The following is a 60,027-nucleotide window of genomic DNA, read 5'->3' as shown; positions in this document are numbered from 1 at the left end:
GGGGGTCCAGGATTTGGGTGGGTTGCTTAAAATGCCCCTTCCTCTATTTTACTTCCCAAATGAGGTAATGTAAAACATCCCGGTGACAGTTATACGGCCACTTCTGAAAGCCCCGAGAAAGGGAGATGTCCCTGGCCCAGGGGGGCTGAGACGGACTCCCAGAGAAAGGCATACCTCATGAGCACCCAGGCCTCCAGCCCAGGGCCCACGAGGGACAAACAAGACCCAGGAATGGGCTCAGAGGTTCAGAACTTCAATTCCCTGCCACCCTAGGGGTAAACGGCCAGGGAGAAGTAACAGAGAGCTTCTTCCCGACCAACCCCCTGATGGAGAGCTACTCGTTCTCTCCAGGACCCCAGGACAGGAGTCTCAAGGTGGCCGAGACACCTGGCCCTCAGAGGGAAGGAGAAACCAAACATAAGACAGAAAGCTGGGAGCCTCTGGGAGACTTCCAAGTAAGACAGAGGGCCAGCTGTTCCCAACAGGTCACCTTTATTGAGCTCATCGTGTGTGCGTGCGCACACGGGTGTGTGTGCGCCTGAGTACACGCGTGCACGCACACGCGGCTCACACTTCAGGCCTGGGGCACCACCCCGTACAGCTGGTGGGGAAGCAACTTCCGCTTCTCGTTGCAACTGTAGATCCATCGGGGGCGGACGAACACCAAGGAGGGGTTGTCCATCAGGGCCTGCGGGGTGGAGTGGGGCGCACACGGGAACGTGTGAGTGAGGAGGGGACGGAGGGGACGCAAGGGCGGTTGGGTGGCCCTTTCCCTGCCCTGCCGGAACTCACCTCCTCAAAACTGGGGTCCCACTCCTGTGCCGTGATCACAAACTGGACCCGGTCGCTCATATAGTCCTCAAGTTCCCTGGCGGGAGAAGGAGGGAAGCAGAGGACTGGTGTCCCCTCTCTGGACATCTTAGCCCCCAACTGTTCTCCAAGGCCGTCCTCCCTCCCTCCTCACCTACATCTCCCAAGGGCTACCTGGGCACCCCCTTCCGTTCTCCCACGTGCCAACCTTGCCACAGCCCTAAAACCGAGGCCTCCCACTGTTGCTAATCCTTTCAGAAGGCAGGTCGGGGGAGCCTCATTTTAGAGAAGGGGATGGGAGGGGAAGCTATCTATCCAGGGATGCCCAGCAGAGCGAGCAGGGCCTGTGCCCACCCTGCAGCCCTTCACCTCCTCCACGGGCCCGATCGCTTTCCTTCCCACAACCCCTCCTCCCTACCCTTGCCCCCACCCCCTGGAGACTGACCCATTGAAGGCTGTGACATATCGGCTGAGCTTCCGCCGCTCGTCCCCAGGGAACTCCCCGTACAGGAAGAAGTGTTTGCCCTGGAAGAAGTCTGCAGGGGAGATGGTGGGAGAGCCAAGTGTGAGGCCACTGGAGTTTCAAAGCACCAGCCAGGAGCCGCAGAACACTTGGAGGCAAGACTGGAAGGCCAGTGGAGTGGACGGAGAGGGGTGTTTGTGAACACCCTGGCAGAGATGTCGCTCACAGACGGTTCCCAGTTGGGCAGGCCCATCAGAACCTTTCTGGAGCTTTTTTTTTTTTTTCCTTTAATGGTGAAAGACGAATTACTATTACTGCAATGTGTTTCTTACATGAGGTAAATCCCAGATGGGCAGGTGGCACTTAGCTAGCTCCGTGCGGTTAAAAGCTTTGTAGCCTGTCACTTCTTCACCTTGGCTGCCTCGCCCCTTTTCAGCCAGTGCCTTCTCTGGCTCTGACCTTCTGGATGCCTCTTTCCTTTGTTCCATTTTAGCAGGACTTTACAGACCATCAATTTGCTGATGCCACTTCTGGGGCCATGGAGGATCAAAGCGCTTACGTGCCCGTCACCCACAAGGAACCGGGTGGAAACGGCCTCTTCCAGTGGCCACCGACCCTCACCTCTGTTCAGGCGCTGGCTGCCCATCTTCTCCCTCCATTCTCCACTGGCCGAGGCTCTGACCCTTGCCCCCCAGCCTGCGCCCCCTGCATTCATGTTGGGGTGACAAACAGCAATGCCAACAGCACCCGGGTCCCAACAGAGATCGGTGCCCACATCGTCTGTGTGCCTGGGTGACATCCCACACCAACAGAACCGAACCCGGCGGGGGGGGCAGATGAGGGAAGTGCCGTTCGCACTTGGGTGGAAAGCCCTGGGCTATGATGGAGGTGGTCACAGCAGGAAGTCAGGAGGGGGAACCGAGAGAGAAGTCGCGGGAGGATGCCAAGCAGAAGGGAACAGGCCTAAGGCAACAAGAAGGTAGCAGAGGCAGGGACTGCGGGGGAAGGAGGTGGGGGGGCAAGTCACAAGTCTCGAGGAGCAGGGGGAGCAGCAGCAATCCCAGGGCTGGCGGAGAAGTGAGAAAGACCAATCCCACTTCGGGAGGCAGGGAGGGATTTCCTACCTGGGAGCTCCGGAACTGGCAGGTCAGGAGACTCTGGGGGACCCTCATTGTCTGTGTTCTCATCTGTGGATCCTGCATACGGGTCCTCGCCATTCTCCCCCTGGTCAGGGGGCTGCTTTTGCTCCCTCTGCTCGGCCACCCTGAGAGGGCCAACAGGGGTGGGGGAAGAGCGTGCAGCTCAGATCCCCTCCACCCGAGCCTGGGGCCACCCTGACCCCCAGCCCTGCTTTACCTTCTCAGCTCATCCTCAGTATCCCCAGAATCTTCTGCCCCATTGCCCAGTTCTTCTGCAGGTGGAAGCTTAGTCAATGCAAGGCACGTGCTTGGTAATCCTCCCTTCCAGTCTTTTGCCCAAACACAGATGCAGGCATGCCAACCCCCAAGCTCAAGGGCCCTCCAGATCCAGTTACCTGGGACCCTCAGCCTCCTCTCCCCCAGATCCACTGTCTGGGATCCAGCCCCACCTTCCTTAGATATAGGAACCTGGGTTTCCAGCTTTATTCTCCTTCAGACCCAGGAGTCCAGGCCCCCAGCCCCTTCTCCTCCCTAGACCCAGGAGTCCAGGGCCCTCCCCTCTCAGGCTCTGACCTGACTGTTCCCCCTCAGTGTCAGTATCTTCCCGAGGCCCTGGTGAGGCTGGTTTGGTCTCTTCTGGGGTTGTGGGTCTCTGGGGTGAGCTGGGTCCTGCTGCCTGAGGGGGCTTGGTTTTGGTCTGAGGGCGCTGAGGAGGGAGGGGACAGCACGGGCGTGAGCGTGTGTTCTCACAGAAGGCAGGAGTGGAGAGTCTGGGGTACCACCACAGACCCACGTCCTCCTCCCACCGCACCTCCCCCACCGCGACAGGGGGCATAGGACCTTTTGGGGGAGCTTGGGGGCTTCATCCCCGCTGCTGCCGCTGTGAGAGCCCCCTTCATCCTCACTGCTGGAGCTTGGCCCTGCCATGAGGTACCTAGGGGAGGAATCAGGCCTCAGATAAACAGCACATCCTGTCTTGCGGAGGGGTGCTCAGGAAGCCACGGGGACTGGCATTTGTGAAGCACTCAGGATGCCTCACCTTCCACCTTTGGAAGGGCCCCGCTGAACCTGTTTCAAAGACCTTGAGGCCACATTCACGGTTCCTTACGTGGCTGACACTCCAGGAAAGGGGCTCCCCTAGCTGCACCCTAACAGCTCCTGCTCACGCGGCATTTCCTACGTGCCAGGCACAAGAGCCTTTCGAATGCTGTTTCTCCAGGCTGCCATGCTTCTCACGCTCCCGAAGCAGACTTCACGGAGCCCTCGGGGACGCCAGGCGAGTCCTCTCTCCTCCGCAGTCTCGCAGCCCCCGCCCCTCCTCTCAGAAGCCTGCTGACGCTGGGCGAGCCCGCCCTGTGTTCTCCACGTACGGAGGCCCCAGTCTGATTTCCTTCCAGATCCCCAGCTCTGCCCGGCACGGGCCACGGGATGCGGGGCAGGAATGGCGTGTGCGCGCGCACGCGTGTATGTAGCCATGAATCCAGCGAGGCCTCACCTCCGGGAGGGCAGCCGCCGCCGCATTCGGTGACAGTCCAGCACCCACTCTTTCCGCACGATGCGGCCTCCAAGGCCTAGGACCTGGCTGTACTTGGGGGTGTTGGCAAAGGCACAGCTGGTGGGGGAAGAAGGAAGGTGTGGTCAGCCAGGTGTGGTCTGAGGGGCAAACGGGAAAGAGGGTCGAGGACAGAGGGGAAGAAAGACCTGAATAAAAGAGAAAGAGAAGGCCATGAGAGAAACAGAAAACGACATTAGGAGACCAAGGGACAGATGTAGGAATCAGAAAAGAGGCAGAAGATACAGAGAACGGAAGAGACACAGGCAGAGACGGGCAGACAGGAAGAAACAGAAAGTAAGATGGAGGAGACAGAGGGGTGGCGGGGAGCACGGCGGGGAGGAGGGCGCCGGCCTACATGAGGTGGGTGCTGTCTGGAGTCCAGTCTGGCCGATACTTGGCCCCCAGCTCCAGGGCCTTGTCCCGGAGCTCTGAGCGGAAGGGGTTCTGGAAGCCACTCAGCACCACCACCACACCTTGAAGGATCTTCCCCAGCTCCTGCGGGCCAGCTCGGGGCCCCCTGGGCTCCGTGGCTTCTCGGGTCTTCCCTGGCACTGTGCCTCGTGCTGAAGCGGGGACTGGGGTGCTGCTGGCTGGGGTACGGGTGGGAGCTGGCACTGGGGAAGCCAAAGAGTAGATTCACTTAGTACTGCTGGGACTAAACCCCAGCCCCTCCTCCCTCAGACCCAGGGCCAGGGGCCCCGGCCCCTCCTCCCGCAGACCCAGGAGTCTAGGGCCCCCAGCCCCTCCTCCCACAGACCCCAGGATTCCAGGCCCCCAGCCCTCCTCTCCCAGGAGGCAGGAACACAGGCCCCTGTGACAACAAGGAATCCAGGGCTCACATTTGGGTCTCTTGAGGGCAGGTGGTGAGGGCTGGGCTGATGCTTTGCCGGGCATCTTCCTTTCTTCTTGGTTCAAATCCAATTTTCTCTTCCCTTTGGGGGACTCCTGAGGCTGAGGGGTTGGGATGAGTCGAGGCCTGTGGCTTCTCCCCTCCTTCTCCATCCCACCAGGGTCTGATAATCTCACCTTGGAGGCGCCGCCCACTGCCCTGGAGACTGGAGAGGCCGAAGAGGCGGCACTAGAGGCCTGCAGTGTAGCAGCTGCGTAGCTGGGTCCTGCTGGGTCGGTGGCTGTGGCTACAGAGGGAGAAAGTGGATCCAGGGTGAGGGGGCTGGGCCCTAAGACCCTTCACCTCCTACCCATGGGGCAGAGCGTTGTTCTCGTAACGCGGTAGTGATCCAGGCCCCCAGCCCCCTCCTCCCTCAGACCTGGGAGCCTCTAGCCTCCTCCTCCCTCAGACCCAAGTCCAGGTTCCAACCCTGGACTCAATGGGGACTCATGTTTCCGCACTCACCGGGGGATGTCTTATTGATCCGGCTGAAGAAGAGGGCCCCGGGTCTCAGGGAGTTAGCACCCTCATCCTCCTCCTTCACGCGGAACTGGCCAAGCTTGGTCACCTTCTAAGGTCTCACAAGGTCAGTACGGTGAGTGGCTGTTGGCAGGTGGGGGTGAAGAGGTAGGGAGAGGGCTCCGGGAGGTGGTGGGCAGAGCTTACCTGGGGTGAGGCCTCCACCTCCTCTTTGTCTGGGGGGCTGTGAAACCGTATAAAACTCAGGCCATAGGGGGAGTCCTGGGAAAGGAGGGTGGGAGTCACGAAGTGCGGCCAAGGCAGAGCCCCTTGGGGAAACCCCCTTCTGGCTCTTTCCCTCCTATGGACACACATGTCTAGGGAGGTGCCCAGAGGACAATGGCGACAATACAGCATCAAGCTGGCAGTGAGCCCTAACTCTGGGCCAGGTGCGGCGACAAGCCCTTTACGTGCATCAGCTCCGTCAGCCTCAAAGCGAGTGACAAAGGCTGCCGGTGTCCAAGCGAATCCTCTCCCACATGCTCAAATTCCTGACTACAGAATGGGAGGGAGCACTGTGCACCGCTTCGGGAGCACAGAACTGCTCCAGGCTCTTTCCCGCTCTACCGGCTAGGGGAGCCTGGATGACCGGCCAGACACTCCCAAAGACAGGTCCATGGGTAAGAAGTCTACCTCTACTGTGTGGTGTCATGATATACTTGAGTCTCTTTGGTAGCACAGCTTAGCATCCCTAACCCACAGCAACCCTATTAGGATCAGGAAACTGAGGCCAGAAGGTTAAGTCACTTGCCTAAGGTCACACAGCTAAGAAGTGGTGGGCCCAGCGTCAGACCCCGGATCCCATGATGGTAACTATTAGACTACTCCTCTAACAAGTCAGCAGCCCCCCTTCTCCTCCCCTGAGGTCCTGCAGTCTGCCTTTCTCAGACATCCTCTAGGAAATGAAGCCTCACCTGGGAGAAGGATCGCAAACCCACTTCAGAAACCTCCGGGACCCAGCCGCCTCATAATCCCCCAGGGAGACCAGATGCCCCGTCCTCCCAGCTCAGTCCTCTGGGATTCAGTGTTGGCCCCTCGCCCCTCTCCTTGCCCAGGACCGAGGACCCTGCACCCTCAGCTCCCACCCCAGGTACCTTGCTGTAGGGCTGGCTGCAAACGATTTTGACGCGGTCCCAGCGCTTCTCAGCTGCTGCCCGGACCAACTTGTCGGGCCCGAAAATGCGAACGCGGTTGGGGTTTGAGCCACTGCGGCTCTCAGAAGGGGACATGAAAGACGAAGTGACCAGCAGGACCTGGAAGAAGGAACATCGAAGGAGAACTAGGGCTGACTGATTTCAATGACACCTCCTAGTGGCTGGAAAAAGAACAGGGGCCCAAGTAGGGGCTAGGGAGGCCAGATCCAGCCTGCACCTCAACGTCTGTCCCTTCCCTTGCTTCTGGGCCTCCAGTCACTTCCTCCTGACACAGGCTCCAGTGAGAGCCCTCCACTGCCAAGTCTGAATGAACCTCCTCTAAATTCTTTCATAGAGTCTTCTATATCCGGCCATAGAGCCAGCTACACCACCTAAGGAACCTCCAGCACAGAATAATCCTAACGACTGGCCTAATTTTCTTTTTTTTTTAATTTTTTTTTCAATGTTTATTTTTTTGGGGGACAGAGAGAGACAGAGCATGAACGGGGGAGGGGCAGAGAGAGAGGGAGACACAGAATCAGAAACAGGCTCCAGGCTCTGAGCCATCAGCCCAGAGCCCGACGCAGGGCTCGAACTCACGGACCGCAAGATCGTGACCTGGCTGAAGTCGGACGCTTAACCGACTGCGCCACCCAGGCGCCCCTAAGTTTATTTATTTTGAGAGAGACAGAGACAAGTGCAAGTTGGGGAGGGGCAGAGAGGGAGAGAGAGAATCCCAAGCAGGCTCCGTGCTGCCAGCACAGAGCCGGACATGGGGTTTGAACTCATGAGATTGTGAGATCATGACCTGAGCCGAAACCAAGAGTCAGACGCTTAACCAACTGAGCCACGCAGGCGCCACAAAGAAAATATATTTAATAGTTTAAAGAAATAAAGGGAGCTCCATCATGACAGCGTGATGAAGGGACAAAAGAGAATCAAACGGTCCAGGCAGTTTTGAAAAAGAGTGGGAGAGCTGTGTGCCCAACACTAAGGGGTGAACCAGGATTGGTCCAAGCAATCCAATTCCCTCTGCCAACGGCTGCTTGGGGACGGGCACATGACCCAATCGGCCAATGGGATGGTAAGAGGAAGGGTGCTGGGGGCTGCTAGGAGAGATCTTCTTTCCTCAACACGGAGAAACAGGACGGAAGAGAGCCACTGAATTTCTGCCATTCTACTTCCTCCACTTCCTGCTTTGGGTGCTACTACATGATGGATGGAGCAGCAGCAATCATTTTGTAATCCCGCAGGCAAGTCCAAAAGAAACAACAGGTGCCAACCGAGCCCCCTCCACCTCCGACTGCCAGATCAACTGTGGGTCTGCCTAATGCCGTACTCCCCTCCTCAGGAAACGATAAATTTTCTTACACAGTGATCCAATTTGAGGTGGGTATATTCTGTTTTACTTAGTGTCTTCTCACGGACATGCCGTGAGATTTGTGAAATCAGAAAACAAAGCCTTTCGCTCAGGAAAGCATGGAATCTATCGGTCTCTTTGTGCTCAGCTCTGATTATGAAAAGGAAACAACAAAGACAAGGCCGGTTATACAGAAGGAAAGCCATCTCCCTGGCCTTGAGTTGTTTAGCAAAGGGCCCGATTTTGAGCTGACAGGGGAGCTGAATTTACCATTGAGTAACTACGGTGAAGGGGCAAGGTAAGACTGTGGTGGGCAGCTGTGGTCCGCACTCGGAGGTTCATTTCCTCAATACAGGCTCCTCCCATTCACTGTAAGGCAAAAACAACTCTAGCTGTCCAGACTGTTTTATTATCCAACACTGTGTTTGAGGCTCTGGGGTTAAACCTTTATTCTCTAGACTGTTTTAACCTCGAAAGCTTATGTATCTCCCTTGTAGAATTTGGAGAGGGAAGAAAAGAACACATTGATTTTGTAGAAAGTGGTATCGGTTATGACAGTCGGGGCCTTACGCCTGATTTGGACAGGCGACACCAAAGTGGACCAGCCCTGCTCTGCCCTTGAATTTCCTTTTCTTCCTTGACTCTTCCAGCCCTACTTGGTCTCTGGGTGGAAGCCAAACATCACAAGTCCTGGAGTCTTTAATTCAGTCCTGGTTAGGAGTTACTCTTGGGCATAGGCATTTTCAGACTTTGAAAAGATAAAGCCCTGAGTAGCCATTTCATCTTGCTAGATAGAGGGCGAATAATAGACATTCACCTACACAGATACGATAGAATTTTAGCTAAAAACACACTTCCTCAGTTGTCATCGTTATAAATAGAATGTTGATCCAAATCTCTATGCCAAGAAGAACAGAGAACTTTTCTTAGTAGTTCCAAGGACCGCTGACTTTGTTAAAACAGTTACTGGGTGGCAGTAACCCAAGTGGGGGTTTTAGACTGGGTGACTCTAGTGATGAGGGAGCCTCTGTGAATAAACCCAAACCTAAGCCAGAATCAGAAAATTAAATGCATACACAACGAATCATAAACAGCGGACTAAATTTCTCAAGTCTGAGAGAATGAAACTCAAGAACAACTATTCTAACAGCTACCAAGTAACTAGATTTTTCCAAACGAGGCAATCGTTTAAAGCTACAGCCAGTTAAGTCATTTCTTCGGTTTGCTTTGGCATCTTCTCTACAAAAACCTCTGCTTGGGGCGCCCGGGTGGCTCAGTCGGTAAAGCGTCCGACTTGGGCTCAGGTCATGATCTCGTGGTCTGTGAGTTCGAGCCCTGTGTCAGGCTCTGTGCTGACAGCTCAGAGCCCGGAGCCTGCTTCGGATTCTGTGTCTCCCTCTCGCTCTGCCCGTCCCCTGCTTGCTCTCTGTCTCTCAAAAATAAATAAACATTTAAAAACAAAGTTGTGGCAGCAGGAGCTAGCTTAATTATAAACAACAACAACAACAAAAAACTGCCCTAGCCTGCCCACACAGCACTCCTAATCATTTTCAGTTTGGGCCCCCGATTTGCATGGTTTGCTCAAATAAACTGGCCAAAATTCAACGTGCTTCAGTTTACCTTTTTACAACTGAATATAACCTTGAGAATGAGAATGTTTGCTAAAGGACACCCTCGCGTTTGTGAAAATGTACCTCACAGATCAGAAAAAGCGCTTGATTAAAGTCCACACATGTTCACGAAAAAGCTCTCATGAAAGCAGGTCTGGAAAAGAACATCCTCAACTTGACAATGGACATGGGTAAGCCAGATCTCCAGCGGACATCGTATTTCGTGGTAAAGACTCAACACTTTCCCCGTACGATCAGGGGCAACACAAGGATGTGTGCCCTCACCAGCTCTATTTGACATTGTACTCGAGATACTAGCCAGGGTGAGAAAATGAGAAAAAGGAAAAACAAAAGCATAAATGTTAGAAAGAAAGCTATCTTTATTCACATACAGTGTCACTATCTTTGTTAAAAAAAAAAAAAAATCCCCAGGGATCTACACAAATTCCATAGGATTCTCCTACAAGAATTAGTAACTCAATTTAGCAAGGTCACAAGACACAAGGTCGATACACAAATATCAACTGTGTTGTTATTATACTATCAACAACTGGGAAATGACATTTTTTTAAAAAATATAATTCAGGGGCGCCTGGGTGGCCCAGTCGGTTGAGCAGCCGACTTCGGCTCAGGTCATGACCTCGCGGCCCGTGAGTTCGAGCCCCGCGTCGGGCTCTGTGCTGACAGCTCGGAGCCTGGAGCCTGTTTCAGATTCTGTGTCTCCCTCTCTCTGACCCTCCCCCGTTCATGCTCTCTCTCTGTCTCAAAATTAAATAAACGTTAAAAAAAAATTTTTTTTAGAGTATAATTCATTTTTTTTTTTAATTTTTTTTTTCAACGTTTATTTATTTTTGGGACAGAGAGAGACAGAGCATGAACGGGGGAGGGGCAGAGAGAGAGGGAGACACGGATTTGGAAACAGGCTCCAGGCTCCGAGCCATCAGCCCAGAGCCTGACGCGGGGCTCGAACTCCCGGACCGCGAGATCGTGACCTGGCTGAAGTCGGACGCTTAACCGACTGCGCCACCCAGGCGCCCCTAGAGTATAATTCAAACAGCAGCAATAATTAGGCAAGAACCAGTAACAGATGAGAAAACTCGTGACTACACGTTTGTGCAGAAACAAGGTATTTATATAGCCTCAAAGTATTTCCCTAAACGATACTTATTCATTTCCAAAGGGCAAGACAATAATTTCACAGTGGCCAAACCTGGTCCTTAATAAAATGACCCAAGTTAACACCATCAGTGTTAGAGCAGCTCAACAGCGTGTGCTCTGTGATCCGACGCGCTGAGAGCGCAACATCCCCTCTGTGGTGTTCGGGCCAAAGCTGTATGACCTAAATTTCGTCATGAGGAAACGTCACACAGTCTGTACAATGAGTGATATTTTACAAAGTCACTGACCTCTACTCTTCCAAAACGTCAACGGCATAAAATACCAAGAAAGTCACAAGAACCGCTCCCAGGGAAACGAAACCAAGCAGACATGACAAATCAATGCAATGCATGATCCTGAATTTTCTTCTGCTATTAAGAATGTTACTGGGATAATGAAGAAAATCGGAAAAAGGTCTGAGATCAGATGGCAGAGGACTAGATCAACATTAATTTCCTACCGTTAATAAATGTACTGAGGTTAAGAGAATATCTCTCTTTTTAGGAAACATCCGCTGTTGTTAACAGGAATAACATGGGCAAATGACTTTCAGTTCAGTAAAAAATACGTACATATGTGTTAACATTTGAGAAATCGGAGTGAAGATTATAGGGGAATCCTTTGTACTACTTTTGTAAGTTTTCTATAAGTCAGAAATAAACTTACTGACAAGCTGGTTTAATAATGGACATGGAAATAAATGTTAAAGATCTAGAATAATCAAGGGACTCTTGAAAACCAAAGTTGGAAGTCCAACACAATCTGATTTCAATATTTATCATGAAGACAGTGGGGTACTGGCCTAAAGATAAACATACATATCAATGAAACAGAATAGAGAGTACAGAAATAAACCTACATATCTATGATCAATTAATTTTCAATAAAAGAGCCAAAACAATTCGGTAGGAAAAGAAAAATCCTTTTTTTTTTAAAGATTTTACTTTATTTATTTATTGGAGTTCATTTATTTTGAGAGAGCCAGAGGGTGAAAGAGGGAGGGAGAAGCAGAGAGAGAGAGAGAGAGACAGAATCCCAAGCAGGTTCCATGCTGTCAGTGCAGAGCCCGACGTGGGGCTCAGACTCCAAATGGTGAGATCGTGACCTGAGCCGAGATCAAAAGTCCGAGGCTTAACTGACTAAACCACCCAGATGCCCCTAAAGATTTTATTTCTAAGTAATCTCTACACCCAACGTGGGGCTCAAACTCACAACTGAGATCAAGAGTCACATGCTCCACTGACAGAGTCAGCCAGGTGCCCCAGGAAAATCTTTTTTTTTTTTTTCTCCTTTCTTTAGAGTTAAAGTAGCAAAGTTTTTTGTTTTTGTTTTTGTTTTTTTTAGCAAAAAGTGACAGTACACTCCAGAGACAGAGGAATGGGCTGACCCAAGGATGGGTGCCTGGAAAATCTTTTCTTTTTTAGTATTTTCAACAAACATAAAAAAAAAAAAAAAAAAGGAAAAAAGGACCTTGTCCTCTACTTCATACAATATAAAAAAAATTCATTTGAGATGGATCAGAGATCTAAATGTAAAATCCCTGGCTGGCTTAATCGGTTAAGCATCCAACTCTTGACTTCGGCTCACGGTTCATGAGTTCGAGCCCTGCATCAGGCTCTGCACTCATAGTGCAGAGCCTGCTTGAGATTCTGTCTCTCCCTTTCTCTCTGCCCCTTCCCCTCTAGCTCTTTATCTCTCTCTCAAAATAAAACAAACAAATAAATAAACGTAAAATCTAAAATTATAAAGCTTCTAGAAAAAAAACACGGAAGATGACAGTAGGCAGAATAACAGCACCCCAAAGAGGGCCATGTGCTAATCTCTGGCACCTGTGAATATGGCAAAAGGGACTCTGCAGATGTGATTAAGTACCTTGAGATGGTGAGATAAGCCTGGGTTATCCAGGTGGGCCCAGTGTCTTCACAAGGGTCTTTATATGAAAGGGTGAGGGGCACCTGGGTGGCTCAGTGGGTTAAGCACCCAACGTCAGTTCGTGGGTTTGAGCCCCACGTCAGGCTCTATGTTAACAGCTCAGAGCCTGGAGCCTGCTTCAGATTCTGGGTCTCCCTCTCTCTGCCCCTCCCTGCTTGTGTTCTCTCTCCCTTTCTCAAAAACAAATAAATAAACATTAAAAAAAAAAATTAAAAAAAATAAATAAAGGGCAAGGCCGGAGAGTCAGAGTCAAAGTGAGGATGGAAACATATTACAGTATTGTGGTTGCTACCTTTGAAGATGGAAGGGGCCACAGGCCAAGAAATAGATATGCATGTGGCTTCTAGAAGCTGTAGTAGGTAAGGAAATGGATTCTCCCCTAGAGCCTTCAGAAGGAACTGTCCTGCTAACACCAAGAGTTCAGCCCCCTGAACCTGATTTTGGACTTCTGACTTAGAACTGTGAGATAGTAAGTCTGTGTTACAGTTTTAAGCCACCGAGTTTGTGGTCATTTGTTGTAGCAGCAATGAGAAATTAATACAGGGACTATCATCATTACTTTGGGACAGGTGAATGTTTTTTATAGGACACAAAAGGCACTATGCAGTAAGAAAAAAAAAAAGAAAAAAGAACAAAAAACCTTGATCGACTGGACTTCATCAGCTTCTGCTCATCAAAAGGCACTGTTAGATAATGATCATGATGAGCACTGAGTGATGTATAGAATTGCTGAATCATTACACTGCACACCTGAAACCAATATTAAACTGTATGTTAATTATACTTTAATACAAGAAATTTAAAGATAATGAGAAGGGGGGAGTCTGCAACATAAGTATCTGAAAAAAAAAAAAGATGGAAAAAAATAAACAAACCCATCATTAACATCCATGACAGAAAGACAGCCCAATAAAAAACAAGAAAAAGACTTGAATGGACACTAAACAGAATAAGATAAATGAAGGGCTAAAAAGTACACGAAGGGTTATACGATGTCATTACTTGCCAGGAAAATACAAATTAAATCCATATTAAAGTACCACCACCTGCCATATGAATGGCTGAAATTTAACAAATTAAAAACTCTGGCAACATCAATATAGGTAAGGATGTGGAGGAACTAGAACTCTCTCATCTACTGCTGAAGGGAATATAAAATGGTACAACCACTTTGGAAAACTGTCGATATCTAAGAAGGTTAAAACCTACATCTACCCTAAGACCATGCAATCCCACTCTTGGGTATTTACCCTAAAGAGATCACCATGCAGAGGCTTGTACGAAAACGTTCACGGCAGCTTTATTCATAATAATCAAAAAGTGGCCACAGCCCAGATGCCCATCAACAAGAGAATGGAGGAAGAAATCATGGTCTCTGCCTACGGTGAACACTACTTAGCTGACATGCCATAGGGAAGAATCTCAAAAAACGGGACGATGAGTGAAAAAGGGCAGCCACAAGAAAAGAGTATAAACTGTGAAATTCCATTTGTAGGAAATTTAGGACAGGCAAAGCTAGCCCGTCGTGACAGAGAAGAGACCAGAGGCTGCCTGAGCTGGTGAGGGAGTGGGTTTGGGGAGTGAATGCAAAGGGGTGTGAGGGACCTTCCAGGGCTGTTGCCCTGTGTCCTCATTTGGGGCCAGTTACACAGATGTACACAGCTGTCAAAACACATTGACCTGTACATTAAGATCTGTGCATTTTAGGGGCATCTGGGTGGCTCAGTCGGTTAAGCATCCAACTTCAGCTCAGGTTGTGAACTCACGGTTTGTGAGTTCAAGCCCCGCGTCGGACTCTGTGTGGACAACTCAGAGCCTGGAGTCCGCTTCTGATTCTGTGTCTCCCTCTCCCTCTGCTCCTCCCTCGCTCATGTGTGCTCTCCTTCTCTCTCTCTCTCTCAAAAATAAACATTAAAAAAAAAGATCTGTTCATTTTATCGGATGCAAAATATACTTCCATTAAAAACCATTAGTCACTGTAAGAAAAATCCTCACCTTGTAGAAAACTGGTTTGTTTACTTACAATTATAAACTTGCTTTTTCAAGTAGGTTTATTTCTACCCCAAGACATTCTGTGAATTAGCCAGCTGGCTAACTATGATCTCCCCAGCCCAGCGCTAATGAATTTAACCAGTAACAAAAGATCGTGCCAACTCTTAAAATACTTGTAATAGAGCAAAAGGCATTCCTCCTTGTAAACATTTGCGCGTATAAAGTGACTAACAGAGGCATCCCAAACAGCACGGAATCTCAATTTGCCAGGACATCTGTGAGAACCTCTGGGACCAGAGAAAAGCAGTTCTGCTCTCAAGCAGCGACGGCCTCTTAGAACAGACCAGCGCCTCTGGCTGTTCACACCACCCCGATGCGCACTTGGGTGTCTGTGCTGGTGCGCAGTGGATCACCTGGGTCTGCTCCTCCAGAGGCGGAGGGCAGTGTGACTCATCTCCACCTGGGCGGGGGGGGCGGGGAGCAGTGACGGGGGTGCTTGGGGCAGGGAACAGCGTGGGGCCCATCTCAAGGCCCTGCTTACCTCGTAGTCTTGCTCCCCAGCCCCTCCGGCCGAGCTGCCCACCAGCACCTCCACAAAGGCCGAGCCGTCATTGCCGATGTCCACGCTGTGTATCTGTTCCTCCTTCTCCAGCTGTGGGAGGGGGAGAGCCCGCCGTCAGTGCCTGCTCTGCCTCTGGGCTCACTGTGGCACTTCGGGAGAGGGACGACCCCCTTCTGGGCTCCTTGCAATGTCGACTCTGTGACACCGTGGAGGCCAGGGTGAGTGGGGCCACCGTGTCCCCCGCACGCGGCACAGGGCATGGCCCAGGGTCGGAGTTCAGAAAATATTCACTGGGGGCGCCTGGGTGGCGCAGTCGGTTAAGCGTCCGACTTCAGCCAGGTCACGATCTCGCGGTCCGGGAGTTCGAGCCCCGCGTCGGGCTCTGGGCTGATGGCTTGGAGCCTGGAGCCTGTTTCCAATTCTGTGTCTCCCTCTCTCTCTGCCCCTCCCCCGTTCATGCTCTGTCTCTCTCTGTCCCAAAAATAAATAAAAAAAAATAAAAAAAAAAGAAAATATTCACTGAATGAAGGCGTAAGCCCCTATACTTGTTCTCCCAACTCCTCCAGACTCTGCCAGATAGGTGTATAACGTGCCACCACGGAGCCCTCCTTGGTAGCACCTGCCAGAGTTACAACGTCATTCGAATAGTCACACACACTGGGCGCCTGGGTGGTTCAGTGGATTAAACACCCGACTCTTGGCTTCGGCTCAGGTCGTGATGTCATGGTTTTGTGAGTTCGAGCCCCACATCGGGCCCTGCGCTGGCAGCGTGGAGCCTGCTTGGGATTCTCTCTCTCCCATTCTCTCTCTGCCCCTCCCCCACTCATGCTCCCTCTCTCTCTCAGACTAAACAATTTCTATTTTATTTTTAAAATATTTTTTAATGTTTATCTTTGAGAGAGAGAGAGCACGTGTGTGTGTGTGTGTGTGTGTGTGTGTGTGTGTGTGTGTGTGTTCAAGTGGGGGAGGGGCAGAGAGAGGGAGACACAGAATCCGAAGCAGGCTCCAGGCTCCGAGCTGTCAGCACAGAGCCCAACGCGGGGCTCGAACTCACGAACTGCGAGACCATGACCTGGGCCGAAGCCGGACGCTTCGCTTAACCGACCAAGCCACCCAGGCACCCCTAAAATTTTTTTCTTTTTAATCATGCACACAAATGGCACGTGTGTCACTCTTACCCCCAGTCACACAGGACTCCATGGATGCTCCCTCAGGGTAGGAGCCCAGTGTGGTTTTGCTCACCACTGACTCCTGGGTTTGCATCCCAGCTCTGTCACACACTAGCTATACGACCTCGTCATGTAACCAACCTCTTGGAGCCTCGGTTTGCTCATCTGTAAAATGGGGATAATCACCAGACCCAAGGTTATACACATGAAGACTAAGGCCACACTGCACAGCAGGTAGTAGGCGCTCTACCCCTGTCAATCAGGAGGCATTATTAGTCAACGCTGGACAATTTAATTATGTGCTGAAAGAAGAAAAGAGCTACCCGTAGGAGGGCTTCCTGCAAACGTTCCGCTATTCCCCGCTGACAGGTAAAGCACACAAAGCCATGTGGGGGTGGAAGGCAGTTAGGAACGGCTGAGGCAAGTCTTCTTTCCAGTTTGGGGCTCTTTTATTTGGCTCCTAGAGTGACAAGTTATTAACAACACTCAAAGGTACCTAGGCCACCACCCCCAGGATCGTCTGACGCTCTAGTCGGCTCTATCACCCCCAGTCAGGAGGTCGCCCAGACTTCACCTACACACTGCTAGAAATAGGGACATCACTACATGGGAGGAAGGAGCCTGGCCTTGGGGGAGGCAAGCCTGGGTGCAAATCCAGCCCTGCCGTTTCTAAGCTGTGCAACCCTGGGTGACGCGCAACCTCTCTGAGCGGCAGTTTCCTTCTGTGGGGGATGGGCGGGCCGTCATAATAACCCTCCTCCTGAACGGGGCTCAGATGACTCAGAATAACAACCACAGTAACACTGGCAGCAAACATCTAAGTGCTCACGTTGCACCAGACACGTCACGCATGTGTCTGTCTTCTCTCCTCACAACGGCTCTGCCAGGCAGGGGCTATTATTATCTCCATTTAACACGTGAGCAAACGGAGGCAGGAAGCGGTTACGTAACGCCCCCCAGGTCACACAGCTGGCGAGTGGCAGAGCGGGGCCTGGAGCCCAGGCAGGCTGGCTGGCGTCCCACACGTGCGCCTCCACCACATCACAGGCGTGTCGGAGAAAGAGGCGGTGCTGCGGGAAGGGGCTTCCCAAGGCTGAGCCAAGCTGGCCTCTTGCCTTTCCAGCTCTGAGTCCTGGGACAGTGTGTGGCGCTGCCCAGGAAGTCCCAGTCTGACTTCTCAGCCTCCTGACACACCGGGTGGCTCTCCTCTGGCCACGCGGGCCTTCCTTCTGTGCCAAGAAGAGGCCAGCTCCTTCCCACCGCGGGGCCTTTGCACCTGCCATGCCCCCTGCCCAGACCACTCTCCCCTCAAACCTTCCCACGGCCGGCTCTTTCCATCATTCAGGTCTCTGCTTAGATGTCACCTCTTCAGGCCAACCTAAGTAGGCTGGCCCCTCACCTCCTAACCAGGTGCTATGCTCTACCCCCAACCCTGCTTTATTTTTCTTCAGTATCCCCACTCAATATTATGTACGTAACTACACTTTTTAGTCCCATTTGTCGCCCATCTGTTTCCCCCCACAGACTTTTAAGTTCCACGAGGGCAGACACGAGATCTAAGCCACCCCCCACTGTGTCCTGAACACCAAGGACAGGGTCTGGCCCTTCCCAGCTCTACTTACTTAGTGCTGTGTGAGCCCGGAGCAAATAGTTTCATTTCACCCCTTGTGCCTCAGTTTCCTAACCCGTGAAATGGGGACGGTAGCAACTTCTAACTCAGAGTCGTGTGAAGGTTCCAGTGAGGAACACACACAAAGCCCCTTGAACGGTGCCTGCCACAGAGCAAGTGCTCCATAAATATCAGCTGCTACTGCTACCTCGATACGCGCCTGGTGGACAGATGGACAGATGGACGGGAAGCCCCTACTAACCACCTGCTGAAGGAACAGATGCCCCCTGAATCGTAACTCGGGCTCTGCCCTTCCTGACCAGGTGGCTTTGGTGAGGCATTTGCCTCAGTGTCCCCATCTGCCACAAAGGGGTCATCACGGCCAACACTTTCAGATTCTCACTGCGTGCCAGGGGCTCGGTGTATTAGTCTCCTGCTGCTGCTGTAACAAATTACCACAAACTTACTGGCAGAAAGCAATACCTCTTACAGATCTGGAAGTCAGAAGTCTGAAATTTGGTCTTACGTGGGCTGAAATCCAGGTGTCAGCGGGGCTGGGTTCCTTCCGAAGTTTCTATGGGAGAATCTGTTTCCTTGCCTTATTTCCAGCTTCTAGAAGCCACATGCATCCCTCAGCTTGTGGCCCCTCCTCCACCCTCGAAGCCAGCAACAGCATCATGCTGACCTCTGTTTCTATGTCTACATCTCGTTCTCTGGCTCTCCTGCCCCCCTCTTGCCCTTATAAGGACCCTTGTGATGATATTGGGTCTCCTTGCCCCTCAAATAATCCAAGCCAATCTCACCGTCTCAAGATCCCTAACTTGATCAGATCTATAAAGTCCCCTTTGCCGTGTTCAGTGACATATTCACGGGTCCCAGGGATCAGGATGGGAAATCTTTCTGGGGCCATTATTCTGTCTATCACGGCTAGCTAAGCTCTCCCTGGGCCAGCCATCACTCCTCACAGCCACCTTAGAAGGAAGGGTCTGTTACTATCCCAGTCTTACAGATGGGGGAACTAAAGGTCAGAGGTCAAATAAATAGCTCACGTCACATGCAGCTAATGACTAGGAGAGAAATTTGGAACCCACCTGCCTGACTGTAAACCAACACTCCTTCTCAACTCCCCTATTTTAACCCTTGAGGTAAAAACTCAACATCTTTACCTCTCCCACACGACAAAGCACAAGCCCCTATCTATATCCTGAATGAATGATGTTAGTTGCATACATCAACTACCTCTACTTTAAACATGCACACATACTCCCCCGTATGTCTTCTTCTTTTTCTAAAAATATTTATTTTTGAGAGAGACAGAGCACAAGGGGAAGGGCAGAGACACACACACACACACACACAAACCAAAGCAGGCTCCAGGCCCCGAGCTGTCAGTACGGAGCCCCAGATGGGGCTCAAACTCATGAACCGTGAGATCATGACCTGAGCTGAAGTCGGATGCTTAACCGACTGAGCCACCCAGGCGCCCAGTATTTCTTTTTGATAAAGAATTCCAGACCCTAGTGTTTACACGTGGAGACAACCCAAATGTCCATCAATTTCTGAATGGATGTACATTGTAGGGTATGTCCACGTAATGGAACAGTGTTCTTGTAGAAAGACATGGGAGTAATGATGCACGCGACACGGAGGAACCTCAAAAACGTGGTTCAGTGAAAGAAACCGGACACAAAGGCCATAGCGTGTGATCCTATTTATGTGAAACGTCCGGAAATCTACGGAGACAAAACGTAGACCAGCGGCTGCTGGGGGCAGCTTGGGGAGAGGGGAACTGGGAGTAAATATGGAACGGTTATGGGGTTTCTTGTGGGCACTGAAAATGTCCTCAATTAATGGCAGTGATGGCAGGACGCTGTCAAAATGCCAAAACCACTGAACTGTATACTGGAAATGATTAAATGGTGAATTTCATGTTACGTGGATTTTATCTCAAAAAAAAAAAAAATGACTGTTCAGGGTCAGTGGTTAGGAGAAGGGCTTAAGCATTAACTGTCTGTCCTCTGAGGCCAGGTTCATGTTCACCTCTCTCAGGAAGAAGACCTAACTCATGACAGTAAAACAAATGCAGCTGGGAAGGTTCACAGAGTTCCTGAGAGACACTGTGTTAAAAAAAAAAAAAAAAAAAGAAAGAAAGAAAAATGTTCCAGGGCGCCTGGGTGGCTCAGCGGGTTGAGCATCTGACTCTTGATTTCAGCTCAGGTCATGATCGCAGGTCATGGGATCAAGCCCCGCGTCAGCCTCTGTGTTGAGCACGAAGCCTGCTTAAGATTCTCTCTCTCTCCCTCTGCCCCTCCCTGTTCCCTCGCAAAACAAAACAAAACAAAACAAAACAAAACAAAACAAAACAAAACAAAACATCAAACAAACAGGTTCCATGTCCAAGAAAGGTAGTGTTATGCACCATTTAAAGGAATAAGGTAGAGGCACCTGGTGGCTCCGTGGGTTAAGCATCCGACTTTGGCTCAGGTCATGATCCCTAGGTTCCTGGGTTCTAGCCCCGAGTCGGGCTCTGGGCTGACAGCTCAGAGCCTGGAGCCTGCTTCAGATTCTGTGTCTCCCTCTTTCTCTGCCCCTTCCCTGCTCACGCTCTGTCTCTCTCTCTCTCAAAAATAAACATTAAAAAAAAAAAATTAAAGGAATAAGGTAGAACTTTGCCCAGTGCCAGCAGGTCTCCAAAATACATTGTCATTTGAAAGAAAGCATGGGGGATAATAGTGTCCATACTAGGCACTTGGTGGAAGAGGTGGATATTAACGTGCTTGTATGTACACAGTGACCCAGGAGGGCCATGTGAGAAACTCCTAACAGTGGTTGCCGGCGGACAGAGCGGGAGGGGGTGGAAGCAAGCAAGGAGAGGGAGGTGTAAACCCTTTTGTGCCCTTTAAATTTCGCACTGTATACACATGATACTCATTCAAAAAGTTCAGCTAATAAAAGGGCAATGGATGGGGCCTCCTGGGTGGCTCAGTGGTTAAGCGTCCGACTTCGCCTCAGGTCATGATCTCACGGTTTGTGAGTTCGAGCCCCGGGTCGGGCTCTGTGCTGACAGCTCAGAGCTTGGAGCCTGCTTCGGCTTCTGTGTGTGTCTCTCTCTCTGCCCCTTCCCCACTCACACTTGGGCTGTGTCTCTCAAAAATAAATAAACAAAAAAAATTTTTAAAAGAAATAAAGTCCAAGGGTTATCACCAACCATGGAGCACCATACAGAAATGAGGACGAACCATCCACGGCTACACCCACCCACAGGGATCAAAGTAACAAACAGGATGCTGAGTGACAGCAGCCAGACACAGACGTCTATACTGCGTGCTTCCATCTATGTACAATCCCAAACCAGGCCACATGAATCTGTGCGGTTCAAAGTCAGGGATGGTGGTTACCCTGTGGGGGGCGGTGACAGGAAGGAGTGCAGGGGGCGATGGGGGGCTGGGCACGTTCTGTTACCCATGTGGGGGGGGAGCACCTAGGTTGTCGTGTGTGAGGGTTCACTGAACCGTGTGCTTTGCTTTACACGTCACACAAATAAAAACCAATTTGAAACACCGTGGGGGCCAACTGAGTGGTTGGAAAACCACTGAGCAACAAAATCCAAACGTGTGCCACCCTGTTGTTGAGCATCTCTCTGGTTTTAATGTTTATTTATTTTTGACAGAGAGAGAGAGACAGAGTGTGAGTCGGGGGAGGGAGGGAGAGAGAGGGAGACACAGACTCCAAAGCAGGCTCCAGGCTCTGAGCCATCAGCACAGAGCCCGACGTGGGGCTCAAACTCGCAAAAACCGTGAGATCATGACCTGAGCGAAGTCTGACACTTAACCAGCGCCCCTGTTGAGCATTTCTCTCAAAGAGCGCATGTCAGTGGGGCACCGGAGCAATCTGGACCTGGTCCCAGCCATCCCCTCCGGCCCAGGAGCGGTTAGCCAAGAAGTCGAAACTCCCCTCCCGGGAGCAAGTTATCCACGGAGCCTCCTTCAGCTGCCGCAAACAAAAAAGGTGTGTGTGGCCGTCACGAGCAGAGGGTTGAACCCTGTGTGGCAATATCCAGATGTTGCATCATATTGTTTGGAGGAAAAAAAACAGGGGAGAAGAACGTGCCACAGATCAGTCTACGGGCATCGGTCTCCAGAAAGTTCTGCCTTTTTCACTTGCTTGAAAAGACCCAAAGTTACCATGAATCTGGAGTCGCCCTGCATCCTGGCAGTCGCCGAATGCGGTCAGATTTCCCGAGGTGTCTCTAATGTGGCTGGTGCTGTGCAGCTTGCTCCTGTACTCGCCCCCCCGTGCTTTAATTCTCAACACGGACACCAGGGTTCTGTAGGAACCGAAGTCCGACTCTGCTCCTCCTCTGCTCAGAGCCCTTCAGTGGCTCCTGTCTCGTCCAGAGTAAAAGCTGAAGTACTTAACGGTGGCTTTCAGGCCTTCGGTGTGTTGGGGGCCCTCCACCCCCACCCCATTAGCTCATGTCCCACCTGCCCCCCCCCCACCAGGCTAAATCCACTGCACCCACACCAGCCCCCCTGCGGCTCCTCCGGCACGCCAGGCGCCAGGCCGCCTCACAGTCTGTGTTTCCTCCCTGGATATTTACAGCTCACTCTGCTCAATGTCACCCTCTCAGGGAGGCCCTCCTGGATCCCTGTTAAAATAAAAACCTCCTGCCACTGCCTCCTCCTCCAGCTGCAGCATTCTCGTTCCTCTTGATGGGTGAATTTTCTTCCACCATCTGACATGTTAGAAAAGTTAGGTCACTTTTCCTACTAACATGACAGCTCCACAGGACTGACATATTTGTGTCTTGTCCTGTCCCCAGGACCTAAAACAGTGCTTGGCCTACAGGAGGTGCTTCATAAAAAATTACTCAATGAATGAATGAACATAAGAATCCATTCACTCCTGGGGCGCCTGGGTGGCTCAGTCGATTGGGCATCTGACTCTTAATTTCAGCTCGGGTCATGATCTCACGGTTTTGTGAGATTGAGCCCTGTGTCGGGCTCCACACTGCCAGTGGCAGCCCGATGCTGACAGTGAGGAGCCGGCTTGGGATTCTCTCTCGGCCCCTCCCCCGCTCCCGGTCTCTCAAAATAAACTTAAAAAAAAGAATCCATTCACTCCTGAGTCTATAGGTCCTGCCCCTGTGCTGACAACTTCCACACCTCTGTCTCCGGGTTCAGTTCCGATTCCTAAGTGTCTCCTGAGTACCTCCCCTTGGATGTCCCAAAGTCACAGCACACCAGACATTCCACCTACAGGTTCCCAAGCTGCCCCTTCTCCGGGTTTCCCATTTCGGTGACAGCTGCAATACCTCCCTGTCTCCTGGACCAGAGAATCCTGTGCTTTGCTCTGGCCCCTCCCCACGTCGTGTCTCTTCTGCCTCTGGTCTCTCTGCTCCCACTGCAACTGGGGTATAGACTGGAATGTGATTCTCCTGGGGTCACCTGATCCTCAGAGGGCCCAGCAGAATCGTCACCCAGTAATAAAAACATGAATCCCTCCCTTTACACAAACATCTACATGTTGATGGAGCACTTGTGCAGACATTATGTCACCGAGTTTTCACAATAACCCTGGGCTTAGATCTCATTATTCCCAATGGACGGATGAGAAAAGATGTTCAGAGAAAGGCAAACATTTGCCTGAGGTCACAGAATGAGTAAGAGGGAGAGCTGGGGACTTGAACCCAGATCCCAAGACTGGATCGTGAGCAACCTGTACCTCTCTCAGTTTAAAGCATTGGCTCTAGGCCAGTGGCATAACCTCCCTGGGCCTCAGTTTCCTCATCTGTAAAATGGAGGTAGTAACAGACTCTAGGTCATGGGGTTTTTATGGATTCAATGACTTAAGCCATGTGTGGAGTTCAGAACGGTAACTGGCAGTTGTAATGTTGAATAAATATTAGCTCTCATTATTATTATTACTATGTTAGATACTTAGATGTTTCAACTAAAATCAGAAAGTCTTAGAGTCTTACTTTTCCTGGGAAGAGAATCCTCAGCCTCTCTCTAATTCTTAAAAGGGTCTGTGATCCAAAACTTTTTTGGAACCACTGGGCAAGAGAGAGACTGAGAATATGTCCACCACAATCACGAAAGCCTTGCTCCCCAACATCCCTCCCCAAACACCCCTCATTCAGAAGGAATATGGCCAAAATCAAGAAAGCCAGCGTATGAACACATAGCAAGTGTGACAAGGTGGCTCAGAGCGCCCACTTGGGTTCGAGTCTTAGCAAGCTATTTATTGATGGTGCTAACGGCCCCTGTGAGATCACGCAGGTAAAACACCCAGCCCAGGATCCAGCACAGAGCAGATGCTTCAAACACACTCAGCTCTCTCCTTCCACTAGCCCGTTTAGAATTCTGTCACCACCTGGGGTCAAACCACCCTTTTTCCTCTGAGCCTCCCTCCAGCTTCAGAGTCTGGGCTGAAGGTTGGGTGAGAGCACGTACAAAAGCACTCAGAAGAACCTGGCAAGCATTCCAGAAATGGTGCTTAGACCGGCCATTTCACTTCTCCCCTCTCTGTGCTTCAGTTTTCCCATCTCTAAAATGGGGTTGATTGGGGGCGCCTGGGTGGCTCAGTCGGTTAAGCGTCCGACTTCAGCCAGGTCACGATCTCGCGGTCCGGGAGTTCGAGCCCCGCGTCAGACTCTGGGCTGATGGCTCGGGGCCTGGAGCCTGCTTCCGATTCTGTGTCTCCCTCTCTCTCTGCCCCTGCCCCGTTCATGCTCTGTCTCTCTCTGTCTCAAAAATAAATAAAAAAAATGTTAAAAAAAAAATGGGGTTGATTGGCTTACATGATCTTCCAGAACACCTTGCAACCTGGAGCCCAAGGACTTCAGAAGGCAAGATACATGAAAACGATTCACTCTGTTCCAGGTGAGGAAACTGAGGCTCAGAAAGCAGAAGCAACCTACCCAGGCCACACACTGATTCCTATAGTCACCCTAGGCCTAGTCCTTGGACCACCTTTGTTCTCTGCCAAGGGGCACAGCCATCACACTGCCCATTTTGCAGGTAGGGAAGCTGAAGTCCAGAAGGCTTAACCCACTGCCAGTTGACTGAAGAGCAGTGTCTGGACCCTGAGTGTCCAGACTCCTACTAGGAAGGAGACAGGGGGAGGGCAGGATCACCTGGAGCACCACAGAGATGGTCTTCTCGCCTGCCTTGGCTGCCCGCCATTTTCGGTAAGTGTCCGCCTTGAGAAGGTTTTCTGCACAGTGGGTCTGCAGAGAAGAGTAGAAAAAGGAAAGTAAGGGTACAGGGATGAGAGCTCGGTCCCCAGCTCTCCAGAGCCCTCTGCTATCCCCCAGCTTTAAAATTCCCCGTTAATCCCACCACACTCTGCTTGAGTCCCGTATAACATTTTCCCCTGGAAGCTCCCCACTTCCTCCTGTCCTCTCCGCAAATTCCCCCATTCCACACCTCTGCCAGAGTTCCCTTATAGCCTCCTGGAATTTCCCCTTGACCCGCCGTGGACTTCCGTGAAGTTCCCTTTTACACTCCCAAAGTTCTCGCAGTGCCCCCGCGGGGATTCCCTTACGTCTTCCAGCCTCCCCCCAGGTCAGTTCCTCACCGAGTCCTGGCTACTGCAGGACACCACATGGCGGAGACGGATCTCCGGCATGTCAACGTCTTGGGCTTCGCCAGGCGCGAAGGATGAAAGAAGTCCGAGTTTGGGGGGAAGCGAAGAGGGGGTGCTCCCTGCGCGGGCTAAAGTGCGCAAGCGCACAGGGCTCGGGCCTTTCAAACCGCGGCGCGCCGGCGCTCGCGTAAATACTGCGCAAGCCCAGTCGCGCCTCTCGGGAACGGGGCGCTTAGTCCCCTAGCAACCGGCTTTCCTCTAAGCCCCGCCTCTCCCCGGCCTCACCACTCTCTAGCCCCTCCTCCCGGTGACGTTCACTCCTTGCTTTCTGGGCGCCTGGCAACAGGAGCGGCCTCCGGGATTGGCCCCTAGAAGAAATTCGCCATTCTCATTGGACAATGCAGTCACCGCCCAAACCGAAGCCTTAGAAATCGAGAGGGCGCAAACCTGAGTCGATTTTCTTAGGGAGTCTGGAGCCTACCTCAGCGGGATCCTCTCCACCAGTTCCTGCGGTTACGCTCTTCCCTGCTACCCTCACACCATGCGCGCGCGCGCGCGCGCGCGCACACACACACACACACACACGCGCGCGCGCGCGCGCGAACAAAATCTCCGATCTCTCCAGGGTTATGCCCGAGGCCAAGAGAGAGTGCGTCAAGGACCTACATAAGACACAAAGCACGCATTCAAACCAGATCCACACACGGAGCCTAGAGTGCTTCCACCCATGCCTCAGTTTTCCAATATGTGACCTGTGGGCATCTGTCTCCTACCACACCCGCCCCTGACCGTTGACAGGCATCCCTCTGTTTGGTCCCTATGAGACCTAGGGGTGCAGCCCCAGGCAGGATCAGAGCTGGGGACAGCCCAAACACAAGACAGGGAATATGAGCCAAGCACACGAAGAAGGAAGAGAAACAGGGCGCCCAGGCCCCCGCAGAACGAGCCGGGACATGCTGGGCGCTCCCAGGTAGGGCCTCACCCACGCTGGGTAACTCCTTGGAAAGAGAGAGAAGAGAGGGGATCTCAGTCCTCCTAGCAGCCACTCTACACCTACAGGAAATCAAGTGACCCAACTCTGACCTTGGGCTTCAGGCCAGAAAAAAAAAAAAAAAAAAAAAAAAAAAGGCGGGGGGTGGGGGAGTGGGGAGAAGGGCCATGAGAATGTGAGACAACAGGAAAGTGACCTTCGGGGTCCTGATGGAAGAGGGGGCTAGAAGCCCAGACTCCTGGGGTCCCTGTGGAGCAGGGGGCTGAGCATGAAATGCCCATGTCCCTTTTGAATTCTGGTTCCATATCCCCAACCCAGAGCCACAAAGGCCCGCCCTGAGATCTTACCTCAGCTATTTCTCACCCCAGGGTGAAGGTGGATACAGACCCGCCCCTCCTCAGTTCCCTATAAGGGCTGAGGACCCAGGACTGCAGGTTCACTCATCATGAGGGCTTCCATGAAACCGGGGACCTTCTTGCTGGCCTTCACTCTGCTCTGCACCCTCCTAGGTCTGGGTAAGTGAGAAGGGGTGTGGACCATGAGGCCCATGAGAGAGAGCACTCAGCACGGTCCTTGAGGGGGAAAGTGGAGGTGTCCTGGGAATGCAGATTCATGGTGAAGGCAGAGGCTAAAGGAAGAGAAAGCCTGGGGCCCCAAAGGAGAAGCTCATGTGGTCGACTCCCTGGGGGAGCTTGGGGGGGCTCCGAATTCTCTATCCCCACCCCCCCCCAGGCAGGGTCTCGAAATAAGACATATGAATCTAGCCCCACCTTTCCCAGGACCCAGGTAGGTGTCTGGGCCCCGAGTTGTGTCTTCTTTTAGGACCAAGGAGTCCATGCCCTCAGGCCTCCTGGTCCTGACTCTCCCTTCTTGATCTGGCATGAAGACCCCAGCCTCGGGTTCCCCTGCCTGAGCTCCTGCCACCTCCAAGACCTACATCTGGTCTTGCGTCCAAGAAACAGCTGGACCTGAAGCTTCCCAAAGCCCATGGAAACCTTCGCCAGGATCCCTCCCTGTCCCCGAGCTTTCTCAGGAGTCCCTAGCATCCCAAGTCCCCAGCCTTATAATTAGGTAAACAGGCTCCCTGGTGGAGTCGCTTCCCGCCCGTGGAAGCAGCTTTGCTGGCATCACCACCGCGTCCCAGCCAGAGCAGTGGACATTTCCCTGGACAGCGGTCAGTGCCCCACCCATGAGCAATTAGAGAGACACCTGTCCCTCCTCCCTCAGGACTCCAAACCCGGTCCCCTGTGCCTCCATCTCCCTCTGGACTCTGAAGTCAAACCCGTGCTCCGCTGACCACACCCCTCATGACTACAGCCTGGCTCTCTACACCGCAGGGTGCCCACTGAGCTGTGAAGTGTGCAGGGGCTCCGGGCCCACGTGCAGCGGAAAAATGAAGACTTGCGAGGCCGGCAAGGACGCATGCGTGGTCGTCGTGGGGGAGTCCTGCACAAGTATGACAGCCTGGCGTCCCACCCTGGGGAGGGGGTTGTGCCTTCAAGGGTAGAAGATAGCGCCACATCAGGGAGGGACTGTCACGGTCACGGTTCTGGCGGTGGGAGGTCAGGGAAGAGGGAAAGACTGTCTTGAGGTGGTGGGTGGAAAAAAAAGCGAAGTCAATGGGATGATGGGAGCCATTGTTGTCAGGGATTTCTGAAAATGGGACTCTCCAAAATATTAGATGGTGGGTGGGGGGCAGATATAGAGACTTTCTTAGGCAGGAGGGGGCGAGGAAAGGAAAGGACGCAGGGGAACAGAACTGGTGAGGGGTAAGTATCTAATAGGCAGGAGGTAGAATGGAAGGGGAGGAGGAATCGAAGAGAAGAGGCTGGGGTGGGTCTGGAAGAATGTGATCAGGTTGACCGCTTTGGGTGAGAGGGAGGAACCGTCCCAAATACCAGGGGATGGTTGGGGTGGTGCGGGCTGGAAGGGACCATTCCTTTTTTTTCTTTCTTTCCTCCTCCTCCTCCTCCTCCTCCTTCTTCTTCTTCTTCTTCTTCTTCTTCTTCTTCTTCTTCTTCTTCTTCTTCTTCTTCTTCTTCTTCTTTTAATGTCTATCGACCTTTGAGAGAGAAAGAGACAGAGCACGAGCAGGGGAGGGACAGAGAGAGAGGGAGACACAGAATCCGAAGCAGGCTCCAGGCTCTGAGCTGTCAGCACAGAGCCCGACAGGGGCTCGAACTCACCAACCGTGAGATCATGACCTGAGCCGAAGTGGGAAGCTTAACCGACTGAGCCAGCCAGGCACCCGGGAAAGGGACCATTCCTGACGGGAGGAGGTGATATGACACCAAGGTAGAGGAAGAGACATAAAAGGGACCGTGCCAGGCAGGAGAGGAAAGATAACCCTGAAGTATGGAGCAAATCATCAGGAAGAAAGGTAGAGGTAGAGAGCCGGAGGCAGATGGGTGACATGGGAGAAGGCATGACTTTAATGGAAGCGACCGTCCCAGACCTGAGGAAGGTTGGGGAGAAGGGGCGCGATGGAGTGTTGATTCAAAGCTGAGGAGAGAGGATGGGGCTGGGGCAGGAGATGAAGGCCGTCAGGAGGGTAGGAAGAAGCCACCGCCACCGGTGGGGGTGTGCGTGTAAGGAGGGTGAGACAGAGAGTGGTGGCGTTGGCGGGTAGGCCAAAGGACCCAAAGGGCTTGAAGAGACCACCCCAGGCATACATGAGGGAGATCAGACCCTGAGGTTGGAGGGAGACGAAGGTGGGAAAAGCCCTTCGGGGGTGAAGAGGAAAATCCTTGGATTGGAATGGAAGAGACCACCACACGGTGGGGAGGGGGAAGGCCAGGAAGACTGGAAGAGACCACTGCAGGCAAGGCTGGGGGTAGCCAGGGAGGGAGGCAAGAGACCACTTTAGAGGATATGGGTGTTGCAGGGTAGGGGTTGGGGCGGCCTCCCAGGGTTTGCTGGAAGGGATTTGGAAGGTGGGAGGGAGGGCGAAGGTGAAGAGGACTGGAAGAGACCGTTTCACACAAGCACGGGGGTAGCCAGAGACGCTTTGGGGCAGGGACCCTTGGAGGATGGCAGAGCCGCGGGGCTGGGCGGAAGGGCCCAAGTCAGGCTTGGCAGTGGGGAGCTGAAAGAGAGCATCCAGGCTGGGGGGATAGGATAATGGGGCGGCGGGGGGCGGGGGGGGGGCGGGGGCGTCACCTAATAAACGACTCCGGACCGGATCCCGGGTAGCTAAAGGTGGCGGGGGTTGGGAGAGACCCCGAGGCCGGGGCCCACGCCGGAGTGGGGTCAGCGGGCGCTGCCGGAGCCCTCCGTTCCTGTCCCGCGTCCTTCAGAGGGCCGCCACGCGGTGAACACCTACAAGGCCTGCATGAAGTACAGCGACTGCTACTCGGGATTCGTGTCCACCACGATGGGCCCCAAGGACTACATGGTGTCCAACACGCGCTGCTGCCAGAGCGACGGCTGCAACCAGGGCTCGGTGCCCCGTAAGTGCCAGCCCCGCATCGGGAGTCGCTTCCGGCTCGCCCCAAGAGCCCGCGGTGTGTGCTCTGCCCCGCATCGGGGCAACTCGCTTGCTGCGACCCGATTTCCTTACGGCCAAATGCAGTCAGTGTCCGTCATCCATTGGCAGCCCGTGTTCCCCAGGGGTGTTGTGAGGTGAGGGAAGGGTTGAATCGTCCCCCTGCTTCTCACGCGCCACTCATCCCCAGCTCCCCAGAACAATCGTACGGAGAACGGCCTCCAGTGCCCGGCCTGCATCGCGCCCTTTCAGGAGACATGCCCCGGGACCCAGGCAGCCCGCTGCGTTGGCCAGGAAACCCACTGCGTCTACTTCGCTGGCAACGTGCAGGCCGGTGAGGGGAACCCGGATCTCTAGAGGGGGCAGGGGCCCCAGAACTGGAGGCCCATGCTTCCAGGCTCTAGGGGAGATGGCGGCTCCAGGTTACTGGGTGAGGACAGGGGTGGGGGAGGGAGGACGGGGTCATGAGGAAGGAGGAGTTAGGGGCCGGCTCCATTCTGAAACCCCCTTCCCAGGTCTCATCACCCCCAAATTTGCCACTCGGGGCTGTGCTACGGAGAGCGCCTGCTTCGCCAAGGCCGGGGCGCAGGTGCCTTCAGCCTCTTATCTGTACTTCCTCCGCCGAGCAGACTGCCTTCCAGCCCGCCAGGCCCCTAGCAGGGCGGAGTAAAGCGCTGAGGATCATGTGGCTTGAAGTCTCCCTTTGTCCTCAGTCTACACCTGCCCGTGTGCCTATGAATTAAACAGGTTAACAAAGCAAGCCCGAGTTCTTGTGATGTGATGCATCTCAGGAAGCGAGGGTGCAGAAAGCAGGGGTCTTAACCCTTGCGAACCCTCTCTTTGCAAGGAAGGGAGAGAAGATCCCACCATTTATTACAGGATTCCTCCCCGCTGGGCCCCTGTGCAGTGTTCTCTGTGCTGTACCTCATTTCATAACCCCAACGGCTGTGTGAACTTGATATTACTACCCCTATTTTGCAGATGAACAAACAGGCACGGGTTGTGTGGCCATTTGTTTTGGGGCAAACCTCTAGGGAGGGTCAGACCCCAGAGTCCACGATCACCTCTCCTGATTAACCCTCTCCCTCTTTTTGCCTGTTTTCACATCTGCAAAACGTGGGTATTAATGGTAATAACCTCATTGGGTTGTTGCATCAAATGAAAGAAGAGCAAAAAAGGCACTTAGTGCAGTGCCTGGCACCTTTATGACAATGTCAGTTCTGGAAACGACACATCTGTAAATAATAATCATCGGAACAGCTGCTTCTTAATGAGTGCCCATTATCTGGAAGGTGCTAAGCATTGTCATCAATCAGTATGCTGCAGTAACATGCAAGTCCCTAATTTCAGTGGTTGAAAGCAACCAAGTTGTATTAGTCGACTAATGCTGGAGTAACGCTGCGTAACAAACCATCCCCAAACCGAGCCATAAACAAACCGAGGGTTTGTGGGTGGCTGGGGTAGCTCTGCTTCTGGCCTTGTATTAGCTGGTTTGGCTCCAGTTGGGGAGGATTCAAATTCTGGGATCGGTGGCTCCCTGGCTAACGCTCTGACAGCGGGCACAGGAGCACAGTAACCAAGTGCATTAAAAGCCCCTGCTGAGGTCAGGTGTGCTAACATTCCACTGATGGAAGGCAACCCTGTGGTCAAAGCCAATATCAACCAGGCAAGGAGGTGTACTACCCTTCCGGTGGGAGGGAGAAGGGTAGGATTTGTCGAACAAGTCCCCACTCACAAATACTCGCTTCCCTCCGACCCCCCATGTCTAGCACTGTCCACGGGGTGTTCTGCTCGTGGTAATCATAGAGCAGCCTCCAGCTCCAGCGTTGCTGATTTCTGTGCACCGGAAAAGTCTCACACGGGTGATTAAATGCCGTGACCCAGAAATGACTTGACACAACTCATGGGATGGAGCTAATCACATGGCCCCCAAGCCCCCACGGGGAGCTAGGAAGTCGCTCCCCAGTGTGGACATATTTTGTAAGAGGCAGGAAGCTGCCACGGCCCCCTAGCAGGTGTTTCTCATTTTCTCTTCATAAAGACTCCCTGTGATATAGGGACTGTTATTCTCGGCCCTGTTTTCAGAAGAATCTGAGGCTCAGACGCGGGATGTTACACGCAACTACAAAGTGGCAGAGCTTAAGATCTGATCATCGGGTCGTGTTGAGGAGGAGAAGGGACCACAGCACAGAGGGAACAGGCCCGCATTGGTCATCTTTGGCTGTATCTTTATACATCGAACCACTCCAAAACTTTGTTGCTTTGAACAATCAATCGTCTTTTATTTAGCTCATGATTCCGCAATTTGGTCTGGGATCAGCTGGGTGGTTCTTCTGCTGGGTGCGGCTCCTGTCGGCTTGGCAGCTCGGTTTCGGAGGGTTGGCTGGCTGGCGGTGGGGGTGTCAAGGCTGACTGGGTCACCTGGCCTCTACTCACCCAGCAGGTTAGCCTGGACTTGGTGTCCCAGTGGCGGAAGGGATTCTAAGGGCGGTGAGAGAGGAACCCCTGTATGTGAGCCCTTTCTAAGCCTCTACTTTATCGCGTTCGCTGTTGTTCCTGTGGTCAGGCAAATCACATGGCCAGGTTTCGAGTCAGGAGAACGGACTCTGCAAGGACACAGCTACAGAGAAGCTGAAGAAATTGGAGGCTTTAATGGGCCAAGCTGCTTCCAGAGCTAGGATGCTTTACCGTCACAAGCTCCTAAGGTCTAAATGTCATTTTTCCACCTCCATTCTCCTCTCCCCCACTCCCAGGGTGGCAAAACTCAGGCACAGGAGTCTTTGGGTTCCAGCTCAAGGGGTTCTTTCCCATACAGACCTTCACCATCCCTCCTCTCCCAGGGCCCAGGAGTCCCCACCCTTGGTCCCCTTCTCCGTCAGACCCAGTGCTATCTCCAGCCCCTTCCCCAGACCCAAGCAAAATCCCAAGCATCTTCCTACCCCTTCAAACCCTCAAAGGAGAGACAACACAGTGGGATTTCTACTCGTCTTTATTCACTCCTGCAAGAAAGCACCACAGGCCAACCACACCCTTGATTAGCCCTCCACGGTTCCCCACCCCAATGGATACAAGTGTCTTCATCATAACCCAGAAATATCTGAAACTCAGCTAAGGTGATGAGATTGTCTCTTCGAGTTTTTTGTTTTGTGCCTATTCTGCTTCTGGCAAGGGCAACGCCAAGACTCAGCCTACATTTCCTTGGATTCTTGCCTTCGAGGGTCTTCCAGCCAGAAGTAGGATGTAGACACGCCCCACGGGGAGCCAGCAATCAGTTCTCAAGGGAGTCTTAGTCTTTTCTGCTTGGATGCTACCCGGGACACATGCCTCACTGGCCACCTTACGCCTCCCACCCAAAGTCATAATTTAAAAGACAACCACCCTCCGGATTAGTCACGACGCCCAACCCGTGGCGATACACGATGATACAGACACAATCAGCACTCCCCGACAGAGACGCAGGCAAACGGAATTGGGTCTTGCTTCCTCAGATAGGATCTCTGGCACGATCCCCATTGGCATGGGGGCAGAGGGAGTTTGGAGTAGCGAGGCACAGGGCAGAGGTGTCAGACAGGTGAGAGTGGCAGAAAGAGGGCACTCTGTGAGCAAAGGCATTCTGGGTGTGAGACAGGCGCCTAGACTAGAGTCGGCTCAGCCTGGGGCTGGAGGCATGGACCAGAGTCACATTTGAGCTCCCAGTGGGCCAGGCTTCTCCAGAGGGCTGCAGTAGGCTGACGTGTGTGTGTGCACATTTGTACACACACTATTCTTAGTTACCCCGTGAGGTAGATGCCACTTGCTCAGGGACTTGCCCAAGGTCACCCCAATGTCAGCAGGGCTGTCTGACCCTGGAGCCATGCTAATGGGATTTCCTGGGATAATGCAAGTGTTCCAGGTCATGTGGCTACTGAACACTGGAAACGGGGTTCGTGGCACTGAGAAAGGGAGTTTTAGATTTCATTTACTTTTCATTAAAAATTGATACACGTCTCCGTTGCTGGAAGACCGTTCAATATCAGTGGGACAACTTGGGGACGTGGATCCATTTCTCCAACAACACATTTTAGGAAAGCTAAACAGAACTATTTCTGATGAAAGTTTCTGAACGAGATGTGCTGGAAGTGTAAAATACCAGATTTCAAAGGCAGCATAAAAGGATGTAAAATGTGTCTTTCTTTTCTATATGGACTACATGTTGAAATCATATTTTGGATATACTGGGTTAAGTAAAACATATTCTCAGTAGTTTGACCCTGTCTCCTTTTACCTTCTTTTTTTTTTTTTTTAAATTTTTTTAACATTTATTTTTGAGAGAGAGAGAGAGAGAGAGAGAGAGAGAGACCCAGAATCCGAAGCAGGCTCCAGGCTCTGAGCTGTCAGCACAGAGCCCCATGGGGGGCTTGAACTCACAAACTGGGAGATCATGACCTGAGCTGAAGTCAGATACTTAACCCACTAAGCCACTCAGGCATCCCTCCTTTCACCTTTCTAATGTGGCTGCCAGACAATTTCAAATGATCGATGTGGCTCACACTGTTTCTATTGGACAGCACTGCTTTCCTCTCCTGCGTTCCCACGGCTGGCACGTGAGACTGAGAGACAGTGTGGTATTGGAGATTACAGACCGGAAGCCATTCAGTATCTCATCTCGGCCAGGCCATCAACTTTTTTTTTTTTAATGTTTCTTTTTGAGACAGACAGCGTGAGCAGGAGAGGGGCAGAGAGAGAGAATCCCACACGGGCTCCCGCTATCAGTGCAGAGCCTGATGCGGGGGCTGAACTCACGAACCATGAGATCATGACCCGAGCCGAAATCAAGAGTCGGACGCTCAACTGACTGAGCCAGCCAGGCGCCCCACGGCCATCTCAACGTTGATGGGATAAACTGTGTCACCGGGAGGGGTTCAAGCTGGACATGGGGATACCATCTCCCAAGTGTCTACCCCTCGGAGTGGTCACCCTTGTCTCCCGCCGTCAAAGGAGATAAGATCTTGGAAGTATTTATGGTTCTCGTCAGGCCCTTTCATTTCACAGATGGGAAAATAAAGCACCGGTCCAAGTCACCCAGAGCGACAGTGGCAAAGCCGGGCCTGCATTCCAGGTCCCCTGATCTCAGACAGGAGCTTTCTCTCCCATCAGATGCTTCTTTCTCTTTCTCCCCACCCGGTGCATTGTCCCTGTCCTGTGGCAAGAGGCTGACAATCTACACCCAGGTCTGCCGTGGATTAATGAATTAAAATAAATATTTACAAGCACCTGCTGTGTGTCAAGCACTCTTCTAGGTGCTGGGGTTACAGAAGAGAACAGGACAGGCAAGAGGATAATAGCCATTAAATAGGTAAATAAATAAATAAATAAATAAGGTAATTTTGTTACAGTAATAATTGCTACAAGGGAAATATCAACTGGCCGAGATGAGTAATGGGGGAGTGTGGGCTACTTCAGTTACAGTGGTCAGGGAAGGCCTCTCTGAGGGGACATCTGAGCTGAGACTCGCTAGACAAAAAAGAACCAGTCATGGGAAGATCTGGGGGCAGAGCATTCTAGGCAGAAAGAACAGCAAATGCAAAGGTCCTGGAGTAGGACCCAATGTGGCCCACCCAGGCACTGCAAGGAAGATCACGCTGGTTGGGAGGTGGGGGAGGGGCAGGGAGTTCGAATAGGCAGGGGCCAGACCACATAGGACCTTCCTGTGTGCTGTTGGGCCTAGAGTCTGCTCTCCCTGGGCTCTGTTCTCTCCCGTTCTCATAAAAGAGATTCTATTGAAAGGACTCTCAGGTCCCCCCCTTCTGTTTTTTGACAGTGAAGAATTGTGACCTGTGGCATCTTTTCTACCCATGGTTGGCAGTCTAGAACATAGCCAGGCACTGTGGTTTCTGCCTTTGCTTCACTCACGGCGCACTCCCGCGGTCTGGAACACGACCTAGCTGTTCTGTGGGCCTCTTGCTCTCTGCGGCACTCTGTGTACTCCAGAAGGCAGAACCTCTTGGGGACACCTGAGGTAGCCAACACAGAAGTGTCTGGGTTAGTGCAGCACTATGGCTGCTTTAGCCCAAAAAGGCAGGAGTACAAAATACCAAGGCCAGAAAGAGTTAGGTTTAGTGACAGAAGAAATCAAGACCAAAAAGAGATAGAAACCGCTAGAGGAGAGAGGGACAAAGTTAGAGACTCCCCAAAGACCCCCTGAATCACTCCACACCTATAAAATGGGGGCAGTCATATCCCCTTCCCAGTCAAACTCACACAGAGAAAGGCAATTGCTGGGATCCAAATCCCTAAGGGATTTGTGGGAGAGACGTCTGAGGTCTCTGCCCTTCCACACCCAGAAGGCCTCATTCCCGGTCTCTGGCTACCCGCAGGCCCCACCATGCCCGGACCTCCTGCCTCCCCCTCTTCATTTTTGTGGGACCATCCTCCCCACAACAGCTGGGAAAGGAATCTGGGTCGCCAGGCCCCTAGAACAACAAATACTAGGTATCTATTCCCCAAGAGCTGTTCTCCAGCTCTTTCGCACACCCCCCCCTCCCCCGCCCCGGCCCTGTTCCCCTCTGTAGATGGAGACCTCCCACCACCAAGGAATTAGAAACCAAGGTCTACCGCCCTCTTGGGAGCCAGGAGTGTGAGACCCCCAATGAAGATTCCACACCACTGCCTCTTGAGGAGCTGGGAGGCTGGATGCAGACCCGTTTCCTCCAGGAAGCCTAGAGGATCCAAAGATTCCAGCTCCCGGGGGTACCCGGACCCCATCCTCCATACTGGAATCTCTATTGGGGTAGAGACCAGGCTTTCACCTCTTCTCTCCCCTGGGGGCTAGATGACCAACAGACCCGGTTTCCTTTCCCTTGAAGACCACGATATAACCCCTTCTAGGAGGCCGGCCCCTCAGTTTCCTTCAGGCCACAGTCTGGTGTCATGCCCTGTGGTCTCCAGGGAAACCAAGGGCTCTGTCCCCCAGACTCTATTCCCCTTCAGGACCCAGGAATTCGGGTGACTACAAGCCACACATCCCAATCAGTAGTCAGAGCCCCCATCCCCTTCAAGCATCTGGGACTCTGAGCGGTGGCCCCCCCCAGCTCCCTTACCCCAGTGGCCGAGACATCCCAGGCCAGAGCCTGTACCCCTAACCCCCCTCCCTCTAGCCGGGACTTGGGAGTCCTCAGCTCCTGGCGGGGCCAAGCAGCTGGGACGCTGGGAGCCCGGAAGCCCCGGCCCTCATCCCACCCCTCACTGCGCGGGCACATGGGGTGCCAGCACCGCCTCGGCATCGGCCTGCATCTCGTTGAGGGCCTGCAGCAGGACGCCGTGCGCCGCGCGGTAACCCAGGCCGCCGGTGGCCGCCGCCCCGCCCGCGGGCCACAGGAAGGAGAGCGCGCCCAGCGCCGCGCCCCCGGCGGTGCCCTCGCCGGCCCACGCGCCCAGCCTGGCCTCCACTTCGGCGCGCGTCACCGGGCCCGGGAAGCGCGTCCGCTCCGCCAGCTCCCCAGGGGCCAGGCCTAGCGCGCGCTCGCGTCGAGCCAGCGCCGCGGGTTCGAGCCCCAGCGCCCGCCGCCACTCCGCCAGCTGACCCCGCAGAAGCGCCACGTCGCACGCCCAGCCTAGCCCCGGTATGGGCGCCGCCGCCGCCGCCAGGCTAGCCAGCAGGGCCGGACGCCACGCCCCGGCCCGCAGCGCCGCGGCCTTCATCCGGGCCCCGTGGGGAGACGCGGGCGGCAGCGCCAGCAGCAGCGCCCCCGCCTGGGCGGGCGGCAGCGCGCGCCGCAGCCACTCGCAGAGCCCGGGGAGTCCGCCGGGCCGCAGGGGGAACACAGGTGGCGGTGCCTCCTCCAGCACCTCCCACGTCTCATCCTCGGGACTCAGTGCGGCCGCACGCTCCGAGTCCCCACTGCCCGATTTCTTCGCGCCGCCGCCAACACGTGGCAAACTCTCGCTGCCTGCTTTCTCTGAACCTTCCCCGCTGCCTGCTTTCTCTGAACCTTCCCCGCTACCTTTCTGCAATCCAGCGCCACGTTTCTCCCTTCCCTCACCGCGTGCATTCTTCAGCTCCCCTCCGCCAGCGTTCTCTAAGCTCTCGCTGCTGGGCTTCTCTGCCTTTCCCTCTTCCTCGGGACACTCTGGATCCTCGCCCTCGCCGTCTGTTCGCACGCAGACCAGCGGTGCATCTGGCAGCACCAAGGGCCGAACCTGAGCCCAGTCCTTCTCAGTGGGCGCTCCCGGGGTGACGAGGATGAGGGCGTCGTAGTGGGTGGGATGGGGGGCGGCAGCAATGCCCGCGGAGCCCAGAGGCACATTCCAGAGCACCACATTGGGACGCTCCGGGGCCGGGTAGGGTGTGGGCCCCGCGGGCATGAAAACAGGCTCCGCATCTGGATCGCCGGGATCCAACCCGAGGAGCGTGTTCAGCACAAGACTCACATTAGCCGTGCCGGCCACGGCCAGGTCCAGCCGCGCGCTGCCCAGCCGCTCTAGGCCAGCGCGAACCCACGACAGTGCCGCCTCCAGGCCACCGGTCTCAAAGGCCTCCCGCACAGCCTCCAGCTCTGCTGCACCCAGGACCTCGAAGCCATCCTGAGCCGGTGGCAGGAGCCTGAGGGGACAGGAAGACAGAGGATAAAGGGCAGAAGAGGATCTAAGCGCAAGAGAGCTGAGTTCTGGGGACAGGACTAGGCTACGATGACGAGGGGTGGAGTTTTCCCCGAATAATCTCTGAAAGAAGAGGGAGCAGGAAAGGGAGGGGCCAGACTGATGGTACAGCACAAAGAAACCAGGGCTTAAAGCAGGGATGGGGCGGGTTGGTTGAGATCAGGTTTCCAAAAGAGCCTAAAAAGGGGAACCTGCTAAATCATCCCCTGGATTCAGTCTTGAGGCTGGGGGCGGGGCAAGGGGGCCTTTTCCAAGGGATCTGCAGGATTAAGAAAGGCCAAGCAAAACTCACAGAAGGTCGAGCTCGGGCCAAGACAGACCTGCAACTGTATTGTGGACTAAAGGAAAGCGGAGCACTTGTCGACAGGAGCAAGGTCACCAGGGCACTCTTTGCTGAGACTAGGTGTAAGGAGGGGAGTAACAGCCAATGACGGGGAAAGCCTCACCTACTAGTGCTCATCAAGGAGATGTGGCTAAGGTAAAAAAAAAAAAAATGAGGACCGAGCCTCAGTTTGACTATGAAATAGGTGGTGGCCAGGGGGTGGGGGGAAAAAAATCAGGAGGTAGGCAGCAAGTGGGCACAGAAACAAGATGGGGTTATTGAAAGGAAGTGGGAGAGCTAACCCAGAAATAACAAGGCTCACTGAAGGTGTGGACTGGTATAGCTTGACGACCAAGCTGATGGTGTGGAGGATGAGGAGTGCTGGAAAGAGTGAACCCTCGGGTAAAATTTTCGCGGGGATCGCAAGCTTGTGTGCTGAATGAGCCCTCCTTCAAACTTTTGCCCGGGGCGGGGGTGGGCGGGGCGTTGCTATTTGGGTGTCAGTTCCTCTCCAAAAATTCTCACTGGGGCAGGGCTTGTGACCTCAGAACGCTCACAGGAGGCTGAACCTGGAGAACAGGTCTGAACCTCTAGCTGACCCTTGGATGGGGCGGGGCCTAGAAGACAGGAAAGGGTCCAGCACTCAGCACTGGCTTGGGGTCGAGCCTCGGTGACCGCAAAACCTGCAATGAGGGGCGGGACCTGGACGAGAGAACTGGCCCTCCCGCAGCTATCCGATCAAGGCCTGCCCCAAACTCGCTGGGGGTGGGATCTCGCGGATCTTCTGGGTCTAAAGGACCCGGTCTCCAACCCACCGGGAAACTCCTCGCTTACCTCTGCAACACCTCCGCCTGGCTCTGCAGCGCCACCCGCAGGCGCTCCAATTCCTTACAGTCATCTCGGCTGCCGCAGTCCGCCGGCAGCACGAAGAGAGCCGCGGTCCCCAGCCCCGCGCTGTTCAGCAGGGCCGCTGTCTGATCCCGGGCCTGGTCTTCATTTTGTGAATCCCCAGGACGGAGGTTCCGCACAGCCAACAGCGGGGTCCCACGGGCCAGGGCGGCCCGCGCCGCCTCTCCCAGCGCTGGGGCCAAGGGCTCCCCATTCCCCTCGGGGTCGGGCAGGACCAGTACCAGCACATTGGCCTCCGCCGCCCAGGGCCCCGGCGCTGCGGGTGGGCAGCTCAGCTCGCCCAGGAAGAGGCCGGGGCCCGCCGCTCGCAGGCTGGGGATCCCTGAGTACGGCCGTCCCTCGGGGATCTCTATCGTCTCCACATTTCTGTCGCACAGCGCTGCAATCAGAGCGGACTTTCCAGAGCCCGGAGGCCCCAGGAACAAGGCGGTCACGTCGCCCCGCGGCGGTGGCATAACTGGAAAGCAAAAGGGTGGGGCGGACACGGGTCAGGGAGTACCCAGCTTTTTCCTTTCCCAGTCATCCCACTCTGGTGTCAGACTTCAGTCCTTCACCCTGTCCCCCTCCATTCTTGGGTGTCACTCCCAGGGAGAAATCCGGCGCCCAGGCCCCTATCTTTTCCCCAGAGATCTGGGCGTCTTGTCCGCCCTTTTTCTGGATACATTTTATCTTTCTGTTCCAAAGATCCGGCCTCCAGCCCCTCCTCCCTCAGACACAAAGATGTTTTTATCCCCCGCTCCTCCTTTCCAAATCACTAACCGGGCAAAAAGCCGGCACACCCGAGAGCACAGCTGGCGGCGGCTGATCAGCCGCTGAGAAGCCCCGCCCCTAGGGTCCGGCGGACGGAGGCCGAAGAGGTGAGAGCGCCCGGATTTGGGAACGTCCAGACACGTTCCAGGGGCTCTTACCTGACGTCAGTCCTTTAAGGAGGGGGTGTGTCTTGGAAGCGCGACCTCGGGGATACGGCCCTTCGCGGCGCCTGCGCAAAGCAACAGACGTACGCCCGCTCCTCAGCTCCTGCAGCCCGCGGGGCTCGAACAATGAGGGAACCAGAGCGCCTGCGCTCCATGAGCACCTAGCCACACGTGCGCCAGAAGCTGAGGTCTGTACGGCAAGGGTGTCATGTCACGTCATCATAACGCACTCCAGTGCAGAGAAGGACCCCTCCCGTTACTCTGAGGACCCGGTTGGCGCGACTGCATCACTGCCGGATGGCATCCGGCATCTCGGCTTGGAGAGGCTCCTCAGGCGAAAGGGCATGGAAGCCACTGGGACCTTGAGCCTCGGTGGGCCCTACCCCGCTTCCCTCCGGGTGGCGGCGCTGTGACGAGCGACGGACCGGCGCAACGAAAGGCAGCCCTCTGCTGCCTGGAGAAAAGCGGAGGCCTGGGCTACCCGCCTCGGGAGGAGGGACCCGAGGGCAGTGCTCGGGGGCAGCGGGACGCCGCGGTTGAAGGCGCGCGTGGGCGGCGGGGGCTCAGGGTGGAAGGAGAGTTACAGGATGTCAGAGAAAGATGCCTCCGGGGAAGAGGCGAGCTAAAGCCTGGATGCCACTACCTGCCTCAAGACACGTGGGGGACGGGGGCGAGGCTGGTGTCAAAGATCCAGGGTTCCGTGCCCTGAGTTCAGGGAATTAGTTTGATGTAGGTCATAGGTCGCACACAGGTGAGAAGGCTCTAAGGGGTGTCACAAACCTAGGGAGTCGAATCTTTTGGGAGGGTTGAAACTTCTCTAGGGCAGAGCTCCATTAGGTTACAGTTCAAGAAGATGGTGTCTTACGGGGGCAAGAGAGCCCGTCAAAGGTCATAGGATTAGCGGCCCTTTAACGCTGTAGACAGATGAGCGACTTCACTTGATTTACTGTTGTCATGCGTGCTACTCTTGACCAGAGGGATCCCAGCCACTATGGAGGACCCGCATCCTGAAGAGACCATGGAGCAGCAGGATTCGTCCAAGGAGAGGAGTCCCCGCAGTCCAGGAGGCGACGTGTGTGAGTGCTGCTGGCCAGAGGAGGGTGGGGTGCAGGGGCTGAGGCTCCTAAAAGGATTTGCGTAGCATCTCAATGTCCAAGGCGTTACAAGGACTTGCCTGCTGGGGAGGGGCTGTAACAAATGGTTTCTGAGCTGCCCTACCGGGAACCGCCACACTCCACCCTTACTCTTATTCTGCTCAGATGTACCCACTCTGATCTGTCCATGTTAGCTTCAAGGGGCCACCGTTCAGAGGGACAGAGTAGCATCCAGAGGGGCTTGGGGTGGGAGATGTGACTGGGAAAGGGCAGAGACTGAGAGGAAGCCCAAGGTTCCAGTCCCAACTGGCCCCCAGACTTTCAGTGTGACTTGGGCCTGGGTTTCCCAGTCTGTCACAAGAGGCTGCGGCTACTCCGGTGACTCGGCTGTTGTTATGGGGATTAGCGGCAGAGAAAGGGAAGGTTTGATGTTAACCAAGGTAGCCAGTTCGACAGAATGGTGGCAACAGCTTCTGCTGAATGCTTATTACATGCTAGGCGTGTTCTAGGAGTTAAACCGTCATAATCTCAGTCCTCCGGACAGACCCTTTGAACTTGGTTAAGTATTACTTTCCGGTGAGGGAATTGAGGCAAAGAGATTATCTGTAACAATGAGCCCGCCACCCTGTCAAGGCCCTCCAGCCAAAGACCACCAGGAACACGCCTACAGTTGAACAAGTTGGTTTATTGCTAATAGCGCTAAGGAAGCACACGCACCCTGGGGCACTGTGAAGGCTTCTCAGTAAGAGTTAGGACTTATCCTAGGATTGGGGCTTTGTGGTAGGTGATTTGGGGAAGGGTTCAAGGAAGGGTTTTGCGGTGGGTTGGATGTTGCCAGTAAGCAGAGGCAAAAGATAGGTTGGCAATCTTAAATCTTCTCTGGGAGGGAGGTACGAAGGCCCCGGCTGCTCTTCCCTTTCTCAGCACCAGTAACTGCAAACCACTGTGTAGCACTGTTCTAAGCACTTTATATAAAGTAACTCATTTACTCCTCCCGACCACCCAGTGAGGTAGATTCTGATAGGGTCATTACCCCATTTTCCAGATGAGGAAACTATTGTATTTGTCTAGGAAGAGGTAGACCCGGGATTCGATTCCAGGCAGTTTCGCTCCAGGGGCTGTGCTCACAGCTCTGTTGGAAGGGCAGACCCCCGGGGTTCCAGTTCTGACTCCATGGGTTCATTTCATACCTAGCCTCATGACTGTAGGCAGGTTGCCTCACCTTTTTGAGCCTCAGTCTGCTCATCCATAAAACAGGCCCAGCAATAGTTTGTCTGGACCACTGTCCAGCCCTGGCATAGAGCCTGGCACGTGGTAAGCACTGAATGTGAATTGTTGGCATGACTCTGGGGCTTGGGAGAGGTCCTGGTGACTCTTGCTGGCTTCCCCCGACCTCTCCCCACGTCCCTCAGGCCACCTGGGGGCCCCGCAGTGCACCCGCTGCCTCATCACCTTCGCCGATTCCAAGTTCCAGGAGCGTCACATGAAGCGGGAGCACCCAGCGGACTTCGTGGCCCAGAAGCTGCAGGGGGCTCTCTTCATCTGCTTCACCTGTGCCCGCTCCTTCCCCTCCTCCAAGGCCCTGATCGCCCATCAGCGTGGCCACGGTCCAGCCACCAGGCCCTCCGTGCCAGCTGCACCCGCCGCTGCCCCGCCTACCTTCCCCTGTCCTGACTGTGGCAAGACCTTTGGGCAGGCAGCTTCTCTGAGGCGGCACCGCCAGGCGCATGAGACCCGCACCCCTCCTGGCCCCTTCGCCTGCACTGAGTGTGGTCAGGACTTTGCCCAGGAGGCTGGGCTGCATCAACACTACATCCGGCATGCTCGGGGGGAGCTCTGAGTGAAGGTTAAGCCCTCCCTATGGCAGCGGGGGTTCTGTGGCTGCTGAAACCCACCTCTGGTATAGGATGGGGGCCTTGGAAGGATTTGCTTCCCTCCCGGGACAGGCAAAGGACTTCTGATAAATAGGACCCAGAAGATTCTCATCTAGAGCTTCAGTCTTTGGAGGACACAAAGGCCTTCAGGGATACAGTGAAATTAGACAATAGTGAAATCTTTTGTTTAAAAAAAAAAAGCAAGCAAAAGGGAAAATTGTTGTATCTCCCTCATTCCCAATTAAATAGTTTGAAATCACAACTAGCTACAGATTGTGTAATCACCTTTAATTCTTCCCAGATGGATGCCATGGGCCGTAGGAACAAGTTCCCCCAGATTTGTGCCTGAATGGGGGAGGGGAAGGCGGGGTGTTGTGGGACTGTAATGTCACTGGAAGGATCCCAGATGTGCAGCAACGTGGGCCTTTGGGGATGGGGCAGCCAAGTTGGGAGCTGTATTCTGAGTCATGTAGGGGTTGCAATCAAGTTCTTATCTCCTCCCACTCCACCCCCCATCAGTCTTTCCCACTCACAGAGGAGCCATGGTATTGGGTGGATTCGGGTGCACACACACACACACACACACACACCCTGATAATTTATTGCCCACTTAAGTAATTTTATGTACCATTCTGGTCTTAGAGTATTTTTTTCTGGGTGTAGGTGAGATGACATGAATAAAATAACAAATAGTATCTAAAAACAGAAAAGGTCTGTATTGAAATATCTAAACAAGGAACTCTGGCCTTTGAGCAGATATTCCCAGAAAATATAAGGGCACAGGGAGGGGGGAGCTCAGGTCAGAGCTGGCCTGGCCCTGCAGGGAATCTGGTTTGGAATCAAACAGAGATACCTTCTGTTTCCTGTTGTATTTGGCCAACATTGGGAGAGTTCCCATTAAGATCCTATTTTCAGCTCTTGAAAGGCCTAACCCTGTGGAGTGTCCCTCCAGGGCACTGCTGAATGTGGTCAGGACTTTGGGTGACCTGCCCTGCCCTTAGAGTCAATGGCCGGTGCCCTGCATGCAATAATTATAGATCCTATTCGAACTGATGGATGTTTTTAAAACCCACAGTGGGGGACACGGTAGAGACTGATAGCTGTCCCCCAATTTTTAGCTACGTACGTGGTAGCTACAAACACAATTTCCCAAAGTCCCTTGCAGCTGGGTGTGGCCCTGTGACCCAGGTTCTTTCCTGGGTAGAGTGCTCAAGCTTCAGAGAGGGACACGCCTTTCCTGTACCTTTCCGCCCGGAGTGTGGACATGGCACCCAACCACCTAGGACCATGGTAGAGCAACAAGACAGCAGAAGCTTGTTGACTCCACAGAACGGAGTCCTCATCCTAGCGCTAGAAGATCCACTTCCATACTACCATGGAAGAGAGAAATAAACCTCTATCTTGTTGAAGTCACCATTATTTTTGGTCTCCGTCACAGGCAGCGTAACTTACAGGCTGTTTGCAGCATAGAACAGCAGATCTGAGTCGTGGCAACAGAGGCCGTATGGCCCACAAAGCCTAAAATAGTAAAGGGCCATCTGGCCCTTTATAATAAAAGCTTGCTGACCTCTTGTCTAAGTGATAAGACATACAATCTACTCTGAGCCTGGAAACCGGGATTCCCACCCTGGGAAATACTACCTCTAGTAGGGGGCTCTGTGTGTGTGTGTGTGTGTGTGTGTATGTGTGTGTGTGTGTATTTGTTTGTACAAGATTCGTGCAGGGCTAGCTAGCCTGGATCTCTTTGCTGGGGTGACTTGTGGGGAAACTGGGTTGGAGTCAGTTGGCCATCACTTTTCCCAAAAATGTCGGCTTCACCAAAGCCAAATATTTCCTCTGCACCTGGTGACAGCCCAGAAGTTTCCAAACCAGATGTCCAAACCTAAGCCTCTAATCACACATGCTCCCCTGAGACAGACAGCCGCCCTGCCTGTGTTCTTCCTGTTCTCTCCACTCTCCAGATGTCATAGATTCCCAGGACTTTAAATAGCATCACTGGTGACTTCCAAATCTTTATCTTCAGCTCAAACCCCAGACGCCCCCCCAACCATGAGACAATCACTTGGATGGTGACAAATAGGAGTCTCAAAACCTTAAAACAGGCCAGTGTGACTCCTACGGCCCCCACCTACACCACTACCGTCAGATTGGTCAACTGTATACTACTAGATTCCCGAGTCTGACCGGCCTTTCCTGCAGCTGCTCTCCTAACTGCTCCCCCTGCACCTGCCACCACTGCTGCCCCCTCCAGTGGACTACAGACCACCCCCTGTGTAAGTCAATTCATATACCTCCTCATTTAAAATCCTCCAAAGAGGGGCGCCTGGGTGGCGCAGTCGGTTGAGCGTCCGACTTCAGCCAGGTCACGATCTCGCGGTCCGTGAGTTCGAGCCCCGCGTCAGGCTCTGGGCTGATGGCTCAGAGCCTGGAGCCTGTTTCCGATTCTGTGTCTCCCTCTCTCTCTGCCCCTCCCCCGTTCATGCTCTGTCTCTCTCTGTCCCAAAAATAAATAAACGTTGAAAAAAAAAAACTTAAAAAAAAAAAAATCCTCCAAAGAGATTCCATAAATAACATCCAGAGACACCTTACCCAGGCCCAGAAAATCCAACAATGATGGGGCCCCCACCCGCTAAGCAGTCTCAACTCCCTCTCTGCTCTACCTTTGCTACACTCCAGCCACACATGACAGGCTGGCTTCTGCCTCAGGGCCTTTGCACTTGCTGTTCCCTCTGCCTGGAGTGCTCTAACCCAGAACTTTACAAGGCTGTCTCTACATCATTCAGGACTCTACACATGCCACCTCCTCAGACAGGTCCTCCTTGACCTGTCTGGCCAAAGTAGCACCATTGAACCTCACCCTGGCTTTATTTCTTCCTAGCACCCTTCAACACCTGGGACTATCCCGCTTGTGCATGTCATTATCTGTGTCCATACTCTGGAATCCAAACTCCTGAGGGCAGGCGGTGTGTCTTCCTCACTTCCCCAGTACCTAGGACAATGTTCACTGCAGAGGCTCAAAAAAAATGCTCGACTGGGGGCGCCTGGGTGGCGCAGTCGGTTAAGCGTCCGACTTCAGCCAGGTCACGATCTCGCGGTCCGGGAGTTCGAGCCCCGTGTCGGGCTCTGGGCTGATGGCTCAGAGCCTGGAGCCTGTTTCTGATTCTGTGTCTCCCTCGCTCTCTGCCCCTCCCCCGTTCATGCTCTGTCTCTTTCTGTCCCAAAAATAAATAAACGTTGGAAAAAAAAAAAAATGCTCGACTGTGCCCACTAGAGTCTCTCGGCCTGCAGCCCTCCCGATGATGCTCTGTAATGCTGGGCTTTCTGCAACTGTATTTCCCAGATTCCCTCCAGAGCTGGCTTCCTCAAGTTCTGCCCAAGAGAGGTCTGGGAAGAAGGTAGACAGAAAGAGGGGGAAGGAACTCCCCTCACTTTGGGCTGCTGGAACCCCTCTAACAGCAGCGGCTCAGGCTCCAGTGCATTTCTACACCCTCAGCACAAGGTACCGTGCCTCTCTTGTGGTGTAGGTACAGCCGCACATGGCCTGTCCCTCCAAACTCCTGTTGGGTTCTGGTAATGTCCCTTCTCTTTCTGTGCCCAGTCCTAGAGGTGGGAGCTTTGTGCAGACACGAGTATCTTGGGGGCCTCAACTGTCCACATTCATGCTTTCAGCCTTCAACCAGCTGCACACCCAATCCCCTGTGTTCAATCCTCTCTTTGGAATTCCTAGCTTGGTTTCCATAGCTCAACCAGGCCCTGGGGAACTGAATGACCCCACCGCCCCACCGACCCTGGCAGCAGACTATGTCTCTTGATTCCTAGTCCTCTCATATCCTTAGGAATTTTTTCTGATGAACAGGTAATTCTCTACATCTATGCTTAGAAAGCCCTGTCTTATGATTCCAACTATATGACAATCTGGAAAAGGCAATACTATGGAGAAAGTAAAAAAAAAAAAAAAAAAAAAAAATCATTGGTTTCCAAGGATTGTGTCGGGGGATGAACACAAGAGGAATTTTAGGATAGTGAAAACAGTCTATGATATTATAATGATGAACTCAGGTCATTACGCTTTGTCCAAACCCACAGAAGGTGCAACAAACACCAAGAGTGACTCCCAGTGTAAACTATGCACATTGAGTGATTATGCTGTGTCAATATAGGCTCATCAGTTGTAACAAACGGACCACTGTGGTGGGGAATGTGGATGCCAGGGGAAGGTATGAGTGTGTGGGGGCGAGGAAGTACACAGGAAATGTCTCTATCTTTCCCTCAATTTTGCTATGAACCTAAAACTGCATTAAAAAAATAAAGTCTGGTTTAAAAAACAAACAAACAAAGCCCTGTCTCAGGGCAGAAGAGGGCTTAAGCATGCTGCTCCAAGAACTAAAATCCATCCGTGGTGTTTTAACGAGCTGTGAATTTCTGCCTTGACGATTCTGAGATTCATTGATGTTAAGCTGTGATGGTTATGAAAGTCTCAATTCAAAGAGTGGATAAATGTCAGGTTCCCAGATTCTGAGCTTCTAGGATGAAAAGTGTGGGCTTTGACAGATGCTTTGGTATGAGATCCTGTAACAGGCATCAGGATGCAAACGCTCTTTGTGGCCAAGCAGGGTACCATAAGCAGTGAAGCAGGCAAGGTGTGAGGGGTCCAGATGCCACATGCTGAGGAATGGGCACGTGGGAGGGAACGCCCATTAGCAGGAGGTAAGCCTTCCTCAGCTCCAGAAAGCTACTGCTCCTTGGGATTGTGGGCTCAGCGATCGAGATCTCACGATTTTCAAGGGAAGCCAAAAAACCTCCCTTTTGAGGTGAAATCTGCCCAGTTTTAAATGTTGGTAACCCACATGATTAGAAGACCCCAGCAACTCTATGGAGACCAAACACGCTCCTGGCCAGTCAGACGGTGGCTGTGGAGAGCCAGGCTGCCATTGCTGGTATGTGGCTTCCTGGTTAAGAAGGTACGCACCGCATCCAGTTGTCTGGAATCACAGCTGCGTTCTGCTTATTAGCCGTGTGACCGACCTGTAGCAGCTAAGTCAAGTTCCCTGTGCCCTAGCTGGAGCAGCTGTGAAATGGTCACGATAATAGCCCCTGTGCCTCTAAGGGCTACGACGAGGACTCAGACATGGGACGCAGAGCCCAAACTGGTAGAACAGCCGACAGGGCCCGGCCCTCTGCCTCTCCCTGACCTTGTCCTTCCCCTAGTCTTCCCCTGCCTTCCTCAGCAACGGGTCTCATGCCCTAAGTGTTCTTCCGCCAACATCCCAAGTAGGGCCCCACTTCAGAGCCTTTGCACTCACTGCTCCTGTAGACAGTGCAGGGGCCCCACTCTTCCCTACTCCCCACCTCTGCCTGAAGTCCCCCTTTCCCTGAAGCCTCCACGACCACCCTCTTTGGAACTGCCGCACACACACACACAAGCCTCCCCACCCACTCTGTTTCTCTCCACAGCACTTACTACTTTCTAACGTTCTATACTTTTTATATATTTTACTTAAATATCTAAGTCTCTGTCTTCTCTATAATAGAACCTCCACAAAGGCAGGGATTCTTGTTCATCATGTTTACTGCTCTACTCTCAGCTCCCAGAATAGCGCCTGCGTCTGGAAGGTATTCAATACGTCATTGTTAAATGAATGAAGAAATAAAACAGCCCCTACCTCATAAGGATCCGATGCGATTGTCCATACAAAGCGCTTACAGGGCCTGGTCCACCGTGAGTGCTGATTTAATGATGGCCATTATGGTCATTCAGGTTCTATTCTTGAAGGTTCTTAGTTGCCAAGCTTCTATGAGTTAACACACGTAAAGCGCCTTAGAACGGGGCTTGGCACACAGTAAATGCTCAATAAATGGCAGCTATCATTATAATTAGGCTTCTATTTTCAAAGGAGCTTTGGTGCCAAACTTCTATGAATTAGCACATCCCTTCTCAGAGCGAGAGCCAAGGTTTCAACAGAGCTGTAAGGAGCTGGCCCTCTGCTCCCCTCTGCCCTCATCCTTCCAGCTCTGCCCTGACAGGTGGCAGGCTCCTGCCTCCTCCCACCCAAGTGCACAGCCCCCTCGCTCTCTCTGGTCTCTGTCACCTCCTCGGGGAGGGCTATACTATTTAAAATGGCAACCGCCTTCCGGAAGTGTTCTCCCTTCTCTGCTTTATTCTTCTCCATGGCATCTACCACCACCCAGCATTCCCTCCAGCTTGATTACTATCTGTCTCTACCAGTGGCCCCTGCCCACTGCACCCCCCCGCCCCCCGCCTCGGCCCCATGTAAGCTCCAGGAGCACAAGGATTTTAGGTCACTCACTGCTAAATTCCCAATGCTCGGCATACAGCAGGGACCCAGAAGATACTGCTTAAATGAATTAATGGATCACAATCCCTTCCTCACAGAGTTATTCTAAGGACCTGATGATCTCATGCAAATAAAATGCAGCACTCTGGAAGTGCTGGGGAAATGGCAGCTGTAATTATAATTAAGCTTCTATTTTTGTAAGTTCCTAGATACACAACTTCTATGAGTCAATATATATAAAGCTCTTGGACTGGCACTTGGCACCCGGGAAGCACAGCTCTGATTATAATTAAAGTCCTCTTTGTAAAGGTTCTCAGGCAGTGGCAGAGAACATCGACTGTCCTCCACAAACCGTTTTCTGCTTTCTGGGCACTGGCTAGACCTGCCTTTCCCAGACTCCCTTGCAGGGAGCTGTGGTCATGTGACGAATTTCTCAGCAAAGGAACGTAACTAGGAGCAGGCTGTGCTACTTGCAGGCAGGGGGCCTGTCCGAGATCACGTGTACCTCTCCAGGCTCACCTTCCTCTTCCACCGGCAGGACCCAGGCCACGGCCACTCAGCCATGACCATGTGGACGACAGCAGGCTTAAGGAATGGCCTGGGTCCCCAAATCACTATATGGAGAAGGGTTGCCCACCTACTGGAAACACCCACCCTGGACTCTATTACATGAGTGCAAAACCGTTGTGTTGTACGTCATCGGGTCTATGAGTTAAATATACGGAAGCCACCTGAACATAAGCCCTTAGTAAATGTTAATAGTCTTGGCAACAGTGATCTTAAGCTTCCCCCAGGGAGGAGCCAGGGGAGGGGGGAGGGGGAGGGATAAATGCCCCAGGCCCCGTGCCTCGCACACTCAAGCGTTTACACACATGCATGCACGCACACACACCAAACACGCTGGACTGACACACACAGAATTTGGCTTTTATTCTGGCCTTACACATCTACTGCTAAGACGACACAGATCGGCGGTACCCCGTCCCACATGACCATTGCGACCACCCCAATTTCCTCAGCCCCCTCCTCCCACCCCACCCCTTTAGCCAAGCTCCCTGGGTGGGGGGCTCTGCCTACACCTCGCCCCGGGCATGCAGCATGAAGTGCCCGTGCAGCTCCCCGAGGTTGTCGAAGGAATCCTCACACTCCGTACAGTGATAGGTGCCCTCCTCCTCCTCATCTTCCTCCTCCTCCTCCCTCCCAGCTGGTCGACCCTCCCCAGCCCGAGGCGGCTCCTCCTCTTCCTCCCCGAGGGCCCTGCCTTCAGGGGCTGGAGCTTCCTGGGGGGCTGTAGCAGGGCAGCAGAGCCGGCAAGGTGGGGTGCCTGGTGGGGCCTCCCCAAGGGGTGAGCGGCCACAGAGCTGGCAGGGCTGGGCTGGGGGGCCCGGGGGCTGGGCTGCACGGGGGGCCCGGCGGGACGGGCCCCCCCGGCCCCCCCCCAGGCGTTGCTTCACCTTGTAGCCAGGGTCATATTCAGGATCGTCAGTGGCCTCCTCCTCCTCCTCCTCCTCATCTTCTTCCTCTTCGGAGTCTGGCTCTGAGAGAGTGTATTCAGAGTCAGAGGAATGCTCAGGGCCTGTAGGGGGATGGACAGGGAGAGTCAGAGGCATCTGAGGACAGGGCTGTGCCCCTCCCGGGGCCCCATTCAGACTCACCACAGTAGGGAGGGGACAGCCAGGACACAACCCTGCTCTTTCCCATGGAAGAATCCCTGTCACATGAAACACGGCCTGGCACACAGCAGACACTCAGTGTCTGTGTATTAAGCAGATGAATGTCTTGCAAGAACTGCATCTCCAGGGTTTAAGAAGGACAAAGTAACAGTAATAAAAACAGTACCAGTAACAGCATCCACTGCTACTTTAAGAGCCCTGTTCTTCTATATTAACCTACCGAATCCTTACAACAACCCTTTGAGGGACGTACTGTTGTCATCCCTAAGTGATAAATGGGAAACTGAGCTACAGGGCGGTTAGGCGACTCACTCGCCTCCAATCACACAGCTCTAACAAGGAAAGCTAAATACGGGCGGTAGCCTACGCCAGATCATTTTAGGAAGACAAACACCTGAACAGGATTCAAGCAAATTAAAACACATACATATATGATATGTGTGATAAATGTGTGTGTGTGTGTGTGTGTGTGTGCAGTTGAGTGAATGAAAATTTGAAAATTGAAAATTGAAAATTGAAAATTTGCAAGTACAGATATATTGCTGTGATTTCATGAGCATGCAGAACATGTCTAGGACAAGTTTAGGTTAAAAGAGGAAAAGGATTTGAAGCCGCCATACAGGAAAGGGTGACACCAGTGCATGCAGAGCCTGGGTCTGGGAGGAGGGAGTCCCCACCACAGCGGCACCGGTCTGCCAAAAGCATCCCCTAGGACTGCAACAGCCTTGCCCTGTGTCCATCCTGGCCCCTCTTCCTCACGTTCCTCCAGCAGCCCAGAAGAGTCCTGTGAGAACTGAGTCAGCCACACTGGGCTCTTCGGGGCTCCTCAACCCTACAGGCACACACCTGCCTCAGGGCCTTTGCTACCTTTTTTACAGATAGACAAGGCTTGCTCCCTCCCCTCGCCAGGTCTGCTCAAGTGTCACCTTCTCAGTTTCACCCTGGTCACACTGTCTAAACAGCAATCCTTCCCTCTACGCTCTTAACCGCTTTGTTCTTCTCCTCCACTTACTGTAGGTGACATCTACTCATGTGTTTACTGCCTGTCCCCCAAAGCAGGGACTTTGGTTCACTGCTGCATCCTGAGCATCCCGGACACCTTCTCTGTGCCTGGCGTTCATTCAATTTGTCAAACCTTTTCTGAGGCTTTTCACATGTGCTGTTCCCTCTTGCTGGGAGTGGCCCAGCCAGGTTTTCCACATCATTCTTTAGGACTCCGTAGGAAGCCTCCCTCCTCAGTGAGACTGTCCCAGGTCTCCTAGGCAGCCAGTCACTTTCTTTTGCCCTCTGGCTGTCCTCACCCAGCCCTGAGGGCTGTGCCGGTACAAAGTCCTTTCCCACCAGACCAGAGGGAGGGCAGGCCAGGTCTGACTCACTGCTGGGTCCCCGGCATCACCCAGCTTAGAAGAATGGGTTATAAATGTTGGCCTCATGTCCCTCCCTGCAGCTCTCTCTCGTTTCTGCCTCTGTCCTGCTGTCCCTCTGCCTGGAAGGCTGTTCCCCACTCTGCCCACCTGGCGACCTCCTACTCATCCTTCAGGACCCTGAACAGGTTCTGTCGTCTATGGCGGTGGCTCCCTCCACCCTGGCTCCTGCTGGCCCAGCGTCTCCCTTTGTGACTGTCCTAGAGGCTGTAGCCATCTGGGCCCCAACAGGTCTCCCCCATCAGACTGGGAACCCCTTGAGGGCAGGTCTGACTCATCTTGGGGTCCCCAACACTGCCCAGCCCAGGACGTGCGGGTCGAGTGAACAAGGGGGGCCCGAGGCCCTGATCTCCCCCATCGCTCCAGGCCTTTGGCTCTGCTCTTTCCCCACCTGGTGACCTTTTCTTCTCTAAGAGCAAACCCCTGCTCCTCTTTAAGGTCCCAGCTCACACGTCACCTCCTCTGTGAGGTCCTCCATGCCTCCTCAGGTGGTTAGTGTCTCTTGTCTGGGAACTTCTGCCCCTGCCCCCCCCTCCAAACCCCAACATATCCTGACCACCTGGATAGTGACCTGGAGACTCCGGGAAGGCAGGACCTGGGTCTGACCCATCTCCATGTCCCCAGCAATGCTGCATCCCCAGTCAGCCTCAGAAGATACTCGCCGAATGGCGGCCAAACATGGAGGCAACCCCTCTGGCCTTCACCCCTCTTTCTCCTCCTACCACTGACTTCACACCACCCACCCTCCAGGGGCCTCAATGCCCACTATGACTTCATGCAGCTGGCCTGTGAGAGGCAGTCAGGTGGTTGTCCACGGCTACCGGTCTTTCATGTCCACTGTGACTTTCAGGATCACAAGCCCTTTTGTACCTACCATGCCTTCTCCACCTACGAGACCCTCAAAGCCCAGCACGTCTCCGGCATCCACTGGACCCTCGATGTCCCCCGTGCCTCCCAAGCCTCCCGCCTCCTTGAAGACCACCAAATCGGCAAAGCCCAACAGTGCTTCAGTGTCCACCAAGCCATCAACAGCCCCTAACTCGGTCACAAGCCCAAGCAGTTCTAGGTCTCCCAAGTGGGCAAATACGAAGACAGTTGCTTCTAAACAGTCCAGCAACAAGTCCCGAGCCCGCAATGGGACAAGAACACCCAGCAAAGCCAGCACCGACACCAGGGCGAGGAAGGCCAGCACCGACACCAGGGCGAGGAAGGCCAGCACCGACACCAGGGCGAGGAAGGCCAGCACCGACACCAGGGCCAGCAAGGCCAGCACCGACACCAGGGCCAGCAAGGCCAGCACCGACACCAGGGCGAGGAAGGCCAGCACCGACACCAGGGCGAGGAAGGCCAGCACCGACACCAGGGCCAGCAAGGCCAGCACCGACACCAGGGCCAGCAAGGCCAGCACCGACACCAGGGCGAGGAAGGCCAGCACCGACACCAGGGCCAGCAAGGCCAGCACCGACACCAAGGCCAGCAAGGTCAGTGGGGTAAGACTCCACCAGCGGAGGGGCACACACAGCCGGGGCAGAACTCCCAGAAGAAGGGGAAGCCGCAGCTCCAAGAGGTCACCCAGCAGAGCCAGCACGACCAGCAGGATGAGAACTCATGGTGCCACCCCAAGTGTGCCCAACAGGATGAGAACTCCTACTTCCCAGAAAAAACAGAGTGGGGGCAAGAGTTGCAGCCGGCCTAGAAACAACAACCGAGAAAGAAATAAGAGCCAGCTTAGAAGTGTGAGCAGAGAGAAGAGTTACAGCCCACCAGGAGCCTCAGGCATGGGGAAGAGTTCTGGGCTGGTTACAACCCCAAGTAGGGCAAAGAGTTACAGCCCCACTGGAACTCCCTTCAAGGAGAGAGGTTCCAGCCAGTCTCCATCAACATCAAGGAGGGTAAAGAGTTATAGTCACATGGTCACCCCTGGCAGGGAATGGAGTTACAGCCCAAGCAAAGTATCTAGCAGGCTCAAGAGTTACAACCAGGATACTGCACCCAGCAGGACCCAGGGTCACAACCGGTCTAGCACCCCCGGCAGGACCCAGAGTCACAGCCGGTCTAGCACCCTCGGCAGGACCCAGAGTCAGAGCCGGTCTAGCACCCCCAGCAGGACCCGAAGTGAGAGCCCGTCTAGCACCCCCAGCAGGACCCGAAGTGAGAGCTGGTCTAGAATGCCCAGAAGGGCAAGAAGTCATAGTATGGTGAGAAGTCACAGTTGGAAGAGAAGTCACAGTAGAGCACGAAGTCGTACCCGGAAAGGAACTCCCAGTCAGATGAGAAGACACAGCCAATCTAGAATCCACAGCAAGGGGGGAAACTATAACCAATATAGAATGCCCAGAAGGGAAAGAAGCCCCAGCCAGGAGAGAGATCACAGACGATCGAGAACACTCAGCCAGGAGAGAAGTGGTAGCCCATCTGGAACCTCCCACAAAGAAAGAGATCACAGCCGATCCAGAACTTCCAGCAGTGAAAGAGAGCGCAGCCAACTCAGAACCCCTAGAAATGAGAGAGATCACAGCCAATTCAGAACCTTCAGAAAAGAAAGAGACTGCAGCCAATCCAGAGAGGAGAGAGATCACAGCCTATCTAGAACCTCTAGCAAGAGAGGTCACAGCCAATCTAGAACCCCCAGCAAGGAGAGAGACCATAGCCGATCTAGAACCCCCAGCAAGGAAAGAGACCACAGCCGATCTAGAACCCCTAATAAGAAGAGCAATCCTAGCCAATCTACAACCCCCAGAAGTCTCAGCCACAAGGATTCCACTAGCAGGGCACATAGTCCCAGTCAGAACAGAACACCTAGCAAGACAAGGTGCCCTTCCCCCTCCAGATTTCTCAGTGGAGCCCCAATTCCAAACCAGGATGATATTCAAGGTAACGCCGCCGTCTCTAAGGCTGCCTCACCTGGAGAGAGGTCCTCATCGTCTTCTTCCAAGCTGGCATAGCCCCCAGTCTCAGCTGGCTCACGGGTCTCTGTCATGGCCAGGGGAGGAGACAGGAGACAGGAGCAGAGGAGCAGCTAGGCAGTGTCCCTCCCCGGCCAGCTCTCCACAGCCACACCTCAGCCACAAGTTCTCCAATGCAGGATGTCAGCAAAGAGAGCGGGATGCTGGACAGGGGAAGGAAAGGCTTGTGGTGACTCAATAAATTTTTACATAGCACCTGCCTCTCAGGGCCCAACTGTGTGCTCAGTGCTGGGGGAAAGGAAAAGATAGCCCCAGCTCCTCTGTAGATCTTAATTTCCCCATCTGGGCAACAAAGCCGTCCGTGGTTCTTGTTCAGCGGAATGGGGAAAGGTAACATTCCAAATACTTAGCAGCGGGTACTAGCGGGGGCACCAATCAGAACTGAGAGTGGAACAGGGGCCTATCCAGGAATTAAGGCTTTGGTTGCTGGACTGTGGGAAAGTCTGGGGGCTGGGAGAGGGTCCAAAGTGGCAGTTGGGGGTAGGGATTATTTGACGTAGTGGTGATATACTAATCAGGCTAGAGGTATTTCAATACTTAAACAAGCGGTATGGCCGCCCTAGTTCGCGTCAGCCCTAGTTCTATCCCTTGGCAAGATGGTGTCCAGGTCTGAACCCCAAGTCTGCCACATTCTAGCTGTGTAGTTTCAAGCAAAGAAGGACCTAATCTCTCTAGCCTGTTTCCTTCTCAGTACAAAAGGAGCTTCCAGGGCTTAACTCATGCAGTCCTTATAACTATGTTGAGACAGACTGTCTCCTTTGTACAGATGAGGAAACTGAGGCACAGAGAGGGTTAACAAGTAGCTTAAGGTCACACCAACTGGTTGATGGGTGGACTAGGATTTGAAGCCATGTTATTCTGCCTCTCATAAATGGCCCCTCAGCTGAAATTTTTTTTTTTGAAGATTCAGTAGGGCTCATTCGATATAAACCATTCGATATGTGGCAGTTACTGCAGTAACAGTGGCTGTTAATACTCCCACTCATAACCCTTTCTATACACCCCAGCCATTCCAGACTTATCATCTCTCCCTGTGCACACCAGGACTTTTCACATCTGTGGGTCTCAGCAAATCCTGCTGCTGCTGCCTAGAATGTCCTCCTTCCCCACCGTCTACCTAGAGAACTCCTACTCGTTCTCCAAAGCCCACCTCAAATACAAGAACCTCTGTACTTCCTCCCAGCCCAAACACCACCTCCACCTCTTCCAAGCCTTCTGAGTCCTTTCCTTCCTATCCCTCTTCACCAGTACCTCGCCACACACACACACACACACACACACACACACACACACACACACACACAGCAGTTCTTTTGTCTTCCACTGTAATCTTTGGCAGTAAAGAGCTAGGAAGAGCAAGTCAGTGAAAGGACTGGCAACCTCAGCTACGCCTCTTTATGCCAAGGCCCGTGCTGGGTACTGGGTATACAGTGATGGAAAATACACAATCCCTTCAAAGCCTGGAAGTCAAGTTTAATGCTGGGGAGGGGAAAAAAAAAAAAGTTAAAAGTGAAGCCTGGAGGAGGCTGAGGCATGGGAGGGCTGGTATCAATGGTAAAGGAGCTTTCTAAAGACACCCCTGAATCTGGGCTTTAAGGACAGAAGATTCATAACTGGCAGAGGAGAGTTCTTCTAATACCCTATTGCCTGTAGGGTCCCATTCAACTGAGGAGTTCTACTTTAAGCCAGGATAATTTGCCAAATTAAGTAAATAAAAGCAGACAATGCTAGGTTAAATGTGAATTTCAGATAAACAACAGAAAATTATTTAATATACATAGGTTCCAAGCAGTATTTGGGATAAACATTTCTAAAAGATTATTTATCTGAAATTCAAATTTTAAGTGGATGTTCTATGTTACCTGGCAACCACACACTACAATCAGGACTACCCAGGAGATTACCTGGAGACGCTGCTCACCAGTCCAGCCTACCCTCCCCCAAGCCCACACCACACAAGGACCCTTCCAGCGTACTCCAGATGTTAGGTGGAAGCATTCTTTGGTGCAGTCCCATTCCTATAAGGACTACGGTGGCCATACTGGCTTCCACAATTTTAAAGGGTTATAAATGACACTCCCTCGCTACCACAGGGAAAACACAGTGCCAAGACCCCACTACATTCTGAACCTACAGCAACGAACTCCCAAGATGCCCTGTGAGAACATAAAAGGCACCCGTTCCCACAATGGAAGGGCAAGGAGGCCAGAGCAAAACCTTACAACAGACAATAAGGACCAGTCCCCACAATGCCCTGCGGCAATTCTTCCCAGGATGCCTTGGGCCTATAATGACCGCCTTTCAAGGTGCTCTGCGTCGAAGCACTCCAAGCGTCCAAGATGCTGAGCGGAAGGTGTGTGACAAAACGGGCCGGTTTCCCAAAAGGAGCTACAATAATCCTTCCCAGAATGCACCAGGCCCATAACGACTAGCAGACCGACTCCCACAATGCCTTAGGGCGGGGCGTCCCGTTTCCCCAGGATGCCCCAGGGCTGCACGGAGCCGTGTTGGGGGAGAAAAGGGAGCCTGGGTCTCGCCCTCCGGCCATGATGGGCCAAGACCGCTGCCAGCTCGCCCCGGTGATGGGAGCCGTAACTCCCATCATGCAGCGGTGCCGTAGCGCCCGCTTCCCAGCATGCCCCGCGCACCCCTATCCCTATCCCGGACACTCACCGGCACTAGCTGCCCCCGCTCTGGCTCGGCGGCGGCGGCTGCACGCCCGAGCTCTGCGCGTGCGCTGCAAGTCGGGTAGGAGGGTGTACAAGCGGCGTGAAGGGCCTAGGGCGCTTGCGCGGCGAGGTGGACCATTCCCATTGCACAGTGGGGAGAGGGGCTCTCCGAGTCGGGCCATCGACTAGGCCCGCGCAGGGGCTTCCGGACTTTGCCCCTTGCTGTCCAGGTTTACTTGGTACAGTCCGCAGCTAGACGGAACTAGAAACTGCGAGGCTTGCGCGTGCGTGAGCCAGCAGGAACGCGCCTTACAGAAAATGAGATGAGCTAGGGGTTGGGGGCGCCAACTAGGCTTGGATCTTGGATTTGAGGCTTATTTGCATAACCTTAGCGCGGGACAATGGGAGCCCTACGGCGCTGAAGGGGTGATTTGCATATTCCCCGGAGAGGCTGTACTCCCGAACGTCGTGATTAGCATATAGGGGGAGAGGGGTGGCGGGGGGCGCGCCTGAGCAAAGCGCATGCGCTGACGGATTGCGGACTAGCGAGTGGCCTTGTTTTAGTTGGCGTCAGTTTGCATCCGGAGAGGGGGCGCAATGGCCAAGACACTTACTAACTCTCACAAACCCCTTCCCCCACCACCATCAGAAATATTTATTGCCGTCGTCTGTGTCAAGCCCTGTGTTGGTGGGCACCGTGGTTTCCGCAGTGAACGAGACATACCTGGCCCCTATCCTGGCACCCCAATCAAAGGAAGGAGATCCACACAAAATCAGAACCACAACCCAGAGTGGTCAGATTTGGGATGAGTGAAGCATAGGAAGCTGTGGGAGCCAGAGGAAGTGCCTGCCCCAGCCTGGAAAGGCTTCCAAGAGGTGGTGATCTTTAAGCCAAGGATGAATAGAAGCCAACTATAGAATAGGAGTCCTGGCACAGGGAACAGCAAGGGCAGAAGCCTACAGGCAAAAAGTAGTGCATGGTTTGATTGAGAAAGCGATAGCAGCTACGTATGCCTGAAACAGAATTAAGAGAGGGGAAAGGCTCCTAAAGGTAGAGTTAAGAGCTCTGACTATACAGTTTGACGGCATAGGAAGCTACTGCAGTATTCCAGGCTTTTAGAATTGACTTATATTTTAGCTCAACTCTCAAGAGCTCCCGTTATACTTAAATCAAACGTTATCATGGCCCAGGGGCTATACATGTGGTCTGTTCTTACTTGTCTCTGACTTCACTCACTCCTTTATCCATCCCTGTGTACCTCTACTTCCCCTCGAACACCAGTG

At 53.4% G+C, this 60,027-nt stretch overlaps 6 protein-coding genes across 13 annotated transcripts; 3 read left to right on the top strand and 3 right to left on the bottom strand.

Annotated features, from left to right (window-relative positions):
- Positions 1 to 475: 475 nt before the first annotated feature.
- Positions 476 to 25,707, bottom strand: XRCC1 (X-ray repair cross complementing 1). 3 transcript variants are annotated; one of them, XM_003997708.6, is made up of 17 exons: positions 25,482 to 25,707; positions 25,039 to 25,131; positions 15,102 to 15,212; positions 6,470 to 6,628; positions 5,523 to 5,597; positions 5,322 to 5,427; positions 4,994 to 5,103; positions 4,807 to 4,918; positions 4,323 to 4,581; positions 3,908 to 4,024; positions 3,253 to 3,346; positions 2,986 to 3,118; positions 2,630 to 2,684; positions 2,398 to 2,537; positions 1,256 to 1,346; positions 793 to 868; positions 476 to 688 (listed from the first exon to the last, which is right to left on the bottom strand). In XM_003997708.6, exons 1-17 carry the CDS (start codon positions 25,530 to 25,532, stop codon positions 575 to 577), a joined length of 1,896 nt encoding a protein of 631 aa, XP_003997757.2. In that variant the 5' UTR covers positions 25,533 to 25,707; the 3' UTR covers positions 476 to 574. The 3 variants fall into 3 exon arrangements, with proteins under 3 accessions (XP_003997757.2, XP_006941246.2, XP_044902792.1); XM_006941184.5 differs by lacking the exon at positions 15,102 to 15,212; XM_045046857.1 differs by lacking the exons at positions 15,102 to 15,212; positions 25,482 to 25,707 and adding an exon at positions 25,331 to 25,454.
- A 361-nt stretch (positions 25,708 to 26,068) lies between these two features.
- Positions 26,069 to 30,725, top strand: PINLYP (phospholipase A2 inhibitor and LY6/PLAUR domain containing). 2 transcript variants are annotated; one of them, XM_019819450.3, is made up of 6 exons: positions 26,069 to 26,460; positions 26,850 to 26,996; positions 27,819 to 27,935; positions 29,778 to 29,930; positions 30,156 to 30,299; positions 30,481 to 30,725. In XM_019819450.3, exons 2-6 carry the CDS (start codon positions 26,927 to 26,929, stop codon positions 30,633 to 30,635), a joined length of 639 nt encoding a protein of 212 aa, XP_019675009.3. In that variant the 5' UTR covers positions 26,069 to 26,460; positions 26,850 to 26,926; the 3' UTR covers positions 30,636 to 30,725. The 2 variants fall into 2 exon arrangements, with proteins under 2 accessions (XP_019675009.3, XP_044902795.1); XM_045046860.1 differs by lacking the exon at positions 26,069 to 26,460 and having other exon boundaries at positions 26,662 to 26,996.
- A 5,036-nt stretch (positions 30,726 to 35,761) lies between these two features.
- Positions 35,762 to 51,593, bottom strand: IRGQ (immunity related GTPase Q). Of its 3 annotated transcripts, XM_023246180.2 has the most exons (4): positions 51,466 to 51,593; positions 49,379 to 49,507; positions 39,759 to 40,290; positions 35,762 to 38,546 (listed from the first exon to the last, which is right to left on the bottom strand). In XM_023246180.2, the coding sequence occupies exons 3-4, from the start codon at positions 40,286 to 40,288 to the stop codon at positions 37,187 to 37,189; spliced, it is 1,890 nt and encodes a 629-aa protein (XP_023101948.2). In that variant the 5' UTR covers positions 40,289 to 40,290; positions 49,379 to 49,507; positions 51,466 to 51,593; the 3' UTR covers positions 35,762 to 37,186. The 3 variants fall into 3 exon arrangements, with proteins under 3 accessions (XP_023101948.2, XP_023101947.2, XP_023101946.2); XM_023246179.2 differs by lacking the exons at positions 49,379 to 49,507; positions 51,466 to 51,593 and adding an exon at positions 40,742 to 40,872; XM_023246178.2 differs by lacking the exons at positions 49,379 to 49,507; positions 51,466 to 51,593 and adding an exon at positions 40,593 to 40,735.
- Positions 41,043 to 43,980, top strand: ZNF576 (zinc finger protein 576). 2 transcript variants are annotated; one of them, XM_019819448.3, is made up of 3 exons: positions 41,043 to 41,253; positions 41,723 to 41,823; positions 43,254 to 43,980. In XM_019819448.3, the coding sequence occupies exons 2-3, from the start codon at positions 41,739 to 41,741 to the stop codon at positions 43,679 to 43,681; spliced, it is 513 nt and encodes a 170-aa protein (XP_019675007.1). In that variant the 5' UTR covers positions 41,043 to 41,253; positions 41,723 to 41,738; the 3' UTR covers positions 43,682 to 43,980. The 2 variants fall into 2 exon arrangements, with proteins under 2 accessions (XP_019675007.1, XP_006941244.1); XM_006941182.5 differs by lacking the exon at positions 41,043 to 41,253 and adding an exon at positions 41,303 to 41,498.
- ZNF428 (zinc finger protein 428) lies at positions 50,918 to 56,152 on the bottom strand. 2 transcript variants are annotated; one of them, XM_045046859.1, is made up of 3 exons: positions 53,680 to 53,815; positions 51,667 to 51,766; positions 50,918 to 51,587 (listed from the first exon to the last, which is right to left on the bottom strand). In XM_045046859.1, exons 1-3 carry the CDS (start codon positions 53,722 to 53,724, stop codon positions 51,085 to 51,087), a joined length of 648 nt encoding a protein of 215 aa, XP_044902794.1. In that variant the 5' UTR covers positions 53,725 to 53,815; the 3' UTR covers positions 50,918 to 51,084. The 2 variants fall into 2 exon arrangements, with proteins under 2 accessions (XP_044902794.1, XP_023101056.1); XM_023245288.2 differs by lacking the exons at positions 51,667 to 51,766; positions 53,680 to 53,815 and adding an exon at positions 56,013 to 56,152.
- Positions 53,861 to 56,269, top strand: SRRM5 (serine/arginine repetitive matrix 5). The gene has a single exon (XM_045046856.1). It carries the CDS (start codon positions 53,867 to 53,869, stop codon positions 56,051 to 56,053), a length of 2,187 nt encoding a protein of 728 aa, XP_044902791.1. The 5' UTR covers positions 53,861 to 53,866; the 3' UTR covers positions 56,054 to 56,269.
- The last annotated feature ends 3,758 nt before the right edge of the window (positions 56,270 to 60,027 follow it).

This window comes from Felis catus, chromosome E2 (assembly GCF_018350175.1).
Source record: "Felis catus isolate Fca126 chromosome E2, F.catus_Fca126_mat1.0, whole genome shotgun sequence".
Classification (NCBI taxonomy): Eukaryota; Metazoa; Chordata; class Mammalia; order Carnivora; family Felidae; genus Felis; species Felis catus.
The sequence above is the reverse complement of the archived record's forward strand: the minus strand, read 5'-3'. Positions and strand labels throughout refer to the sequence as shown.

What these genes read in the sequence shown, in the direction of transcription:
- XRCC1 (XM_003997708.6), bottom strand. Translation starts at nt 25,532, where the DNA reads ATGCCGGAGATCCGTCTCCGCCATGTGGTGTCCTGCAGTAGCCAGGAC. An exon ending in CCTGCAGTAGCCAGGACTCG is followed by an intron (nt 25,132 to 25,481) that starts GTGAGGAACTGA and finishes TCTTCTCTGCAG; the next exon opens with ACCCACTGTGCAGAAAACCT. An exon ending in CGGCGGCTGCCCTCCCGGAG is followed by an intron (nt 3,347 to 3,907) that starts GTGAGGCCTCGC and finishes TTCCTCCCCTAG; the next exon opens with GTACCTCATGGCAGGGCCAA.
- PINLYP (XM_019819450.3), top strand. Translation starts at nt 26,927, where the DNA reads ATGAGGGCTTCCATGAAACCGGGGACCTTCTTGCTGGCCTTCACTCTG. An exon ending in CTGCACCCTCCTAGGTCTGG is followed by an intron (nt 26,997 to 27,818) that starts GTAAGTGAGAAG and finishes TCTACACCGCAG; the next exon opens with GGTGCCCACTGAGCTGTGAA. An exon ending in CGCTGGCAACGTGCAGGCCG is followed by an intron (nt 30,300 to 30,480) that starts GTGAGGGGAACC and finishes CCCCCTTCCCAG; the next exon opens with GTCTCATCACCCCCAAATTT.
- IRGQ (XM_023246180.2), bottom strand. Translation starts at nt 40,288, where the DNA reads ATGCCACCGCCGCGGGGCGACGTGACCGCCTTGTTCCTGGGGCCTCCG. An exon ending in CAGGCGGAGGTGTTGCAGAG is followed by an intron (nt 38,547 to 39,758) that starts GTAAGCGAGGAG and finishes CTGTCCCCTCAG; the next exon opens with GCTCCTGCCACCGGCTCAGG.
- ZNF576 (XM_019819448.3), top strand. Translation starts at nt 41,739, where the DNA reads ATGGAGGACCCGCATCCTGAAGAGACCATGGAGCAGCAGGATTCGTCC. An exon ending in CAGTCCAGGAGGCGACGTGT is followed by an intron (nt 41,824 to 43,253) that starts GTGAGTGCTGCT and finishes CACGTCCCTCAG; the next exon opens with GCCACCTGGGGGCCCCGCAG.
- ZNF428 (XM_045046859.1), bottom strand. Translation starts at nt 53,724, where the DNA reads ATGGAGATGGGTCAGACCCAGGTCCTGCCTTCCCGGAGTCTCCAG. An exon ending in TGCCTTCCCGGAGTCTCCAG is followed by an intron (nt 51,767 to 53,679) that starts GTCACTATCCAG and finishes CTTAATACACAG; the next exon opens with ACACTGAGTGTCTGCTGTGT. An exon ending in GCTGTCCCCTCCCTACTGTG is followed by an intron (nt 51,588 to 51,666) that starts GTGAGTCTGAAT and finishes ATCCCCCTACAG; the next exon opens with GCCCTGAGCATTCCTCTGAC.
- SRRM5 (XM_045046856.1), top strand. Translation starts at nt 53,867, where the DNA reads ATGCCCACTATGACTTCATGCAGCTGGCCTGTGAGAGGCAGTCAGGTG.